General features: G+C 39.6%; 1 protein-coding gene and 2 pseudogenes across 2 annotated transcripts; 2 read left to right on the top strand and 1 right to left on the bottom strand.

The window, feature by feature from the left end:
- The first annotated feature begins 12,740 nt into the window (after positions 1–12,740).
- STAM2 (signal transducing adaptor molecule 2) lies at positions 12,741–68,502 on the top strand. Its single transcript, XM_032286418.1, has 14 exons — positions 12,741–13,123; positions 37,137–37,221; positions 39,044–39,119; positions 39,216–39,314; positions 40,036–40,182; positions 42,697–42,766; positions 43,339–43,525; positions 50,592–50,686; positions 52,879–52,961; positions 53,104–53,191; positions 54,188–54,242; positions 60,931–61,084; positions 63,677–63,846; positions 66,437–68,502. Exons 1-14 carry the CDS (start codon positions 13,084–13,086, stop codon positions 66,663–66,665), a joined length of 1,578 nt encoding a protein of 525 aa, XP_032142309.1. The 5' UTR covers positions 12,741–13,083; the 3' UTR covers positions 66,666–68,502.
- LOC116557132 lies at positions 54,382–54,800 on the bottom strand (annotated as a pseudogene).
- An 894-nt stretch (positions 68,503–69,396) lies between the features above and the next one.
- Positions 69,397–70,741, top strand: LOC116557010 (annotated as a pseudogene). The gene has a single exon (XR_004271317.1). The product of XR_004271317.1 is annotated as a 60S ribosomal protein L27a pseudogene (transcript).
- Positions 70,742–72,089: the final 1,348 nt, after the last annotated feature.

Here is a 72,089-nt window from a genome sequence, read left to right as displayed (position 1 = left end):
AAGTCTCTCCCTCTTTCTCTCTTTTCCTTCAAATCCTTCTCCTTCTATGTAGAGAAAAGGAAACCCCTCTCTCTCTCTCTCTTTCTCTCTCTCTCTCTCTCTAAATCTTTCTCCTTCTAAGTAGAAGACAAAGGAGACACTCTATCCATGTAGAGAGAGAAAGAGGGAGAGACTTCTCTCTTTTCCTTTAGAGAAAAGGAAACAAGTCTCTCCCTCTTTCTCTCTCTTCTCCTTTAAATCTTTCTCCTTCTAGGTAGAGAAAGTAGACAAGTCTTTCCCTCTCTCTCTCTTTTCCTTTAAATCTTTCTCCTTCTAAGTAGAAGACAAAGGAGACATTCTTTATCTGTGTAGAGACAGAGGAGACAGACTCCAATGTTGGTCATGGGCTCGGGAACACAGTCTTCCCTTGGTGTCTGGTCAATCGTGGGGATGCCTGCCTTGATCACTCACCCACGTTACAGCCCAGGACTCAGTCAGGGACGCCTACTCAGAACCCTGGTAGCTGCTTGCTCCTTCTCCTCATCTCCAATCTACTCCTTTCCTTAAACTTATCTCCTTCACTACCGGCAATATTCCGCCCTCTATTCCTCTGTCTTTACCTCCAGCTGCATCCTAAAAAACCTAAAACCTCTTCAACTGTCACCTGATCTGAAACCTAAACATCTCATTTTTTTCTGTAACAGGGCCTGGCCTCAATACAAATTAGACTATGGTTCCAAATGGCCAGAAAACGGCACTTTCAATTTTTCTATTCTGCAAGACATAGACAATTTTTGTCAACAAATGGGCAAATGGTCTGAGGTGCCCGACATCCAAGGATTTTTTTACACTCCAATCCCCCGCCATCCTTGCTCTCAATGCAACCCATCCCAAATTTTCTCTCTTCCTTCTGATTGCCCCACCTGCCTCCACCAATAACTCAGAATCCTCCTTGTCCATCGACACTTCCAATTCCTCCCTGTCTGTCCAAACCAGACCCTAATCCAGACCCTAACCCCCTCCCAGAGCCTCCCTCTTCCTCTGCCCACAACCCACCTCCTTATGCCCCACCTCCCCACCTCACACTCGGGCCAGCTTACAGTTCAGTCCCATGGCTAACTCCTCCACCCCTGCCCCTGCCCAACAATTTCCTCTTTGAGAGGTGGCTGGAGCCAAAGGCATAGTTAGGGTGCATGTTCCTTTCTCTTTACCCAACCTTTCCCAAGTCGGCCAATGGTTAGGTTCCTTCTCATCAGATCCTACTAAGAGGTCCAATACTTAACCCAGTCCTAAAATCTCACCTGGAGTGACTTAAATGTCATCCTTACTTCTACTGTCATCCTGAAGAATGCTTAATATGCATTTTATCACCCAATCAGCCCCTGACATTTAAAAAGCTACAGAAATTAATATCTGTCCCTCCACCCCCACAACAGGAATTAATCAACTTCGCCTTCAAGGTGTTCAATAATAGGGAAGAAGCTGCCCGGCGGCAGTGCATCTCAGAATTACAAATGCTTGTCTCTGCTGTAAGACAAACCCCAGCCACACCACTGGCTCACGAAGACTTCAAAGTGCCCAGGCTGCAGCATCCAGCCACCCTTCCCAGACCTTGCTTTGTCGGAAACCTGGCCACTGGGCCAAGGAATGCCCGAAGCCTGGGATTCCTCCTAAGCCCTGCTCCATCTGTATGGGGCCCCCACTGAAAGTCGGACTGTCTGACTCGTGTTGCTGCAGCTGGGAAGCTAAAGACTGAAGATGCCCGAACACCTCGGAAGTCCCTTGGACCATCACGGATGCCAAGCTTTGAGTAAGTCTTATGTTGCAGGGTAAGTCCATCCCCCTTTTAACCAACATGGGGGCCACCCACTCCACACTGCCTTATTTTCAAGGACCTGTCTCCTTGGCCTCCATAACTGTTGTGGGAACTGACGGCAAGGCCTCCAGGCCTCTCAAAACTCCCCAAGCCTGGTGTCAATTAGACCAGCACTCCTTTCCACATTCTTTCCTAATCATCCCCACTTGTCCAGTTCCCCTTTTAGGCTGAGATAACCTAGCAAAACTGTCTGCCTCCTTAACTATTCCTGGGCTACAGCCACACCTCACTGTTGCCTTCCTCCCTGAACCCATACCTCCCTCAATAGCTCCCCGTATGTCCCCCTACCTTAACCCTAGGGTGTGGGACACCACCTCCCCATCCCTTGCTACAAGTCACTCACCCCTCGTCATCCACTTAAAACCTAACCATCCTTATTCCGCCCAGTGCCAGTACTCCATCCTAGCACAAGCCTTAAAAGCCCAAAGCCTATTATAACTCACTTACTACAACGTGGCCTTTTAGTTCCCACTGTCCTTACAATTCCCCTATACTACCTGTCTAAAAACCAGACAAATTCTGCAGACTAGTCCAAGACCTCCACCTCACCAATCAGATTGCACTTCCCATTCGCCCAGTTGTACCAAACCCCATACCCTTCTATCTTTCATACCCCTTTCCACAACTCACTATTCTGTTCTTGACCTCAAAAACACTTTTTCCTAAAGCCCAAATTTCTTCCCCATCTGTTATAATCCTTTGCCAGCATACATGCACTCTCCCTACCAACTGTATCCAGTTAATTTCCCAAACCCCAGCCCCATCCACTGAACAGCAGCGTCTCTCCTTCTAGGCGTTGTAGAATACTTTCACCTTTAGATACCAGGTTTTGCCCTGCTAACCAAACCAGTTTATAAACTTACAGAAGGAAGCTTAGCTGACCCCATAGACCAAAAATCCTTCCCCGATTCTTCCTTCCATTCTCTAAAAAAAGTCCTTAGGGACTGCTCCTACTTTAGCACTTCCCAACTCTTCTTAACCCTTCTCTCTCTACACAGCAGAAATAAAAGGCTGTGCCATTGGAATTCTTACACAGGAGGCAGCCCCATGACCTGTAACCCTTTTATCCAAAAAACTTAACCTCACAAACCTGGGCTGGCCCTCATGTCTACACATGGCAGCAGCTGCCGCCCTGTTATTCTTAGAATCCCTTAAAATCACAGGCTATGCCCCACTTACCCTCTACAGCTCCCACAACCTCCAAAGTTTAATTTCCTCTTCACACCTTACACACATATTTTCTGCTCCTTACCTCCTCCAACTCTATTCACTATTCATTAAAACCCCCACAGTACCCATTGCTCTCAGTCCTGACTTCAACCCAGCCTTTACTCACTCTTAATCTCGCTCCCTTTCTCTGCTCATACCCAATCTTGTTAATGAAAGTGAGTGGTTACTCATAGAGACCACATGCTTCCTCATACACCATGAAAACAAAAGCTCTCCCTCCACATAGTTACCCTAACAAACCCCACTACAACCTTGCTGGTTCCCTTGGCATTTGGGTACAAAGCCCCAGCCCCCTCAGAGCACTTCCTCATCTTTACACTTCCAGTTCTGCCTAACTGTGGTTCTTTTCCTCTGTGGTTCTTTTTCTTACATCTGCATTCCTAGCAACTGGACAGGCAATTGTACCTTAGTTTTCCTTACTCCCAAAATTCAGTTTGCCAACAGAGACAAAAGCCTCCCTTTTCCCCTTATGGTCCTAACACGACATAAGGGGGTCATTCCATTGATCCCCTTACTTGTAGTGTTAGGAATTACTACTGCACTCAGCATAGGCATAGCAGGTCTTACCACTTCAATTGTCACTTCCATAGCCTCTCTAATGATTTCTCTGCTAGCATTGCAGAAGTAATTTAATCACTATCCCTTCTTCAAACTCAAGTAAATTCCCTAACTGCAGTTGTCCTCCAAAACCACAGAGGTCTTGATTTACTGACTGCTGAAAAAGGAGGTCTTTGCCTATTCCTAAATGAAGAATGTTGTTTTTATGTAAACCAGTCTGGACTCGTATGATGCCATCAATAATTCAGAGCCCAAAAGCTTGCTAATCAGGCAAACGGTTATTCTGGACCTGGCTGGACTGGCTGGACATTCTCTAACTGGGTGTCATGGCTTCTTCCAATCCTTAGTCCTCTGGTAGCTATCTTTCTCCTTCTCTTATTTGGACACTGTGTTTTCCAATTAATCTCTCAATTCCTACAAAATCGTATACAAGCAATAACCAATCAGTCAATATGACAAATTCTCCTTCTAATGACCTCACCATATCACCCCTTGCCCTGAGATCTCCCAGCAGTATAAATTCTTTCCCATTTTTAGGCTTCCATGCCACCCCCAATCCTGCCTGAAGAAGCCCTGAGAAACATCACCCCATTACCTCTCTGTGCCAGCCTTCCTAATATTCCACTGTCCTCCACTCTTCATTTCTTTTTCCTTTTTATTACTAATAAAAACAGACACGAATGTATGGTCTTTTAGGCTGACCGATTGCACCATGGATGGCATGGTAACCTCTGTGACCTGCATGTACACTCCAGATGAGTCTCTGGAACTAGAAAGTCTTAAGTAACTGGAAAACCACAAAAGGAGAAGAAATGATCAACCCCCGTGGCACATAATTAACTTTGAGACATTCCTCTATTGTTCCTTATTCCTGCCTCAACTGATAAGACAATTGGACTTTGTAACCCCCCTTGGTCAACCTCATGACTCCATATCTTACAACTCCCTCCCAGTTTGCAAAAACCACCCTGAACTGTAACTTCAGTAACTTTCCACTGCCTACCCCAAACCTATAAAACCAACTCCTATCCCTCTGCCCTCTGCTGACTCTCTTTTCAGACTCAGCCTGCCCACAGCCAGGTGAATAAATAGCCATGTTGCTCACACAAAGCCTGTTTAGGAGGTCTCTTCATTCAGAGCCCACATTTAACCACGGGAGAAACAGACAGATACAGAGAATCACAACTTATTGGAGGAAACCTACGAGCAGAAACGTCCTTGCGGACCAGGGGCTGGGGTAGGAAAACCTGAACAGCCATTGACAAATTGCTCAGTGTAGACAAGTCTGAGAGTTAAAAACTCCAGGGGGCCTAGTTATTGGAGGTCCCCAAACTTTTGTGAGTTTTACCTCCAGGCGCTCAATCTGGTTCACAGTGAGAGAAATCACCGTGTGTTTCTGGAAGGGGGAGAGGAAAAGGAACTATTTTGAATTATGCCGCAGAATTATGTTCTTGAAGTCCATCCTCAAGAGAAACTATTTGACCCGAGCCTAATCAATTAGGGTTTTACCAGAGCCTTATCTACCTGGTGGAAGGGGAATGCTCAACTCCAGCTTCCCCTAAGCCTTCTTGTCTCACTGAAACTGGGGACTGGGGATAGGGAGGTAGGTACGGGGAGAGGGGCAGAAAGCACTTGTGTTTTTCTTGCTGTGGTGGTTGTTTTATTTTAGATAGCGTCTCACTCTGTCACTCAGGCTGGAGTGTAGGTGGTGTGATCATGGCTTACTGCAGTTCTGATCTCCCTGGCTCAAGCAATCATCACATCTCAGCTTCCCAAGTAGCTAGGACTGCAAGCATGCACATCATACCCAGCATTATTAATATATTTTTTTAATTTCTTATAGAGACAGTGTCTTGCTATGTTACACAGGCTGGTCTTGAACTTGCGAGCTCAAGTGATCCTCCAGCTTCAGCCTCCCAAAGTGCTGGGATTATAGGCATGAGGCACCACACATGGTCAGAAAGTACTTGTGTAGTTCATATCAGAGGCACAGGCTCACTAAAAGATTGAGACCTACTCTCAGACAGTTAAGTCTCAGGAACCCAAAGACAACAGAGGAGACAAAAACAAGGATATCAGCCTTTGACACTTAATGCTACAGCAAGCAGTAAACACAGCCTAACCCCTAGCCAGATACTAGAGGCCTCATACTAGGGGCCTGTTTACTTCAGTTCCTTTTACTCAGTAAATGTTGTCCAGCTTTCACCAAAAAAAATGTCAACACCTACTGAAAGACAAAAAAACACAGTTTGAAGAGACAGAGCAAACATCAGAATCAGAATCAGATATGGCAGGAATGTTATGAGAATATGTATAACAGAATTATCATACCAGGAATTTAAATTAACCATGATTGATATGTTAAGCACTGTAATGGAAAAAGTCAATAGTATGCAAGAACAGATGGGTAGTATAAGTAGAATGACAGAAACTCTAAGAAAGAATCAAAAAGAAATGCTAGAAATAAAAAATACTAATAGAAAGGAAGAATGTCTTTGATGGGCTCCATCAATAACCTTCAGAAACAAAGAATCTAACCTTGAAGAAATACCAATAGAAACTTATAAAACTGGAAAAAAAAGATACTTCTTTTTTTTTTTTTTTTTTTTTTTTTTTTGAGAGGGAGTTTCGCTCTTGTTACCCAGGCTGGAGTGCAATGGCGCGATCTCGGCTCACCGCAACCTCCGCCTCCTGGGTTCAGGCAATTCTCCTGCCTCAGTCTCCTGAGTAGCTGGGATTACAGGCACGCACCACCATGCCCAGCTAATTTTTTTTGTAGTTTTAGTAGAGACGGGGTTTCACCATGTTGACCAGGATGGTCTCGATCTCTTGACCTAGTGATCCACCCGCCTCGGCCTCCCAAAGTGCTGGGATTACAGGCGTGAGCCACCGCGCCCGGCAAAAAAAGAAACTTCTAAAACTGAAATGCAAAGAGAAAAAAAGAACAAGAAGATCAGATATCCAAAAATGGTAGGAGAATTACAAAAGACGTAACATATGCATAACAGAAATACCAGAGGGAGAAGAAAAGAAGAAAATTTGAAGCAATAATGACTGAGAATTCCCCCAAATTAATGCTGGATACAAAACCACAGATCCAGGAAGCTCAGAGTACAGTAAGGAATATAAACACCAAAAAATCTGCACCTAATCATAATCAGGTTCAATCTGTGGAAAAATGAAGACAGAAAATCTTGAAAGAAGCAAAAAGGAGAAAAAAAACTAACACATTTGGCCTACAGAGGGGTAAAGATGAGAATTACATTAGACTTCTCTTCAGAATTGTGCAAGCAAGAGGAAAGAAAACAGAAATATTTAAAGTATTGAAGAAAAAAAAAAACCACTCACCTAGAATTCTGTATCCAATTAAATTATCCTTCAATAGTGGGGGAGAAAAACTTTCCCAGGCAAACAAAATTTGAGGGAATTTGTCACCAGTAGATTTGCCTTGCAAGGAATGTTAAAAGTTCCTAAAAGAGAAAGAAAATGATGCAGGTAAGAAACTTGGATCTACATTTTAAAAATGAAGAGCACTAGAGAAGGAATCAATAAAGGTAAACTGCCTGGGCAACATAGTGGGACCCTGTCTCTGAAAAAAAAAAATGAGTTAGACTCAGTGGTGTATACCTGTAGTCCCAATTACTTTGGAGGCTGAGGCAGGAAGACTGCTTGAGCCCAGGAGTTTGAGGCTGCAGTGAGGTGTAACTGTGCCACTGCACTCCAGCCCAGGTGACAGAGAGAGACCTTGCCTCAAAAAAAAAAAAAAAAAAAAAAAAAGAATGGTAAATACAATATTTTCTTTTTCTACTTTTTTTGTTTGTTTGCTTCTTTTTGAGACAGGGTCTCCCTCTATCATCCAGTCTGGGGTGCAGTGACATGATCACGGCTCATTGAAGCTTTGACCGCCCTAGCTCAGGCAATCCTTCCGCCTCAGCCTCCAAAGTAGTTGGTACTACAGGTGCGTGCCACCAAGCCTCCAGCTGGTTGTTTTTTTTAAAACTGGGTTTCAAATTCTTTGCACACCAGAATTTGTAGGCTGCAATTGGAATATCTTTTAATTGCCCAATTACTTCCTAACATGAAGCAACAATGAACAATCTTTGTATCCTCTTGTTTCTAACACAGGGTCTGGGTCCTGGTGACTATTAAAAGCTTTGTAAATTACAAATGATTAAAAAAAAAAAAAAAAAAAAAAAAAAACTTTGTTAGGCCGGGCGCGGTGGCTCACGCCTGTAATCCCAGCACTTTGGGAGGCTCTGGCGGGTGGATCACGAGGTCAAGAGATCGAGACCATCCTGGTCAACATGGTGAAACCCGTCTCTACTAAAAATACAAAAAACATTAGCTGGGCATGGTGGCGAGTGCCTGTAATCCCAGCTACTCAGGAGGCTGAGGCAGGAGAATTGCCTGAACCCAGGAGGCAGAGGTTGCAGTGAGCCGAGATCGCGCCATTGCACTCCAGCCTGGGTAGCAAGAGTGAAACTCCGTCTCAAAAAAAAAACCAAAAAACAAAAAACACTTTATTAGAGGAGCTCACTGAGGAACTGAGTATATACATAGAAAAAAAATACCTATAGATCCTTGAGTATACCTGCCTTAAAGATGAGGAACCAAAAGAGTCTTTTTAAAACATGAATGTGTCTGGTCATGGTGGCTCACACCTGCAATCCCAGCACTTTGGGAGGCTGAGGTGGGCAGATTACTTTGAGGTCAGGAGTTTGAGACCAGCCTGGCCAACATGGTGAAACCCCATCTCTACTAAAAATACAAAAATTAGCCAGGTGTGGTGTCATGCACCTGTAGTCCCAGATACTTGGGAAGCTAAGGAGGAGAATCGCTTGAACTCGGGAGGCAGATGTTGCAGTGAGCTGAGATGGCACCACTACACTCCAGCCTGGGTGACAGAGCAAGAACTTGTCTCAAATATAAAAATAAAAATAAAAATATACCCTATATGGTCTAAAAAGGGGAGGAACCCTCATTTCCCAGAACTGCTAACCCCTTTCCCAGAAAATTCATGAATAATCTACCCCTGGTTTAGCATATAATTAAGAAATAACCATAAAATAGAAAACCAGAAGCCCTTAGGGCTGCTCCGCCCATGGGGTAGCCATTCTTTTATTCCTTAAATTTCTTAATAAATTGCTCTCACTTAAAAAAATTAAAACAGGCCGGGCGCGGTGGCTCACGCCTGTAATCCCAGCACTTCGGGAGGCTGAGGCAGGTGGATCACGAGGTCAAGAGATCAAGACCATCCTGGTCAACATGGTGAAACCCCGTCTCTACTAAAGCTACAAAAAATTAGCTGGGCATGGTGGCACGTGCCTGTAATCCCAGCTACTCAGGAGGCTGAGGCAGGAGAATTGCCTGAACCCAGGAGGCAGAGGTTGCGGTGAGCCGAGATTGCGCCATTGCACTCCAGCCTGGGTAACAAGAGTGAAACTCCGTCTCAAAAAAAAAAAAAAAAAAAAATTAAAACAAATAAAAATAGACCGGGCGTGGTGGCTCACGTCTGTAATCCTACCACTTTGGGAGGCTGAGGCGGGCGATCACTTGAGGTTGGGAGTTCAAGACCAGCCTGACCAACATGAAGAAACCCCATCTCTACTAAAAATACAAAAATTAGCTGGGCATAGTGGTGCGTGCTTGTAATCCAAGTTACTCAGGAGGCTGAGGCAGGAGAATCGCTTGAACCTAGGAGGTGAAGGCTGCAGTGAGCCAAGATCACACCATCGCACTCCAGCCTGGGCAACAAGAGCAAAACTCCACCTCAAAATAAAAATAATTTTTTTTTTTAATGAATGCTTTCCAAAGCCAAATCCTCAGCTTTCTGCTTTTTAAATACTATTTTGGCGGTGCAAGGTGGCTTACACCTGTAATCCCAACACTTTGGGAGTCCAAGGTGGGCAGATCACAAGGTGAGGAGATTGAGACCATCCTGGCCAACATGGTGGAATCCTGTCTCTACCAAAAAATACAAAAATTAGCTGGGCGCAGTGGCGCATGCATGTAATCCCAGCTACTTGGGAGGCTGATGCAGGAGAATCGCTTGAACCAGGGAGTCGAAGGCTGCAGTGAGCCCAGATCGCCCCACTGCACTCTAGCCTGGCAACAGAGCAAAACTCTGTCTCGAAAAAAAATTATTTTACTTTTTTTTTGTGACAGGGTCTCACTCTTTCACCCAGGCTGGAATGTAGTGGCACAATCATTAGCTCACCGGAACCTTGAAATCCTGGGCTCAGGTGATCTTCTTACCTCAGCCTCCCAAGTAGCTGGGTACATACCACCACGCCTAAGTAATTTTTGTATTTTTTATAGAGATGGGGTTTTGCCATGTTGTGAAGGCTGGTCCCAAACTCCTGGGCTCAAGCAATTCGTCCACCTTAGCCTCCCAAAGCGCTGGGATTACAGGTGTGAGTCACCTGTAATCTCTTTTGCCTGTCCTGCTTTTTTTTTTTTTTTTTTTTTTTTTTTTTTTATTAAATTGTGACTGGGGTCTTGCTGTGTTATCCAGGCTGGTTTCCAACTCCTGGGCTCAAAGTGATTCCCCTGTTTCAGCCTCCCAAGCAGTTGGGATTACAGGCATGTGCCACCACACCTGGCAGTCTCCTGCTGTTAATACAAGCTTCTCCAAAACATTTTCTTTTATGGTTTCAAGTGTTACAATAGCCTCCTAGGCTGGGCACCGTGGCTCATGCCTGTAATCCCAGCACTTTAGGAGGTTGAGGCAGGCGGATCATGAGGTCAAGAGTTAGAGACCAGCCTGGCCAATATGGTAAAACCCCGTATCTACTAAAAATACAAAAAAATTAGCCATGCATGATGGCACCCACCTGTAGTCCCAGCTACTTGGGAGGCTGAGGCAGAAGAATCGCTTGAACCCGGGAGGCAGAGGTTGCAGTTAGCCTAGATCATGCCACTGCACTTCAGCCTGGGTAACAGAGCAAGATTCCATCTCAAAAAGAAACAATAAAAAAAAATAGCCTCCTAAACTGTTCTGACTAGGTTGGCTTGTTTACATGTCATGCACTCTGATTTCAGACTATATTCCAAAAACTCTTTTTAAAATTATACTATTCTGCTGCTCAATATCCTTAAATATTGAGTGCCTTAATCAAAATAAAAATTTCCCATCTTGCCTTTTAAAGTTCTTCTTGGCCCGGCACAGTGGCTCACACCTGTAAGCCCAGCACTTTGGAAGGCAGAGGCAGGCAGATCACAAAGTCAGGAGACCAAGACCATCCTGGCCAACATGGTGAAACTCTATCTTTACTAAAATACTACACATATATATATATAGTATTTTATAGGCTACTATATATATAGTATTTTATAGTATAATATATAGTATTTCATAGTGTATATAAATATATAGTATTTTATAGTATATATATATACACACACATATATATATTAGCCGAGTGTGGTAGTGCTCACCTTAGTCCCAGCTATTCGGGAAGCTGAGGCAGGGAAACTGCTTGAACCCAGGAGGCAGAGGTTGCAGTGAGCTGAGATTGCACCACTGCACTCCAGCCTGGGTGACAGAGTGAGACTCTGCCTCAAACAAAAAAATTCTTCTCAATCTATTTCCTCTTATCCCTAGTTAGCCTTGTTTTCCATTCTAACACTAAGTCTTAACCCTAGACAAAAAGTCTTCATCCATCCAGAAAATCTATTTATTTATTTATTTATTTTTGAGACAGCGTCTTGCTCTGTCGCTCAGGCTGGAGAGCAGTTACCTTATCTTGGCTCACTGCAACCTCTGCCTTCCAAGTTCAAGTGATTCTCATACCTCAGCCTCCCAAGAAGTTGGCATTACAGGCCTGTGCCACCGTGCCCAGCTAATTTTTGTATTTTTAGTAGAGATGGGATTTCACTATGTTAGCCAAGCTGGTCTTGAACTCGTGATCTCAAGCAATATGCCCGCCTTGGCCTCCCAAAGTGCTGGGATTACAGGTGTGAGTCACCATGCCCAGCCTTCCAATTTATCTTGAGTATCCTAGGTTCAACGTTCTATAAAAAACAGCCCCTTCACCTACACGATTCCTTCTCATTTGTGCCCCTAACTTTATAAAATGCAACAATCTTTCTGAATGTCTAAGAGTTCTCTCTTTATAGCATCAGGTCTTTATAGTAGAGATTGTAAAGTGGCTTTGATTAATCCATCATTTAAAATGTTGGAGTAATTCTCAACACTTAAAAATCGTTGAAAAATTGCAGACTCTAGTAGGATCCACATTTCAACTAATGGCTAAAATTTACCAGTAGTTGACACCTTTAGATATGCACTGTTCAGTTAGAAAGTTATGGCTTCATTCTAAAAGTATTGAGCATCTATTACTTGGGACACAGTTTTAGACCCTGGGGATATAGCAGTGACCAAAACTCATTGGGGAGTTTATACTCTAAGGGAAGTATAAACTCCCTTATACTTCCCTTAGAGGGGAGACGGGAAACATAATCATTACTACATGTTTTCTAAGAGGAATAGAAAATATGTGGGTGGGAAGGGTGCTTGTGCTTTTGCATTCAATTAAGCACCTGGCTGGATCCTACGGGAATTTGAGTTTATGACTCTTACTACTAACCGAATCGTCACACACTGCCATGTATGGTATGCACTGTCCCTATAAACTCTGAGCAAGTCGAAGGCAGGGAGTGTGCCTCTTTCGCTTTTGGATTCCCACGGCCCGGAAGTGTTTTTATGGAGGGGACATGATGGAAAGCGAGAAGTTAGGCGTACTTTGACCACGCTGTCCCGGGTGGTTATTCCGACTGGGTTTGGACTGGGCGCCGGGGAGGGTGCAACCCAGTAAGGGTTCAAGAGCAGTCAGGTCTTTCGCAGAATCTCAAAGCCACCTCCGAGCCTGCGGCTCCGTTTCCAGGGAAACAAGACCATAAGGTGAACGCATCGCGGATCCTTGTTGTCTAAACAAGGTTAATTACGAACTAAATTCGTAACAAGAAGGTGGCCTTCAGAGCCCGTCGTCCAACGCGAAAAAGCACGGGTGACCGCGCCCCCTGCCGCGCCGTCCCCGGCACTGCAGCTTCCGGGGTCGTCTAGTTCCAGGCCGGTCTACTTCCGGCTCCTTAGGTTCCCGGCTCCGTGGCCCGCCGGGGTCCTAGCGCTGGAAAGGTGGCCGTAGCGGCCGCCTGACCCCTACAAAAACCTGGGACGGAGACAGCGATAAAGGCGCTGGGAGGACGCCCGTGGTCGGAGGGATCTCGCCCCCGGAGAAGAGTTGGGGCAGGACCGCGGGGTTGAAGGGCAGATTCGGAGCCTGCCTGTCAGGCAGGAGCCGGGCAGGTGCGGTGGCGGAAGTGCGGGGACGGAGGCCGAAGCGGAGTGGTGTAGGAAGCCGCGGCCGTGGGTCACCTAGTGGGGTGCAGTTGCCGACTCAGAGCTGGACAGCAGCAACTAGGGCTCTGGCGCAGGCGAGATGCCTTTGTTCATCGCCAACCCCTTCGAGCAAGACGTGGGTGAGTGCTGTGCCTGGTCCTGGACTGCTGTGTGCCCGGCCCTGGACTGCTGCTGTTAGTCCAGCTAGCAAGTGGGCGGTAGCGACTCCGGGTACTGGGAAGCCAAGCGAAGGGAGAGGAGGGGCGGTGCCGCCCCCTGCTTCGATGTTGGGATTTTTCTAGGGGCAACCTCGGCGTGTCGCTAGCGGTCTGGGACGTGCTTCCTGCCGCCTGAGTTTGGGGTCCCTCAAAGGGCCGTTTTCCTCTCCAAGCGTAGGATTTGGAAAAAGCCTAGGGCTCGCTTCGAGGCAGGATTGGTTAAGTAACTGTGGAGTTGGTGATTGAAAACTTCCTGCTCGCTCTACAGCTGGTTACCTCCCTCTCTGCCCCATCGTGTTTTGAAGATGATGTAGCAGTGGAGACCCTGCTGTGTAGAGCAGCCCAACTAGACACCCCCATTGTATAGGAAGAACTTACTTTCCATTATTTATATTACTCATGCATTCAATCCCTGATAAGGCAGCTTCAAGATTTATTACAATTGTAAAGGTGTTGCTCTTCGTCCCCGGATTGCAGATTGCGGAGGTGCTAGATGTCCTGTTTTAGAGTATGAAAAGGAAATCTCAAGTCTCAAAACACTGCAGAACAAGTATTTTACTTGTTGCAGTCATAAGGCGCTGGTCTCTGACTATAGAATGAGAAAAACATGGATCAGATATACGAACTTATTTTGGAAATTTGAGTAACACTACAGCAAGCTGAGAAATACATATATGTATTGAGAGTCTGAGTCTCACTATGTTGCCCAGGTGGGACTAGAATTCCTCCTGCCTCAGCGTCCACCGCCGTTTCCCGAGTAGCTGGGACTACAGGTTTGTTTTTTCGGTTTTTAGTAGCAGTAAACAGAACCCTAGGTAGATTTTTTAGAACTTGGAATGGGGGGGGAAGGGGCGGGAGGGAAGCATAGCTGAACATTGCTGAAGTCACAAGAATACTGCACATCTTAGCAGTCACTTGTTTCACAGTTAACATTTGGTTATTAGGAGACTCCAGAAAGTGCCCTATTCTGGTATGTTGTATAATCCATAAGTCATTAAAAAAAATGTTTGAGTCAAATAATGTAGGTATGTAAATAGTTCAAATATGTATGTTCCTTATTTCATTCAACTTTTTTCTTGGCAGATGAATAGAGGTGACTGGTATAACTCTGGGAAACTTCACTCTGAGGCTCACTGTTTCCTTTTGAAACACCTCATTGCAGCGTTTTTGTTTGTTTGTTTGAATCATATTACCTTTGTGAGACCTGTACTTTTAAATAATTGCTGTTGTGGACACTTTGATTCTGTTCTAATGAAATAAAACAGAAGGTACAAAATAGAATTATACAAAGGATTTTAGAACTTAAAAACTGTGAACTCTTCTTCAAGGTACATTTTTCTTGGAAGCTGATTGTTTTCTGATAGAAAAGCTCTCTGGTAGAAGTAGGCAGACTTGCTCTGCCTGTTCTGTTCTAAACATTTCCCTGCTGGCTCCTGAGGCCCCAGCTTGGTTTAGTGCATCACAGTTTCGTCCCACCGTTGTAAAGGAGGCACTGCTGTTGAGACAAACAACAAAACAAAAACACTGTGTCTAGATTGTTTTATGGCCAGTGGCATAAGCCAGAGCGTCCAGTAGCTTAAGCATGACTGAATTCAGTACCCAAAAGACAGCTTAAGGGTGAAAGAATGAAATTGAGGCCCTCTTGAAACTTCTAGTCAAGAGAATGGAATTAGAAAACGTAGAATGAAATACTAGGGCTCCAATCGGACTTGCACATAATATCATAGAAGAAAAAATTGGACTTGCACATATATCATAGAAGAAAAAATCAGACTTGCACGTATATCATAGAAGGAAAATTATATATTGTGTTTTTCATGTCGTAAACCTTTTCATTGCAAATTGCTAAGACAAAGCAAGTCATTATTTGGCTTGAGATGTCTACAGGAATGTTACCTTACATTGTCATTGTCTTTTTCACTTGTTCTCCTTGATTCTGTCAGATTTTTATTACTTTTTTTTTTTTTTTTTTGGTCATTCCTTTGTTCGCTCTTCATTCAACAGACATACATTGTATAATTACTGTGTGTCAAGCATTGTGTTAATCTAGGGACACAAAATGAATAAATGGACTGTGAGTTCTGGCCTTCAAGGAAGTCTCAATTTAATAGAGGAAACATACAGACATAAGAATTGTAATATAGTGTGATAAATAGAGTGCTAGGAACATACAAGAAGCTTTACATTCTCTCGTTATTTAAGTCATAGTCCCTGAAGAAAAGACGAGGACCTTCAAATAGGATCTTTCTCTGTAAAGGTGCTAAAACTGTCCTCTCCCTCCCACCTTTTCTTTTTTTTCTTTTCTTATTTATTTATTTATTTATTTTTTGAGACAAATCTGTCTCCCAGGCTGGAGCGCTGTGGTGCGACAGCACACTGCAACACCCGCCTCCCTGGTTCAAGTGATTATCTTGCCTCAGCTTCCTGAGCAACTGGGACTATAGGTGCACACCACCACGCCCAGCTAATTTTTGTATTTTTAATAGAGATGGTGGGGGTTTCACCATGTTGGCCCCAGGCTGGTCTCCCAACTCCTCGCCTCAAGTGATCTGCCCACCTCAGTCTCCTAAAGTGCTGGGATTACTGGCATGAGCCACCACGCCCTGCCACCTTTCCCTCTTCTCTGATAGCACTTCTCCCAGCAGGAAGTAACCACCTCTTGCTAGTGTATGATATGGTCATTTTATGATTAAAGGCCTTTAAAGATTAATCTCTTTGGGTAGGTGAAGAGTGTCACTGGATGATGAGCAGTCTTTCTGACATTCATATGAGGAAGGAATCCTTTTCCCAGTCCCTGAGAAAATCTGCAGTGGGTCAGGGTGTCTTAGGAAGGCACTCATGAGTTGATGATGATATGTGACTTGTCAAATGGAAGCAGGCCAAAGGCTAGGAATTAGGGAACTCAGGCAAATTCCTATCTTTTCTTATAGTTCGAACCTACAATCCCTGAAGGATATGCTAGATTGGGTAGCATTAGAGCTCCGTAAACATATTATTGGAATTCCTCAAATCTAGATTTATTTTTTTGTTTTTTATTTAATAAGATTTCTTTAATGTATTCTGAGGGGAAAAAAGAAAATATCCTTCTATCCCACCTCTTCTCCCCAACTGGCACTCAAGTGTTGGGGGGGGGGTACAGGGATCTTGAGGCGGAGCCTGTTTGGAATATCCATTGTCATAGAATTCCAAGGGGAAAGTGAAACATGGGGGACAGGGCCACAGTGGTTGGTATTAACAGGGAAGATGCCATTTCCTTTTTCACTGGTTTCCAGGTCCTGACTTGTCTGTTCATCTCTGTTCTAAGCCTTAACTCCAGTTCTTGTTTGCACATCTTTTTCCCCTTACTCAAGCCAGGCAATCTTTCTTGCCAATTTTCTGCCTCTGTGCTGTTTACCATTCATTACTAAATGTTTGCTCTTTTCAACCTTGGTATCCACTTCCTTTAAAGATATACTTGTGTCCCACAAAGCTGAGCTCAAATTCTCTCTCTACAAAGCTCTGCTGACACAGCAGTTTGAATTGTGAACTTTTAAGAGGATACATTTCCAAGTGACATTTTAATGTGTGTTTTGCTGTGTTTTTGACTTTTCCTGTGTACCAGGAAGTAGCTTGGGACTTTCTCCAGTGAAATGCAGTCATGCAGTCCTTTTCTGCAGTGAAATTTTATAAGAAATCCCAATATAAAAATAGATACTGATAGCATAAGAATAATGCAAATTCATTTTAGACATTCAAATTTACAACATTTACTTAACTAGGCCTTTGTACAATGGGGTTGTTAGAATCTTTCTAAACAGTAAAACTAAAAAAAAAGTTTTTTGGTTTTGAATAAGAATGGTAGCCTTAACAGCCAATTTTTTTTCTAATATATTTTGTAGTTTTTTTAAACTATGAAATACTTTCAGCATAAAATGCAAAGTATAAACTCCCTTTCCTGCCAGGCAAGTATCTCAAGTGCTAATATTTTGATATACTTGATTCTTTTATTAAGAAAGGAACCTTCAAGATGCAGTTGAAATACTGTAGTACTTTTAGCAGCTACCTGATCCCATTCTTCCTCTGTTCTCGGAGGTAAACACTCTACAAATAGAAATTCTCTTTTATAGTATGTATACTGCGCTTAAAATTATACTACATATTGTTTGCATGTTTTTAAACTTCTTAAGAGTAGTGTCTTTTTGTCATTCCACAACTTTTGCATTTAGTGTTTTTTTTTTTTAAGATGATGTCTTGCTCTGTTACCCAGGCTGGGGTGCAGTGGTGTGATGTCAGCTAACTGCAAACTCCACCTCCCGGGTTCAAGTGATTCTTGTGCCTTACAGGTGCACACCACCAAGCCTGGCTAGTTTTGCTTTTTTTTTTTTTTTTTTTTTGGGTGACGGAGTTTTGCTCTTGTTGCCCAGGCTGGAGTGCAACAGCACGACCTTGGCTCACCACAACCTCTGCCACTTGGGTTCAAGCGTTTCTCCTGCCTCATCCTCCTGAGTAGTGGGATTCCATGCTAATTTTTTTTTTTTTTTTTTTTTTTTAAGACGGAGTTTTGCTCTTGTTGCCCAGGCTGGAGTGCAATGGCGCGATCTCGGCTCACCGCAACCTCCGCCTCCTGGGTTCGGGCAATTCTCCTGCCTCAGCCTCCTGAGGAGCTGGGATTACAGGCACGCGCCACTATGCCCAGCTAATTTTTTGTATTTTTAGTAGAGACGGGGTTTCACCATGTTGACCAGGATGGTCTCGATCTCTTGACCTCGTGATCCACCCGCCTCGGCCTCCCAAAGTGCTGGGATTACAGGCTTGAGCCACCGCGCCTGGCGCTAATTTTTATTTCTAGTAGAGACAGGGTTTCTCCATGCTGGTCAGGCTGGTCTCGAACTCCCACCCTCAGGTGATTCGCCCGCCTCAGCCTCCCGAAGTGCTAGGATTACAGGCGCGAGCCACTGCGCCTGGCCCTAGTTTTGCAGTTTTTAGTAGTGATTTTGGGGTTTTGCCATGTTGGCCAGGCTGACCTCAGGTGATCTGCCTGCCTCGACCTTCCCAAAGTGCTGGGATTACAGGCGTGAGCCACCATATCTGGTCCATTCAGCATTTCTTTGTGAGAGTTATTCATGTTGATGTTGTAGCTCTAAGTCATTAATTTTAATGGCTATGTGATATTCTACTGTATGATTATACATTATCTGTTGTCCTTTTGACGAACATGACTTTGTTTCTATTTTTTTGCACCTACAAACAGCTCCGTATTGAAAGTTTTTATCTATGTTTTCTTGTGTTAATGAATGTAAGGTTCTTTTTCTGTTTTTGTTTTCTGAGATAGAGTCTCATCCTGTCGCCCAGGCTGGAGTGCGATGGTATGATCTCGACTCACTGCACCCTCTGCCTCCCGGGTTCAAATGATTCTCCTGCCTCAGCCTCCTGAGTAACTAGGATTACAGGCACCCACCACCACGCCCAGCTAATTTTTTTTGTGTCTATTTTTAGTGGAGACGAAGTTTTACCATGTTGGTCAGGCTGGTTTCAAACTCCTGACCTCGTGCCTTGGCCTCCCAAAGTTCTGGGATTACAGGCATTAGCCACCATGCCCAGCTGAGTGCAAGATTCTTAAAGGTTGTTGTCTTGAAGGGGAATTCTTTAGTAGAAATGTTAGCTCTTGGCCAGGTGTGGTGGCTCACACCTGTAATCCCAGCACTTTGAGAGGCTGAGGTGGGCAGATTACCTGAGGGCAGGAGTTCTAGACCTGCCTGGCCAATGTGGTAAAACCTGTCTCTACCGAAAATGCAAAAATTAGCTGAGTGTGGTGGTGAACGCCTGTCATCCCAGCTACTTGGAAGGCTGAGGTAGAAGAATCACTTGAACCTGGTAGACAGAGATTGTGCCACTGCACTCTAGCCTGGGCGACAGAGTGAGACTCCATCTCAAAAAAAAAAAAGAAGTTAGCTCTTGCAAAGTTGCCCTTCCAAGTGTCTGTTGATTTCCCTCCTGTCAGCAGTGAAATTCCTGTTGTTCCACATCCTCACTAATGCTGAGCATTGTCAGATTTTCTAATTTTTTATTTTATTTTTTTTTTTTGAGACGGAGTTTCACTCATGTTACCCAGGCTGGAGTGCAATGGCGCGATCTCGGCTCACCGCAACCTCCGCCTCCTGGGTTCAGGCAATTCTCCTGCCTCAGCCTCCTGAGTAGCTGGGATTACAGGCACGCACCACCATGCCCAGCTAATTTTTTGTATTTTTAGTAGAGACGGGGTTTCACCATGTTGACCAGGATGGTCTCGATCTCTTGACCTTGTGATCCACCCGCCTCGGCCTCCCAAAGTGCTGGGATTACAGGCTTAAGCCACCGCGCCCGGCCTCGGATTTTCTAATTTATACCTATTTGATGGGTATGAAGTAAGACATTGTTTTCATTTCATTTTCAATTTCTACTTAATTGTCAGTGAAGATGAGCATCTTTTCTTTTCTTTTTTTTTTTTTTTTTGAGATGGAGTTTCACTCATGTTACCCAGGCTGGAGTGCAATGGCGCGATCTCGGCTCACCGCAACCTCCGCCTCCTGGGTTCAGGCAATTCTCCTGCCTCAGCCTCCTGAGTAGCTGGGATTATAGGCACGCACCACCATGCCCAGCTAATGTTTTGTATTTTTAGTAGAGACGGGCTTTCACCATGTTGACCAGGATGGTCTTGATCTCTTGACCTCGTGATCCACCCGCCTCGGCCTCCCAAAGTGCTGGGATTACAGGCTTGAGCCACCGCGCCCGGCCATGAGCATCTTTTCATATGTTTCTTCATCATTCTATTTTCTTTTTCTATAAATTGGCTGCTCATTACTTTTACTGTTCTGTTGGGTTACTTTTTAAAAATCGATGGCAGGGTGCAGTGGCTCACACCTATACTCCCAGCACTTTGGTGGATTGCGTGATCTCAGGAGTTTGAGATCAGCCTGGGCAACATGACGAAACACTGTCTCTACAAAAAATACAAAAATTAGCTGAGTATGGTGGCGTCCACCTGTAGTCCCAGCTACTTGGGAGATTGAGGTGGGAGGATGGCTTGAGCTGGGGAAGGGGAGGCTATACTGAGCCATGATTGCACCACTGTACTCCAGTGTGGGTGACAGAGCCAGATCCTGTCTCAAAAAAAAAAAAAAGGAAACCAAAAACCAAAACCTAAAAATAAAGTTGATTTTTAGAGTTCCAGATACATTTCCTACTGATCTTTTGTTGGGTATGTGTGTTACAAATCTATATGCTAGTTATTTTTGTTTCTGATGTCTTTTATTGTAAAGAAAATGTAAGTTTTAACTTAGTGATGTTAGTCATTCTCCTTTAATTTTATTTTTGTCTGGTGGCTCACACCTATAATAAAGGGAAGTCTTCTCTACCCTGAAGTTAGATATTTCATATGTTCTTCTGCACATTTTTTTAAAGTTTTGATTTTCACATTTAGGTCTTTAATCCACCAGGAATTAATTTTTGTATAACATCTGTGGAGGAATTTAGTTGGATAATTAGTTGACAATAGACATCACTCAATTGTCTAATTACTGTGGATTGAATTGTCTGTTCTTTTCCCTACTGTTTTCTAACACTTTCTCCATGTGTGTTTCCTTATGTAAGTCCTGGGTCTGTCCTTGCTTTTTTTTTTTTTTTTTTTTTTAAGGCAGAGTCTCACTCTGTTACTCACGCTGGAATGCAGTGGCATGATCTCCACTCACTGGAACCTCTGCCTTCGGGTTCAAGTGATTCTCCTGCCTCAGACTCCCAAGTAGCTGGGATTACAGGTGCACACTACCATGCCCGGCTAATTTTTGTATTTTTAGTAGAGACAGGGTTTCACCATGTTAGCTAGGCTGTTCTTGAACTCCTGACCTCAAGTAATCCACCCGCCTCAGCCTCCCAAAGTGTTGGGATTACAGGTGTGAGCCACTGAGCCTGGCCAGTCTGCCCTTTCTTTTCTCCTGTTCTCTCTATCCCGGCACTGATACCACATTCTAATGTCTGTGGCCTTTGTACATGATAGTGCAAATCCCTTGCCTTGTGTTTCTTTTTTTTTTTTTTTTAATTGTCTTAGTTATTTTGGGCATTTCAAATGGATTTTATGACAGATTGGTTAAAATTATTATACAAGGGAATTTCTTGTAGGTTTTTACAATTTAAGAGAAAAGATAATTTTATTTTTGTTTCACATCAGTTGATGATATTGATAGTTTAAAATATATTTTTATTTCTTAATAATAACATTTTATGATAAGCTTATGTATAATTTGAAAGTAAGTCAAGAAGAGAATGATTTTCTGCCGGTGAATATACAACACAATGTTATAGCAGTATAGTTAGGTGGATGTGTCTCTAGCATGGCTTTCTGTTTAAATAAAGGACCTCCAAGGTGTTGTGTGTTAAGAATAGGCGTTTTGGCCAGGTGCAGTGGCTCACACCTGTAATCCCAGCACTTTGGGAGGCTGAGGTGGGTGGATCACAAGGTCAGGAGTTCGAGACCAGTCTGACCAACATGGTGAAACCCCATCTCAAATAAATACAAAAATTAGCCGAGCGTGGTCACGCGCGCCTATAATCCAGCTACTTAGGAGGCTGAGTCAGGAAAATTGATTGAACCCAGGAGGTGGAGGTAGCAGTGACCAGAAATCACGCCACTGCACTCCAGCCTGGGCAATAGAGCAAGACTCTGTCTCAAAAGAAAAAAAAAACAGGCCTTGTATATAGGTATGTAGGGTAGGGTATCAAACTCTGGTTACTTAACAACTGATAGTTCTAACCATCCATTACCCAGGTATCAAAATGAAACTTGAGGATATATCATTTCTTTATCTCTTATTTTTTTTTTCCTCCTTGGTTGTCTTTTGTCCTTGACTCTGACCACTTTTCTTATCCTCCCCCTTCCTTGATTTTTCATTTTGTCTAAGTTACAAAGTTTTTATTTTACATTTTTTCTTTTTCTTTTTTTTTCTTTTTTTTTTGAGGTGGAGTCTTGCTCTGTCACCAGGCTGGAGTGCAGTGGTGCAATATTGCTCACTGTAGCCTCTGCCTCCCGGATTCAAACAATTCTCCTGCCTCAGCTTCCAGAGTAGCTGGGATTATAGGCGTCCACCACCATGCCTGGCTAATTTTTTTTGTGTATGTTTTTTTCTAGAGATGGGGTTTCACCATGTTGTCCAGGCTGGTCTTTTTTTTTTTTTTTTTTTTTGTGTGTGTGTGTAAAGATGGTTTCACCATGTTGGTCAGGCTAGTCTTGAACTCCCAACCTCAGGTGATCCGCCCTCCAAAGTGCTTGGATTACAGGCGTGACCCACCACGCCCGGCCAGGCTGGTCTTGAACTACTGACCTCAAGTGATTCACCTGCCTCAGCCTCCCCAAGTGCTGGGATTACAGGAGTGAGCCACCATGCCTGGCCTTAGTTACAAAGTTTTAAAAAGTGTTTTTGCTTACAGTCTTTTTCCTGTTATAAAAATATCAGCCAACTGGCAATATTTATCAAACACCATGGGAGAATAATATTTCCTGAGGCATTTTGGTATTGTTGAAACACCCTTTTCCCTCATCCTTTCTTTTTTAGGGTTCAGTTTCTCATTGACTTATTGGCATCTGCTGTCATTTTTGGTGTAATAAGTGTTGCTTCTAGCTTTTAGACTGCCTTTAGCATTATTTTATTAATGGGTTGGTGGCTGCTATGCTTAAAGGACAAGCACCTCTCTGTCCCTGTAGCACCTTGTGGAACGTTTGCAGTTCTTAACCATGAAGACCTGTTATGGCGGCCTCTGTTCCATTCAAGGAGGCCTTTCTTTAGTTCCTCCAGTTAAGGAATGTTGAAAATGAAGTATCTTGTGAAGTAGTTCCTGTTCTTACTGACTTTTAATGCAAGCTCAGAACTGTGTTTAATTTCATATTTTAAAAAAGCACAAAGAGAAGTGATGAAGGATTTAAAAATTTCCCTTAGGTACAGCCTGCCTCATGTTTGGTATAATTTTTCAAGGATAGCATTTGGATGAAAAATTTGTTCTTCAGTGAAATTTTTATTGTATCTAAAAACTCGCAAACTATTTTCTTGGTCAGTAAACATTCCCTTAGTAAGCACGTGCTTATTTTCATTTGCAATATGAGAATTGTAGTGAGTCAGAATTTTACTTCTCATTTGTACTAAAAAGGAGTTTTTTTATTCTTGTCTAGAGCAGCAGCTTTTACTTTCATTTGTCATGAGATGAATTATCTTAACCTTCTCTTCTAAAAAAAGATCTGCTTAAAGAAATCTAGCATGTGCAGTGGTTTTGGTTCATCCACAGTAGTACTAAGTCCTTGAGGTGGAGGGTTGAAGGGGAAGAACTTTTTTTATTTTTAAACATTAATGCCTTATTAGGTTCTGTTAAGTTACCTGATAGTGAATAAATGTTTGTATTTAATGTGGAGATTGAACCTAAGAAGGTCATTTGTGACAGATATCTGACAATGGCCATTGTAGGCTGAAAATTATTGACAATCTGAAGTGGCCATCTGCTTATAGATGTTAAGAATAGGCCTTGTATGTATGTATGTAGGGTGGGATATCAAACACAAATATATTTATACTTGACAACTATTAGTTCTAACCATCTATCACCCAGATATCAAAGTAAAACTTAAGGATAAATCATTTCTTTATCTCTTGTTATTTTTTTCTTCTTGCTTGTCTTCTGTCCCTGAATCTGACCACTTCTCTTCCTCCTCTGTCTTGATTTTTCATTTTGTCATATTATTCCAATTTTATGTCAGAAATTTATCAGTACATGGTAGTGTAGTTTTAAATGTTTTAGACATTTCTAGTGGGTATCTCATTGTGGGGTGTTTTGTTTGTTTGCGTGTTTGAGACAGAGTCTTGCTCGTCGTCCAGGCTGGAATGCAATGGCACAATCTATACTTACTGCAACCTCCACCTCCTGGGTTCAAGTGATTCTCCTGCCTCCCAAGTAGCTGGGAATACAGATATGTACCACCATGCCCGGCTAATTTTTGTATTTTCAGTAGAGACAGGATTTTGCCATTTTGGCCAGGCTGGTCTCCAGCTCCTGGCCTCATGTGATCTACCTGCCTTGGCCCCCAAAGTGCTGTAGTTACAGACATGAACCACCAACTGGCCAGCCCTCATTGTAGTTTTAATATGCATTTACCTGATGACTCTTGATGTTGTGCACCTTTAAATACATTTATTTGCTAAATGAATATTCTCTTTTTCAAAGTACTACTTAAGTATTTTGTCCATCTTTTCACTTAATTTTCACAATGCTTTTTTTAAGCACAGCAGCTATTTTAATCTCCATTTGACAAATGACAACATAGATTCGGGTTTGAGTCAGGGCAGAGGTGAACTACTCCAAAGCTTACAAGCTAGTAAGAAAGCTTCAGAGCTGGATGTAGACAAGGCAGGTCCTCTTAATTTAATTGGTGATGTGTATCCCACCCCTGAAGCCCGACAGTACTTCACAGGTGCATACAGAGTGTGCATAATGGTTTTCTTGGTCTGCAGAGGTAATGTAATCATCTACTTGGCTTACTTGCTTTTGATTCTCCATCTGTAACTTTTTGGCATGTTAGTGGCTACCTTGGAGACTCATTTTTCCTTTATTCCAGCCATCAGAAAATGTCTGGCACATCATGCTTCCTGATAGGCTTATTACAATGGAAATTGTCACATATATGGTTCTGCCCTGTCTCCTGACTAAGGGTGTATGTAAATGAGTGTGCTCATTTTGTGGTGTTGGGGAGGACATCGTTCTCATCTAACAGGATTACAGAGGGTGTTTTGGAAATATCTCCTAAGAAAGTGAACTTGCAGGAAAATAAAGGCTTGCCCCAGGACTGTTGCCTTTTTAATAGATGGTTCAAAATATTAAAATACAGTAAAAGGTACCTTTTATGTGTTTTCCCCCTTCTTTTCCTTCTGTCTCCCCTATGTGCTCAACCCCTTTAACTCCTCCTAGTTCCCCCAAAAATGCTGGTGGTGACATGAGAAATGAATAGAATGGCAATGACTGATCTGTATTCCACCAGAGGAAGCAGCTCTTAAATATATTGTATTATTATATGGTTTAGTAAATGGAGTTAATCATGACAGTCTGCCTGATCCTTTGCTTGTAAACAAGAGTTGAATTTCCATGTTTCCTATTCAGTGTGTTTAAGATATTTATACAGAGGGAAACAGAAAAACTGTTAATTTGGCAATTTTGAACAAAAATTGCACTAAAAGGCAGTTTAATATAGTGGTTTGAACTTGGAGCACACATTCTGAGCCAGAGGGCACAGATTGAAACCTCTATTTTATTGCATACTAGCCGTATAACCTTGTGCTAGTTATTTAATAATTTTCTGGGCTGGGCATGGTGGCTCATGCCTATAGTCCCAGCACTTTGGGAGGCTGAAGTGGGCAGATCACCTGAGATCAGGAGTTTGAGACCAGCCTGACCAACATTTTTAGTAGAAACCTTGTCTCTACTAAAAATACAAAAGTTAGCCGGGCATGGTGGTGTGTGCCTGTAGTCCCAGCTACTCGGGGGGCTGAGGTGGGAGAATCGCTTGAACCTGGGAGGTGGAGGTTGCAGTGAGCCGAGATCACACCACTGTACTCCAACCTGGGTGACAGAGTGAGACTCTGTCTCAAATAATAATAATTTTCTGTATCTCAGTTTCCCCATTTATACATATTTTTATTTATTTATTTTACAGACAAGCTCTCACCCTGTTGCCCAGGCTGGAGTACAGTGGCACAATCATAGCTCACTGTAAACTCAAACTCCTGGGCTCACAGAGTCCTCCTGCCTCAGCCTTCTGAGTAGATGGAACTACAGGTACACATCACTATACCAGATTAATTTTTTATTTTATTTATTTATTTATTTTAGAGATGGGATCTTGCTCTGTTGCCCCAGCTGGTCTTGAACTCCTGGCCTCTCAAGTGATCCTCCTGGCTTGGCCTCCCAAAGTGCTGGGATTACAGGTGTGGGCCACTGGGCCCAGCCCTCACTTATGGGAATCCTTCATTTGCTTGAGGAACAAGGGATTTAGCATATGTAAAATGCTCAGGAGTTATTGCTTAATTCCTATCTTTGTTTTTCATTAAATTGTTATATCTGTCACTCAGTACTCAGAGCTATAAGTAGGTTTTCATTTTAGAAGGTATGCAGATGTATTTTAAAGAAGGATGTATATTGCTGCTTTCCCAGAATAAAGATTTGCATCAATAAATGTTAACCCAAACAGAACGTTAAATGCGGAAGAAAATTAAGTGAGAAAATGTATGTTAAACCCAGGTTTAACTATAGAATGCTAAATAGGGTCAATTGTCATTTAAGGCAGAGAAGGAGAAGAAATATTTAGTCAGGTTGAGGTATTGGGCATTTAAATATTTTAATCTAAATTTTACTACACAAGAATTGCGTAATCTAGAAACCTAACAAGTATATATAATGATTTAATAGTCTAAGTATACACAATTTATTTATAAAATAGAAAAAAATAGCTTTTCTACATTTTTGAATAATTTAGTTTTTTAATGATTAGTCCAAAGAAAGAATGTTTCTGTCTTTAGAAAAGCTATCAATTGGTTTCCTGGAGTGTGTAATTAATTCTATTCGTTTACTTGTTTTTCATTTTCTAGTTTTTTTCTTTTTCTTTTTTTTTTTTAGAAATAAGAGTTTCACCCTGTCACTCAGGGTGTGGGTGGAGTATAATGGCTTGATCATAGCTCACTGCAGCTTTGAACTCCTGGGCACAAGGAATCTTCCCATCCCAACCTCTCGAGTAGCGGGGGCTACAGGTGTGCACCACCATGCCTGATTTGTTTCTGCTTAAAAAAAAATGTGTGTGTCTATATATATATTTATATATAGACACACACACAGATATACACACACACATAAATATACAGACATATATATACACACACATATATAAAATTATTTCTATACCAAGAAAAACTAGCTAAAAATATATATATAAGAAAAGTATATATATGTGTGTATGTATATATAAAAATATATATTTAAAAATATATATATATTTTTTGGCTAGTTTTTCTTGGTTCTTATACTGCAATTTTAAGGTATAGAAATAATTGAGCTTTCTTTCTCCTATTAATAAAAAGCAAATTTTTTTTTCTAAGATTGCTGTGATCAGAATGTGTCCCCCAAAATTGGTGTGTTGGAAACAGTCTCCAGTGCAGCAGTGTTGGGGGATGGAGCCTTTTGGGAAGTGTTTAGGTCATGAGAGTACCCCCTTCATGAATGGATTCATGCTTTCATGCTACTATAAAAAGGCCTTACAAGAGTGATTTCACTCTCCCTTGCCCTTCTACCTTCTGCCATGTAAGAACACAGTAAGAAAGCCCTGAATAAATGCTAGTGCTTTGATCTTGGACTTCCCAGCCTTCAGAACTGTAAGAAATAAATTTCTGTTCTTTATCAACTACCCAGTTTCAGGTATTCTGTTATAGCAGTGTAACACAAAGTTCTAAGAATTGCTTTAGTCATATCCAAAAATATTGATGTGTAGTATCTTAATCATAATACATTTTTATGTTGCCTTCTGTTATACTCTATCCACATTTTTCTGATTGTTAGTTTCCACGTGATTGGGTATTACAAGTTTTTTTTTTTTTTATTGAGACAGAGTATCACTCTGTTGCCCAGGCTGGAGTGCAGTGGTGCTATCTTGCTCACTGCAACCTCCACATCCTGGATTAAAGTGATTCTTCTGCTTCAGCCTCCTAAATAGCTGGGATTACATGCATGCACCACCATGCCCAGCTAATTTTTTGTATTTTTGGTAGAAATGGAGTTTCGTCATGTTGGCCAGGCTGGTCTTGAACTCCTGGCCTCAAGTGATCCACCCTCCTTGGCCTCCGAAACTGCTGGGATTACAGGCGTGAGCCACCTCGCCCAGCCTATTACAGGTGTTTTAATAAAAATCCACTGTATTCAGGGAAAATGCTGTGTATATTGTCCTAGATTCTTTCCAGTTTTTAGTAGTTTCATACACATTTGAAGAAAGATGTAAACTTTGCTTTAATGTACAAATAGTCCTTAGTTCCAATATGTGCGAATTTAATTACTGTGGTCTATTGTTTGATTGATTGATTCATTGATTCATTGATTCATTGATTCATTCACTGAGACAGGGTCTTGCTCTCTTGCCTATGTGGGAGCACAGTGGCATGATCACAGCTCACTGCAACCTCAGTCTCCCGAGCTCAAGCAGTCCTCCCACCTCAGCCTTCTGTGAGTTGCTTGGGCCACGGGCACGTGCCACCATACTTGGCCAATTATTTGATTTTTTTTTGTAGAAATGGGGTCTCACTAGGTTGCCTAAGCTGGTCTCAAACTCCTAGGCTCAAGCACTCTTCCCACCTCAGCATCCCAAAGTGTTGGGATTACAGGTGTGAGCCACCGTGCTTGGCCTAATTACCATGGTTTAGTTCAATAGCACTAATCCCTAACAAGTTATGCAGTACCTTTGGTATAGAACTCAGCTTAACTGGCCTGAATTTTGAACTACAGAACTGTGAGCTAATAATAGGTGGTGGTCTCAATGTTAATTTTGGGGTGATTTGTTACATAGCAAGTTTAAAAAACAAATATAGTGAGACTCTGTTTAGTTATTTTCCAATCATCCTTTCTCTCTATTCAACTTTTATTGACCTGTTTTCATTTTCAGTAACTTTATTTCTACTGTTTTCTATCTGCTTTTACGTTCATTTAATGATTTAATGATTTTTTTTTTTTTTTTTGAGACAGTCTTGCTCTGTCGCCCAGGCTAGAGTGCAGTGACATGATCTCAGCTCACTACAATGTCCACTGCCCTGGGTCAAGCGATTCTCCTGCCTCAGCCTCCCAAGTAGCTGGGATCACAGGCACCTGCCACCTCACCCGGCTAATTTTTTGTATCTTCTATTAGAGATGGGGTTTCACCATCTTGGCCAGGCTAGTCTTGAACTCCTGACCTCATGTTCCACCCGCCTAGGCCTCTCAAAGTGCTGGGATTACAGGCATGAGCCACCTCACCTGGCCCATTTAATTAATTTTTTAGTTAGGATATTGTACTTTTCAGTTCAGACATTCCATTTTTATAGTTTTCATTTCTCTGTTGAGCATTCACCAATCTTTGCATTCTTGAAAATATATATAATAATGGCTCTAAAGTTCTTTTGCTAAATCTAACATTTGTGTTATGCAAACATCTGTTTTTATTGACTTATCTTGATTTTGGGACATTTGTTTGCTTATTTAGTATTTTTTTTTTATAATGATGGACGTTGTGATTATTCTTTGTAGGGAGGCTAGATTACATTGCCTTCCTGTAAATGGTGTTAAGTTTTGTTCTGTCAGGTTGTAATAGTATTGGGGGGATCTTTTCGGTTTTGAGAGGTTTGGTTTTGTCTTTTGTGAGGGAGGCTTATTTTGACTTTGAACTAAATTCTAGAGAGCTTTTCCTCCTGAGGTGTGGCCTTTTCAGGGTTTCAGCTAAATGCGTGAAGTGTTTTATTGCTTTGTTTGGGCAGTGTTAATTAGCCTGCTTGGGCTGCCATAACAAAATACCATAGACTAGGTAGCTTACACAACAGAAATTTATTTTCTCACAGTTCTGGAGCCTGGCAGTCCAAAATCAAAGTGCCAGCAGAGTTGCTCTCTGGTGAGAGCTCGCCTCTTGGGTTATATACAGCCTTCTTCTTGCTGTGTCCTCATAGGGCTTTCCCTTGGTGTGTGTACACAGAGATTGCTAGCTCTCTGGTGTATCTTCTTAAAAGGATGCATGTTCTCACTCATAGGTGGATGTTGAACAGTGAGAACACATGGGCACAGGGAGGGGAGCACTACACACTGGGGTTTGTTGGGGGGAAATAGGGGAAGGACAGCGGAGGATGGGGAGTTGGGGAGAGATAGCATGGGGAGAAATACCAGATATAGGTGAAGGGGAGGAAGGCAGCACATCACACTGTCATGTGTGTACCTATGCAACAATCTTGCATGTTCTTCACATGTACCCCCAAACCTAAAATGCAATTAAAAAAAAAAAAAGGACACTAATTTTATTGGATTAGGGTCCCACCCTTTTGGCTTCATTTAACCATAATTACTTCCTTAGAGGCTTCATCTGCCAGTACAGCCACACTGGGGATTATGGCTTTAACATAAAAACTTTGGGAGAAACACAAACACTCCATGCATAATAGGGGGGATGACTCCCAGTGCTGCTTGACCTTTCAGCCCATAGCAGGTAATCTCTGCTAGATTCTACAGAGACTCCCCTCGAGTGTGTTTGTGTAGCCCAGCCCTTGACCAAGGGCCTCTGGAGGTTAATCACTGTGCTTAAAAGCCTAGTTTCTGTCTCTCAGCTGTTCTGCTTGGGTTAGTCTTCCTTGTGCTGGACAGGAAAGTATTCCAAGGCAGAAAGCTGAGGCCATTGTGAGGCTCACTACATATTTCCTTTCCCTCAGAGATCTGGGACCTGCTCTGCCTGCTATTCATTTCCTGAAAACAGTTGCCTCATCGATTTTGGCCTGTTTTCTAGTTGTTTTTGGTAGGATCACAAGTCTGGTACCAGATATTCTATCATGTTTGGAAGCAGAAGACTAGTCATGAGTTTTTATGTGCAAACATAATAGGAGGAGCTTTAAAGATTTCTTGCAGACATTCTTGTTTTATGTAGTTAATTTTTTTTTTATAACCGATAGAGCCTATTTTATTAAAAGTTTTATGGGTAGAGCTAGATTCTTTTTAAAGCTGTACTTTGAACATAATGACTGTAAGGGGGGAGCCTTTTTGTTCCTTGTAGGTAGGTATTGATGGAATGATTCTTCATCATATTGTTAGAATCTTTCTAAGCTATTTCACTTTGTATTTGAGGCTGTCTATATACAGTAATCAAAGCCTGGTGATGAAATGTTATGACTTACACCCACCAAATGCTGGTGATTTAGCATTTAGGCCCCAGGAGGGCTCTTTTAACTTTCTCCCTCTCTATACATTTGACACAGAATAATGTGATAAAGGGCCCCAACATTGGGCAAAGTGACATGCTATAAAAGAATGGTTTCTTAATTATAATATTTAAAATTTTCCAGGGGTTTAAAATACTCCTAAGTACATAATTTAAATGTTATTTAGTTCACTTGAAAAACGAAGTCCTTTTTGGCAGGCCATTATGAAGTCTTCAGATTTTATGCTTTTTAAAAAGAGTAATTGTGAGTCCTATATTTGTAGAGACTAAACTATGCTTGATAGAGTATTCAAATTAGGAATTTTCCATTTTCTATGGAAATTAAATGAAACAATAGTCTAATTAGATATTTTAGTATATGTGCTGCCGAAGCAAGCACTCTAATTAGATATTTTAAAAATTGTTGGGAGGCTTTTCCAGGCATCAGAAAGGCTCCATATTTAATGTATTACATGACCAGAATTGGGAAAATATCGTGAAAAGTTGAGTTCTAGTTGGACTAGGTAGGTATTACATGGTGTAAAATCAGACTTACCTGATTATGTGTGTGTCTTTTTACTGATACACGTGCATACTCATATAATTTGATAATTGATGACGCTGGCTTCTCAGATCAGTGAGGAAAGGATACATTCTTATGGTGAAACTGACAAAAAATTTGTAAAAATATTTTTCTGTTTCTGCCTCACACCATGTGTGAGGTTCCACATATACTAAATGAAGTTCTAAATACAGTAAAGACTTCTGTGTAAAAGGGGAATAATATGCAGAAGAAAATGTGGGTGAATATTTAATCTTCTGGTAGTTCAAACAGTATGCTAAATAACACTATAAAAAGAAAAATGGGGCCAGGTGCAGTGGCTCATGCTCGTAATCCCGGCACTTTGGAGCCTGAGGTAGGCGGATCACAAGGTCAGGAGATCAAGACCGTCCTGGCCAACCTGGTGAAACCGTGTCTCTACTAAAAATACAAAAATTAGCTGGGCATGCTGGCATACACCTCTAGTCCTAGCTACTCAGGAGGCTGAGGCAGGATAATCGCTTGAACCTGGTAGGTGGAGGCTACAGTGAGCCGAGATCGAGTTACTGTACTGCAGCCTGGTGACAGAGCAAGACTCCATCTCAAAAAAGAAAAAAAGAAAAATGGTAGATTCTTTTATAGCAAAAACTGCATAATAAGCAAATAGGAAAGATCAGCATGAAGCTGTAATATATGTGATTTGCTTTTCAGACTCAGTATATAAAGTTAGTCATCTATCTGTCTAAGAAGCTCTTGAAGCACTGCCTTCCCCACTTACCCTGTCTCCTTGTTGAGACTCCCAAATGTGGAATTACTCCTCTTCAGTAAATAAGAGAACTGGAACTTCATAAGCTCACTAGTGCTGTTACCTTTTGTTGCCATGAGGTGTTGCTATTGAAGTTCGATCCTATGTAGCCCCTTGAATATTTGTCTGCTCAGCAGTGAAGCTTTGGTTGGTCCAGAGCTTTGCTCAGGTTAGCCAAACCACGTCCATAGATGGGCATCAGAGTTAAAGCCCTTTTAACTTTGAGCTTTGTACTCAAAAGCTCTACTGTTATTTCCCACCTTACACATTGTATGTACCAGGCTAATGGGATATGGAAGAGCAACCAGCATCATTCATTCACTTATGAAACAAATATTTATCAAGCACCTACTTTGTGCCCTACGTACTGTTGATGTACTAAAAATAATAATGGTGAACCAAACAAAAATTCATGCCATGATGGTTACATTCATTCTGGGGGTGCGATGTGGTGAAAGGTGCTGGCAAAGACAGATGCTAAACAAAAAATGCTGTGAAATATCTTCAGAAAGTACTATGTACAAAATCCTACCCTCCTACTTATTTTATATTTTTAGTCTTTGTGGGGCACCAATATGAATGATACCAATGAGTGTAACAAAAAAGACAGACTGAGTACTTGATGGATTTACAACAGTTTGCTGTTAACTTCTCTGTAGCTTGTTTTGGGACTTTGTGGCCACTCTGTATATAATGGTACATTATGCAGCTGTTAGAAATACTGGTATAGCTCTATATTTATGAACATGGACAGATGTTTATGAGTAGAAATGCATGTTAAGAAATGATACATTTAGTGTAATCATAATATTAGTGATAAATATTTTTTCTCTACCCCTAAGGTTTCCTTTGTGAGAAGGGAGTTCCATTAGTGTCACCCTGAGCCTGCCGTTTTGTTTTGTTTTGTTTTATAGAGACAGGGAATCACTCTGTCATCTATGCTGGAGTGTAGTGATGTGATCTTGTCTCACTGCAGCCTCCACCTCCTAGACACAAGCCATCCTCCTACCTCAGCTTCCCAAGTAGCTGGGACCACAGGCGTGTACTACCAGGCCCAACTAACTTTTTTGTACTTTTTGTAGAGACAGGGTTTTACCATGTTGCCCAGGCTGGTCTTGAACTCCTGGGCTCAAGTGATCTGCTTGTCTTGGCCTACCAAGTCCTGGGATGTGTATGCCACCACACCTGGCTTGCCTTGGCTTTTTTATTCATGTAATCTCTGGTGTGATGACATCTGATCGGTAAGTTTGAGAGTTACTGGCCTTACTTATGTCATTTCATATAGGACTAGCTAGTCTTTCCACCACACTGAGTGATTTTTCATTTACTTCTCCATGGAATAAGTTATACAGAGGCTTACCCCTACAGGGAGAAGCCTTTCCCTCTCTAGTGCGAAGGCATGCCCACTTCTGGGGTTTACTATTAGCAAGTTCATTTGGCCAGTATACCTAAAGCTTTTTTAAATAACAGAAGTGTTATTTTATTCCCTGTTTTGTTTATCATCTTGTTCATAACTTAGCCAAGGAAGAAGTTTTCTGTTTTTGGGTGCTGCCTTTGTATACCTTATACCATTTTATTTAATTTTGCATTGACTTTCATTATTTTTGCATATATGTGTGTGTATATATTTATGTGTGTGTACATATGTGTGTGTTTATATATAAAGTCTGGAAAGATATGCATCATAATTTTAAAAGGGATTAGAAAAAGGATTGGTAGAATTAGGAGGTTTTTCCTTGTCTGTACTTCTGAATAATGGAATTTATTAGATATTTAATTAAGAAATAGTTAAGCATTTTAAGCCTCTAAAAAATATATAGTCTGCAGTCTTGCTCTGACTTTCCAAAGCAATAGTCTTTTTTGCATGAGGGAAGAAGGTGAAAACCTGAGTATGTTTTACCTGCATAGTTTGGTGCCTGGTTCTAGAACTTCAGTAGGCAAAAATACATTACTCTTCTAAAATCCCTGGTTTGTCATTACATCACATGTCAAAGCAATTGCTTTCCATCCATGAGTATTAGGCAATTTGCCTGGCTTTTTAAAGCGAGTTCTAGCATTCAACTGAGGTTAACTGCATTGGTGTGTTTCACTTTACTCACGAAGTATAGTTGTTTGCTAAGCCTGTTCCATTTTTTTGGCTTCTTTTGATTATTTCTTGCTATTAAAAAAAGAAGAAATTACTCTGGATTCCTACCATTTTTCCTGATTATCAGTGTGATATTACCTGTCATTTACATATATGTGTGTGTATAAATATATATATATATTATATATATGCTTTGCTACATAGGTTATTCTATATTTGAAATTATAGGATATATGTAATAAAAGAGGAAAAGACATAAAATGATACAGTGTTTCTAAAATGGTAATTTTTATATCTCCACCTCTCTATACTAGCAGAAAAAAATTGTATTCCTTGATACTGGAATTTTGTCAAAGTTAATAAAGTAAAAATGCTCCATAACTAAATCATCATATTCCCATCATGGTTTTTAATAGTTCACTTTAATTTTATTTTATTTCTCACAATGCAGGCTAATTACTTGTCAGTTTTTACTTTGAATCATATGTTTTAGACCACAAAAATATAGTGAAAATAAAATATTTTCTGGATACATACTGTACAACTTAATAAACCTTTCTAAATATAATGAAGCTCCTGTACACTCTTTTGAACCCCCCCAGATTTGATGTTTATCATTCTCATACATGTTAATATTTTTACTACCCATATATATATCCCTAAAGAATACAGTGTGTTTTTTGGATATTACAAAACTTCAGGTGAAACATTCACATACTGCCGGTGGGAATGTACCATAGAATAGTTGCTTTGGAAAACTGACCATTCCTAAAAAAAATTAAACATAGAATTACCATATGACACAGCATTTCTACTCCTAGATATATACCAAATAGAAATGAAAACATAATGTCCACACAGAGATTTGTGTGTGAATGTTCATCGCAGCAGTGCATTATTTATATTAGCCAAATAATTTTTTAAAATCCAAATGTTGACTGGGCATTGTGGCTCAAACTTTTAATCTCAGCACTTTGGGATGCCGAGGCAGGTGGGTGTGATGGTGGACACCGGTAGTCCTAGCTACTCGGGAAGCTGAGGTGGGAGATCATGTGAGTCCCAGGAGATGAAGTGTGCAGTGAGTCGCGATCACACCGCTGCATACCAGCCTGGGCAACAGAATGAGACCCTGTCTCAGTAAACCAACCAATCCAGATGTTCATGAACTGGTGAATGGATAAATGTGGTATGTCTATACAATGAAATGTTATTTAGCCATAAGAAGAAATGAAGTACTGGTACATGCCACAACATGGATGACCCTTGCAAACATTATGCCAAACAACAGAAGCCAGTCAGAAAAGGACATTTATTGTATGGTCCTATGTATATGAAGAATCCAGAATAGGTAAATCTTTAGAGACAGAAAGTAGACTAGTGGTTGCCTAGGGCCGGGAATATGTGGGGAGAACCAACAGTGACTGCCAGTAGGTACAGATTTCTTTTGGAAGTGATTAAATGTTCTCAAATTAGATACTGGTGTGTGTTGTACAACTCTATGAATATAGTCAAAACATTGAATTGTACACTTAAATGTGTAAATTGTATTGATACATGAATTATAGCAATAAAGCTCTTTAAAAACTCATGTAAATATTAGAAATTCTGCTGCTGCTAGCTTTTTTGACTCAGCGTTATAAGCACAAGCAAATCATATTTTGAGATTCATACGTTTTTGTTCATGTAATTTTGTATCCCTCATTTCATATTCCATTGTATGAATTTAATATATTAATCAGTTTTCCTTTTTGCTATTAAAAACAATGCTTCAGGCTGGGTGCAGTGGCCTATAATCCCAACATTTGGGAGGCCAAGGAGGAGGATTTCTTGAGCCCAGGAGTTCAAGACCAGCCTGGGCAACATAGCAAGACTCTGTCTCTATTAAAAAAAAAAAAAAATTACAAAACCAATGCTTTATTGGACAGTTTAGTGCATATTTATTTGTATAATATGCTTTCTAATTTTTTTAAGAGCTAGGGGTCTTACTCTGTCACCCAGGCTGGAGTATAGTATCATGGAGGCATGATAATAGCTCACTGCAGCCATGAACTCATGGGCTCAAGCAGTCCTCCCTTTTCAGCTTCCCAAGTAGCTAGGATTACAGGCATTTGCCACCATGCCCGGCTAATTATAAAAAAAAATTTTTTTTTTAATTGCAGAGACAAGGTCTTACTGTGTTGCCCAGGCTGGTCTTGGACTCCTGGCCTTAAATGATACTCCTGGCTTGGCCTCCCATGCCTGGGATTACAGGCATGAGCCACCATACCCGGCCATGATGATACATTTTTAAAGCTTTCTTCCAAATTAGAATTTGATGGGATTATTGATACTTAGTAGTTTGTTTCGGAGGCATTTTGTTGCTTTACCTCAGGATATTTAATTTATTTTACACTATTTAAAATTGAAGTTAGTAGAAGTGCTTTTATCTTCTGAAGGTCATCTGTAGTTTCTTTGACAAGAGAAAAGATAGGACTTCTTAACTGTTGGGCCTTTGCTGGTATTTTAGTGTTATATGAGATGTTTCCTAATTATTGTGTGTGCTAATATATTTTATAGAAAAGGCCACAAATGAGTACAACACTACAGAAGATTGGAGTCTTATTATGGATATATGCGACAAAGTTGGAAGTACACCTAATGGGTAAGCTGTCCAGTCATGCTCAGTGAATGTTTAGGAACTTGATAACCAGTCTCTCTTTTTGTGTTGGAACTTTGAAAGGAAAATAATGAGACTTTACCACAGTTGACCCTTGAACAACACAGATTTAAACTTCAAGAGTCCACTTATACATAGGTTTTCTTTCACCTCTGCCACGCCAAAGACAACAAGACCAACCCCTCTTCAACTCAGTAATTTTCTTAATAACTTTTTTCCTCTAGCTTACCTTATTGTAAGAATACAGTATATATATGCAAAATATATGTCCACCTACTGTTTATGCTATTGGTGAGGCTTCTGGTCAAGAGTAGGCTATTAGTTGGCTGGGCATGGTGGCCCACACCTGTAATCCTAGCATTTTGGGAGGCTGAGGCAAGCAGATCATTTGAGGTCGGGACTTTGAAACCAGCCTGGCCAACATGGCAAAATGCCGTCTCTACTGAAAATATAAAAATTAGCTGGGCCTGGTGGTGGACGCCTATAATTCCAGCTACTCTGGAGGCTGAAACAGGAGAATCATTTGAACCTGGGAGGTGGAGGTTGCAGTGAACCAAGATGGCACCACTGAACTCAGCTTGGGCTGCAGAGTGAGACTCTCAAAAAAACAAAAAAAGACTAGGCTATTAGTAGTTAATGAGTAGTTTTGAGGAATCAAAAGTTTATTTTCAACTGCATGGGGGTTGGTCCCCCTAACCTTCATGTAGTTCAAGGGTCAGTTGTTTTACTTTCGGGACGTAAAAGTTGAAGCCCGAATGCTGGATTTATGGGATTAACTTCATCTGGAAGGAACAAATCGAAAAGAGTTAAAAGCTCCTGTAGTAACACATAATTAAACACTTGACACAGTGGAGAGACGTAACAATGTATAGGTGAGTTATGTAAGGAATTCCTCTGGGACTTAGATATATATGGGAACTTTTAAATAATGAAGTAGATAAATAACACAATAGATAATATAACAAATAAGTCTTCGAATAATATACATATAAATATAATAGGTAGCCTAATGAAAAAAGTGAATATGAAAAAAAGTGCTTTTGGGGAGATGTGGCAATTAGCTGAACTATGTATTAGAAATTTAAGAGTGATGAAAGCATTTGTTTTAACATTAAAGCTTTTCATAGCATATTCACGTGTTTATACTTGAACCTCTGAAAATTACATGTCTTAGATTTTTTCAAGATAAGATTTTGCTGTCTTAAAGCTAAATCTGTCTTGAAGAAGTGGAAAGATCTGGTATATGTCCCTTGTGTTGACGGATCTTTTGTGAAATGATTTGTCTCTTGATTTTGGAATATGCAACATTTGCAACATGCTTTAGTCTATGAACAAAATATTGCATAAAACCATTTTATAGATTTATTCGTTTAACAAGTGAAATTTCAGGGACTTTATTTAATATATTTTTATTTTATACTTACGTTATTTTATTTTGAGACAGAGTCTCACTCTGTCATCCAGGCTGGAGTGCAGTGGCATAATCACGGCTCACTGCAGCCTCAAACTTCTGAGCTCAAGCAATCCTCTTGCCTGAGCCTCCTGAGTAGCTAAGAGTCCAGACACATGCCGCTATGCCCAGCTAATTTTTAAATTTTTTTATAGAGATGAAATCTTACTTTGTTGTGCAGGCTGGTCTCAAATTCCTGGGCTCAAGTGATCCTCCTGCCTTGGCTTTCCAAAGTGTAGAATTACAGGTGTGAGCCATTAAATATAAAGTTATTTGGTAATCGAATACCTTATACTTCTAATGTTTGAATTAAATTTATCAACATTTAACTGTTTTTTTTTTTTTTTTTTTTTTAAGAGCAAAAGATTGCCTAAAAGCCATAATGAAAAGGGTAAATCATAAGGTTCCTCATGTTGCTCTCCAGGCACTAACTGTGAGTAGAAGGCATGTTGTTATTGACCCAAATTTCAAATGTGTTTTTATTATAGTTAATATTTCAACATTTGTATATTAATTTTTATTTTAATAGCTTCTTGGGGCATGTGTGGCAAACTGTGGAAAGATATTTCATTTAGAAGTATGTTCCCGTGATTTTGCGACAGAAGTACGTGCTGTGATTAAAAATAAGGTAAATTTTAAAAAGAGAAGAAATTTAAGTCATTAAAAAATATATAGATTGTGTGTCATTATAACTATATGTGGTATTAATGAAGTAATTATAAGTATTACAAATGAAGTCATTTTTAGATAAATTGAAATGAAATAAACTCCTTTTCTGAAATTTGATTTTTTGATTTGTAGCACCAAAAACTTCTCCCCAAAGTATATATACTGTAGATAATAGCACATCCTTTTTGAGGGCCAGTAAGTAGTCATTGCCTTAAGCATTGTCTTGTTGAATGCTCTTAACTACCCTTGGAGCATTAGATTCTTGGAAGTTAAATTCCCTTATCATTCCTATTTTATAAATGCAAAAACTGAGCCTTAGAGAAAAGTAACTTGTCCAAGGTCACGCAGCTGGTAAGTGAGATAGCCAAGATTTACATCCAGGTTAGTCTATCTCCATTCTCCAAAACATAGAGGAGATAATCCCGGAATATAAAAGATTTGTTGTCATTATAGTAAGACTTAGGAATTGGTGTTAAAAACAATAATTTTGTATGAAACAACTACATCTTAACATGTAAATAGGCATCCTTCAATTACTCAACTAGGCTAGAAATTGCTGGACTTTCGTTGATGTTCATATGATTAAAGAGAATTTTGAGAGTAATTCTCATGGTTAAATAATTTAAGTATGTATTTTAACTATAGATTTTTGTTTCTTTTCCTTTCCTTTTCCTTAAAAGGCACATCCTAAAGTATGTGAAAAACTGAAGTCTTTAATGGTGGAGTGGTCAGAAGAATTTCAGAAGGACCCTCAGTTTAGTCTAATATCTGCAACTATTAAATCTATGAAAGAGGAAGGAATTACTTTTCCTCCAGCAGGTTCTCAGGTGAGAGATTTATTCAGACCCATGGTTGACCCTCTAATATTTTGAAGGTATGTATCTTATGTAAAAACTAGGTAAAGTATGTCTTGATTATCATTTTCCACCTCTACTTCCCAAATGACTCTCTAGCATAGTACCTTAACATTTAATAGACATTCTAATTTTTATGTCTATGTCTTCCACATAACAGAACCTTGAGAAGTTAGTCAGACATAAATAATGTATTTAATGCTCCTCTAAGTCTGGAGTCATGCAAAAGGCATAGGTTTATGAGATGGCCCTTTAATTTTTTTTTTTTTTTTTTTTTTTGAGACGGAGTTTCGCTCTTGTTACCCAGGCTGGAGTGCAATGGCGCGATCTCGGCTCACCACAACCTCCGCCTCCCGGGTTCAGGCAATTCTCCTGCCCCAGCCTCCTGAGTCGCTGGGATTACAGGCACGCGCCACCATGCCCAGCCAATTTTTTGTAGTTTTAGTAGAGACGGGGTTTCACCATGTTGACCAGGATGGTCTCGATCTCTTGACCTCGTGATCCACCCGCCTCGGCCTCCCACAGTGCTGGGATTACAGGCTTGAGCCACCGTGCCCGGCCTGGCCCTTTAATTTTAAAAATGTATAGCAAATTTGAATGGTAGCTTTATACATGTGAAAAATAACTAATTTAGATGTTAAGTGGCAAATACAGGATGAGGGGAATAGACTATATGCTGTCTATCTTAATACCAAAGAGAGAGCAGTAACCACAGGTTGGGATGGTGAAGAAGATGAAGAGGTAGAATTTTGAGACTTGAATGTATTAATATTTTATTAGAGAGAAGTAAAGAAGTTATGTCAGGAGATAAGTGAAATTAACAAACTCATAGAATTGAGAGGCTCCAGACTTGTGTGTTGAAGAGTGACTATGCCTAGAGTGAATGCTTTACATATAAGTTGGATGGAACTGTAAGACTAGAAATGTATTTGCTGGGAGAGGGGATAGCTTTAGTAGAACTGGGATGAAGAGGCAGGGATGTTGACTCATGGAGTGGGCTATCTTTTTATGTCTGTGGGAGAAAAATACTGTCTCCTGGGTTTTACTCTCAGTACTTTATGCCTTCCCATTAATATTAGAATGTGGGCTTAGGAGACTATGGGAAGTACTATATTTTATTTTATTTTAGATCATAGATTAAAGAGAAAAAAGTTTTTTTTTTTTTTTTTTTTTTTTGAGATGGAGCTTCGCTCTTATTGCCCAGGCTGGAGTGCAGTGGTGCAACCTTGGCTCACTGCAACCTCTGTCTCCTAGGTTCAAGCGATTCTCCTGTGTCAGCCTCCGGAGTAGCTAGGATTACAAGTGCCCGTCACCATGCCCAGCTAATTTTTTGTATTTTTAGTAGAGACAGGGTATCACCAGGTTAGCCAGGCTGGTCTCGAACTCCTGACCTCAGGCGATCCACCTGCCTCGGCCTCCCAAAGTGCTGTGATTACAGGAATGAGCCACCACTCCCAGCTGAAAAAAGATTCTTTACAGCTGACCAGATCTAAGGGTACAAGGTAGAGTTTTGAGACAAGAGTCTTAGAAGTAGTAAAAAGGAAACATTTTCCTGTTCTGTCCTTTCTGCATATTTTTGTGAAAAATCTGTGTAAAGAACTGGTTGATGGATCAGAGTCCTGGATACCTGTCTTACATGCCATTTGTTAAATTCAAGCATGACCTTCCTTAATTCACTGCTATGCCTGGCAGACCACTGCCAGCCAGCCACAATAAGTAGTAAAAGGACTTCACACATATTCCTAGAACTCCACCTCTTTTCTCTGTCCCCACTTCTCTCTCTTCAGTAATGATCATGACTTCTTGCTGACACTTCTCATGTAGCTGCACTCCTGTAGCAGTAGAGCTCTTCTCACTAAGAGACCTTGGACAATTGAAATCAGGAATATAATCAGAAAAGAGTCATATTCTTTAATTCTATAAATATTTAAGTACTCTATGCCAAGTTTTGTTAGATTTATGCAAAATCTAAGCCAGTTTGAGCCCTGTGTGAGTTTATAATGTTTTCTTGGAAATTCTGATGTTTTTAGTATTTGAAAACGGTTACTTGAAATTATCATAAAGAACTTCACTTCTAGATCAGTCATGGTGGCTCATGCCTATAATCTTAGCACTTTGGGAGGCTGAGACAGAAGGATCACTTGAGGCTAAGAGTTCCAGATCAGCCTGGGAAACATAGTGAGCCCCTGTCTCTACAAAAAATAAAAATTAGCCAGGTGTGGTGGCATACACCTGTACTTCTGGCTGCTTCAGGAGGCTGAGGTAAGGGGATCACTTGAGCCCAGGAGTTGGAGGTTACAGTGAGCTATGACTGTGCCATGCACCCCAGCCTGGCTGACAGAGTGAGACCTTGTCTCAAAAAAGAACTTCACTTTTAAATGAAACTCAGTTGTATCAGAATTTTTAAAAATTTAGCATGTGCAAGTAATTGTAGAGCTGTATTTTGTTTGAAAAGATAGTTTGTTCATTTTACTCATGCATTTACAGACTGTGTCAGCTTCTGCCAAGAATGGTACGTCATTGAACAAAAACAAAGAGGATGAAGACATAGCTAAAGGTAAATGATCAAGCGCATGTAATTTAGTGTTGCTTAAAATATCTTTGCCAGAACATTGTTTTGAAATAAAAATGGTAATAAAACTGGTATACTTTTATTTTTCCCTCAAATCTGAAAACTAGTAGCGTCCAAAAAGTGAGGAAAACAAATGACAGGCTATCAAATGAATTTAATTCATTATCTTTTTCAATAATATATATTTGATGTGCTGCTACCTTTGGAGAGATTACATTTCACCTTTTCTTTCATGCCAAAGTTATGAGTCAAGCACAGAAATATGTTCATGGTTTATCCTATATGGAAAGCTACCCATATTATAATGTCACAATCTGTTTGCTATAAAAATAATAACTGCTGTATATGACAGACAGTGATAATAAGGAATGAACGAAAACTCTATTTTAAAAATGTCATGGTTCTCTGCCCCGCCCCACCCTCCCAAAAGTTAACTGTGGCACGTAATTAGACAAATAAAATACTTGATGTATTCTTATTAAATTTTACATTGTCATCTAATGTTTATTTTATCAAAATTAATTTTAGTTTCTTTGCATTTTAATTTTTGAAACTAGCTATTGAATTATCACTGCAAGAGCAGAAACAGCAACACACAGAAACAAAATCCTTATATCCATCTGCAGAAATTCAGTTAAATAATAAGGTTGTACGGAAAGTGAGAGCTTTATATGATTTTGAAGCTGTTGAGGACAATGAACTCACCTTTAAACATGGTGAAATAATTATTGTTTTGGATGACAGGTATGTTTTAAATCTTTATGGGAAGTTTTAAAGTATAATATTCTTAATTTAGAATCCAGAGTGTTCAGTTCCTTGACTTATAGTGTATTTAAATCATATTAGAACCTTTTCATACCTTGTTTTTTTTTCTAAAATAAAAGACAAATAATGTGAGCCTCTTATCTTGTTATATTTGATAATTTATGTTTGTTATATTTGATAATTTATGTCTTGAATGAAAGATATGTTAAATAATGTTGATGACCACAATTGGGAAACATGTAAATATTCAGTCACTTGAATAAGTGTACGTTGGCAGTTGTGTGTACCAAAATTACTGGCAGAAAAACTTTAGAAAGAATATAGCTATATACCCTTGATTAAAGCAACCAAAAGCTGTACTTGGCTCCTCCCCAATTCTTAATCTACTACTGTACTGTCTTCACAATTTCTCTACCATTTAAAGCTGTCATAAAAAATAGATCAATCTCTGTGGAGCTTAATACTGTTCTGTACTTTTAAAAGAAAATCATGAAATTTAGCAAGAGTGAGAAGTAAGCTTGGTGCTATGAACATAGATTGCAGATGTATTTGGTATCCATTATAAATAATTTAGTAAGTTATTTATAACACAGTAGTATATTTCTAGTATATTTTTAAATAAAGGGGATAAGTAATGGTTTTACTTTGCTGTGGTAAATATTTAGTGAGAAAATGTTATGTAATCTACTATGTACAATGAATAACAAATGAGGACACCGTTCTGTCTTCATAAAATCTAGAATAAAGAAAGAGAGTTAAAATTACCACATAGAAAATTGTATAGAAGGCAGGATGTGGTGAATGCCATAAAAGAGGTGCTATTGGGGCCCAGATAGCAGATTTACACTTGGTGCAAGCATCTGGCAAAGAAGACTTATCCTGGGGCTCCATTTCAGGTATGTATCTTGATTAGTTTAGATAAGACAAAATTTTGCAAGAAATTGAAGATGGGAAAAGGAATGTCTCTTAGGCAATCAGGATAGTACCATCTTCACTTAAAGAAAATTTTTTAAATAACCATTTGGAGTGGAACACCATGATCCCTGAAGGAGAATAGATAGAAATACAGATGCTTGTCAACTTACATTAGTTTACAGTTGGGAAAAATAATCAAACACGAAACCTATTTTATAATAAAGTATTGAGTATCTCATGTAACATACTGAATGCTGTATTGAAAGTAAAAACCAGAATGGTTTATGTGTACCTGAGTGTGTATCACTTTTGCACCATCGTAAGTCATGCCATCATGAGTTGGAGACTTGTCTGTAAAGGCAGAGAGAGAATGTGAGCTCTGAACACTGACAGTCTGAAGTGTCAGGCTTAGGAGTGTCTTTTAGAGTACTTACAAAAGAACTTAGTTTTACAGTTTTGATACTCTTACACAACTATGAAGTTAAAGATATTTATAAAATAGCCTGGGCACAGTGGCTCATGCCTCTAATTCTAGCACTTTGGGAGGCCGAGGTGGGCGAATCATGAGATCAGTAGTTCAAGGCCAGCCCAGCCAGTATGGTGGAACCCTGTATCTAAAAAAAATATATATATATGAAAATTAGCTGAGTGTGGTGGCATGCACCTGTAGTCCCAGCTGCTCAAGACGCTGAGGCAGAAGCCCTTGAACCTGGGAGGCAGAGGTTGCAGTGACCCAAGATTGTGGCACTGTACTCCAGCCTGGGTGACAGAGTGAGACTCCACCTCAAAAAATAAAAAAATAAAAAAAGGCCGGGCGCGGTGGCTCAAGCCTGTAATCCCAGCACTTTGGGAGGCCGAGGCGGGTGGATCACGAGGTCAAGAGATTGAGACCATCCTGGTCAACAAGGTGAAACCCCGTCTCTACTAAAAATACAAAAAATTAGCTGGGCATGGTGGCGCATGCCTGTAATCCCAGCGACTCAGGAGGATGAGGCAGGAGAATTGCCTGAACCCAGGAGGTGGAGGTTGCGGCGCCATTGCACTCCAGCCTGGGTAACAAGAGCAAAACTCCGTCTCAAAAAAAAAAAAAATAAAATAAAAAAAGATATTTATAAAATATATAGAAATAAAATGAGTAGTTTTGTCTAAGATTCTAATTTAGAGCATTGCTTTTATATAACAAAATTTTCTGAAATCAATTGCTGCTCACAAGACAATTTTTAGTTAAGATTTATTACTGTAAAAAAGAACTTTTTTTATTTGTAATTGCTAAGAGAATTCAACGTGAATATGATGGAATATGTGGTCAGTTGCTGTCATTTTGATGATAGATCACCCCAATCTTACAGTTGCCATAAGCATGCTTATGTATAAAATATTGTCATTCTAGGTGATTGGTAATCACTGGTAGGATTTTAAACACAAATGCAAACTTGTGTGCTAAAGTTAAATGACAGTCTTCCATTAAAAGGAAGTCATCCAGAAAATGACTCTATTCGTTGTTTTTATATTTTTATGGAATTTAAAGCATAAAGTTTTCACATATAGATGTCCCTTGAAAATATATCGTTCTTAGATCTTTTTAAGAGCCATTGAGCTGACAGAAAAGGTGCACATTTCCTATCTTATCTATGTATCTATTTGTTTATTTATTTATTGTAACAGAATTTTGCTCTGTCGCCCAGGCTGGAGTGCACTGGCTCACTGCAACCCCCTCCTCCCAGGTTCAAATGATTCTCCTGCCTCAGCCTCGCCAGTAGCTGGGATTACAGGCATGCGCTTCTGTGTCATTTTTATAGTTTTGGTAGAGACTGGATTTCACCTTGTTGGCCAGGCTGGTCTCAAACTCCTGATACCAGGTGATCCGTCTGCCTCAGCCTCCCAAAGTGCTGGGATTACAGGCATGAGCCTCCATGCCCGGCCCAAAGGTGCACATTTTTCATTAACAGAGTATACCAAGAAAAGCCTTTCTTTTGTTACATTTTTAGGTTTATCTTACCACTCCACGTATGTATGTATGTATGTATGTTTCCTTCCTTCCTTTCCTTTCTTTCCTTCGACAGGGTCTTACTCTGCCGCCCAGGCTGGAGTACAGTGGTGTGATCTCAGCTCACTGTAATCCCTACCTCCCAGATTCAAACGATTCTCCCGCCTCAGCCTCCCAAGTAGCTGGGAATACAGGCGTGTACCACCACATCTGGCTAGTTTTTTGTATTTTTAGTAGAGACAGGGTTTCACTATATTGGCCAGGCTGGTCTCGAACTCCTGGCCTCAAGTGATCCACCCACCTCGACCTACCAAAGTGCTGGGATTACAGGCGTAAGCCGCTGTGCCTGGCCCACTCCATGTTTTCTGTGTACCGTTTCAAATAAGTGGAATTCTTGCAGTTCCAAAAATGCCATTTTCTGCTTAGACCTCCATTGTACCTTTGGTTCTGTCTGCCTGGAAAGCCCTGCTGAAGGAGGTAAAAGCATTTAGAAAAGAAAAAGAACTTTGCTTTTCAAGGACAGTTTGCAAGGGAGTCCAGGCTTTAGAAAAGTTGCCTCCCCATATTCAAAAATAAAACAGTTATTTTAAGGAAAAGACCCCTACAAGATTACCAAGTTTTTCCAGGTTTACAATTTATATTTTCATGGTAGAGATAGCAGTTTTCTTACAAGATTATTATATCCATAAAGGACATCACTACCCCAGCCATTGTCATTGCACAAGTTAGTGAGTACTTTTTGTTAAGAAGTCAGTAGTTAAAAGGAAAGGCTCAAGTTTTCATGTACTTTAAGACCTAAAACTAAATATGTTGATGTTTTTTGTTTTATCTCAGAGTGCAGTTTTTTGTTTCTTTGTGCCTTGTTTTCTTGATTATTGATAATGGCAGGAGGGCAAAATGTCATTTTTATTTCCAAAGCCGTAATTTTCTTTTTTTCCTGGCGAGTGCCTACTTGACCTTCAAAACCTGTGTCAGATTTTATATCCCCTGAGAAGCCTTTAAACGTTTCCCTTCTTTTTAGTTCCCAGTAGAGTTAGCATTTCCCTTCTTTGAGTTATAACTCTCTGAACATATATAACAGCATTTCTCATACTGTATTTTGATATGTAACTCATCTCTTTCTAGTGCTCATAAATGAAATGATGTTTCATAGTCATAGACATTAATTCATTCCTAAGACTCATACTTAAGAATGGCTGCTCGGTAAGTCAGATTTTTGGAAAGGAATCAATAAAAGTACCGTAATTTCCAGATGCTATGATTTTCCGTTTAGAAAGTTCCGGAGTCCAATGGACAAATGATTAAAGGTGGTAGGAGTTCATCAGGGTTGTTAGATACAAGCTTAACATACAAAACTTAGTAGTATGCTTTAATCACAACTGTTTAGAAAATGTAGCAGGAAAGTAAGTCATTCTCAGTAGTAACATAAAGTATATAAGTGATCTAGAAATGAATAAGCCTAACAAAGATATGTAAGGCCTTTATGGATTAAATCATAAAATTATTTGAAAGCCATAAAAGAATATAAATAGGTATTTACATGTTATGTATTTATATAAATGTAAATGGAGAAAGATACCATGTTCATAGGGAAGAAACCTTAATATTATAAAGATTTCCTTTTTCTTACATTATTGCATAATTTCGGTGCATTTCTAGTTCAATTCCCAACAGGACTTTTTCCCCAGAGAACTTAAAAAGTAATTTAATATTAATGTGGAAATTTGAAGTTATGCAATAAATGAGAAAGAGTAACATAGAAAGGGTATTTTCTCTAGCAGGTATTAAGGTACATTAACAAGATGTAGAAAATAGATATTGGATGCTGCAACAGAATGGAATCTAGAAATAGGCTCATGAACAGATTACTGTTTGAAAGGTAGAGTATTATAAATTAGTAGAAAAAATGACGGACTGTTTAATAAATTTTGTTGTGATGAATGGCTCTTTTTATAGTACAGATAAAATTTGATCAGTTTCAGGCTGGGCGCGGTGGCTCAAGCCTGTAATCCCAGCACTTTGGGAGGCCGAGGCGGGTGGATCACGAGGTCGAGAGATCGAGACTATCCTGGTCAACATGGTGAAACCCCGTCTCTACTAAAAATACAAAAAATTAGCTGGGCATGGGGGTGCGTGCCTGTAATCCCAGCTACTCAGGAGACTGAGGCAGGAGAATTGCCTGAACCCAGGAGACGGAGGTTGCGGTGAGCCGAGACCGCGCCATTGCACTCCAGCCTGGGTCACGTGAGTGAAACTCCGTCTCAAAAAAAAAAAAAAAAAAAAAAAATTTGATCAGTTTCACATAGTATGTAAAATTTCATTCCAAATGAATTAAAAATCTAAACATGGGAGAGGGAAAAAAGAAACGCCAAAGCTACAGTTAAGTATATAGGAGGATAGGTGTTAGGAGTTCAGGGGTAGAAAAAGGTAAAAGTGTAAGCCATAAAATATTGCCAAATGTGATTGCATAGGGGGAAAAAAAACCACTGTAGAATTAAACCATAAACATATGCTAAAAGACAGTGACAGTCTAGAAGAAGGTATTTGCATAATTCAGAGAAACAGTTGCTATCCAAAATATATAAAGAACTTATACAGGTCCATGAAAAAAGACAAATGACCCAGTAGAAAAAGAAACATGGGCAAAAAATATGAACAGGCAGTTTACAGAAAAGGCAATCTGAATAGCCAGCAAACACAAGTAGATGCTTGTAAATGCATACAATGAAATATGATTTCTCAGGAGCTGCAGTGGCTCAGGCCAGTTGTCCTGGTGCTTGGGGAGGCGAGCCTACACGTTTGAGGCCAGCCTGGGCAACATAAAAACCTCTCATTCATTAAAAAAAAAAAAGAAAGAAATATGATTTCTCTCCTCTCTATCAACTATTAGTTATGAATAAGCCCAGAGAAATTGTAGCATGTATACCCTCAAGTCTAGGATGATCATTACCGTAGTCTTTATAATGGTGAAAGACTGGAATCAACCTAAATGTCCATCTTTACAGGAATGGATAAATGTGACCTTTTGTATGATGGAATTTTAATTTAAAAGCAATAAGCAAAATCTAAAAGTATTAATATATAAAATTAAAGCAGTCTGTATGAATTAGCATCTATGTCTGCCTGTTTCTATATGGAGTTGGCTATAGATATGTGTAAAAGAACAAAAAACAGACTTAACAGGAAAGCTACTGACTTTATTGTGGTACTGTGGTGAGATGGATGTGGCGTTGGGATTTGGGGTTATTAATAAAGGGCACTTAAGTGTTTTCTGTTTACTTTTTTATTTTTTAATTATTATTTTTTTTTTGAGACAGAGTCTCACTGTCTTCCAGGCTGGAGTGCAGTGGCACGATCTCAGCTTACTGTAACCTCTGCCTCCTGGGTTCAAGCAATTCTCATGCTTCAGCCTCCTGAGTAGCTGAGATTACAGGCTCCTACCACCACATCATGCTGATTTTTATATTTTTAGTAGAGACAGGGTTTTGCCATGTTGGCCAGGCTAGTGTCAAACTCCTGACCTCAGGTGATCCATCCACCTCAGCCTCTCAAAGTGCTGGGATTACCGGCATGAGCCACCAAGCCTGACCTTACTTTCTTAAAGCCCAGAATCAAATATGATGAATTGCTAATTGGTTCTAATATTTTTGTTTTTTGAGACAGAGCCTTGCTGTGTTGCCTAGGCTGGAGTGCAGTAGCAGGATCTCAGCTCACTGTAGTCTCCTCCTCCCGGGTTCAAACAATTCTTCTGCCTTAGTCTCCCAAGAAGCTGGACTACAGCATGTGCCACCACACCTGGCTAATTTTTGTATTCTTAGTAGAGATGAGGTTTCACCATGTTGGCCAGGCTGATCTCAAACTCCTGACCTCAGGTGATCCTCCTACCTTGGCCTCCCAAAGCGCTGGGATTACAGGTGGGAGTCACTGTGCTTGGTGGCTCTAAGTTTAGATACAGGGATGTGGCTATTTGTTTTACTTATACTTTTTAATATCATTTATTAAATTTAAGAAAAATGACTTAATTATATCTACATGTAAACTAATTATTCAAAGGAGGCTAAATTTAATTTTTATTTTAATTCCTCTTTGCTATTTTATGAAAATTTGGAGGAACAAATGATATTTTTTGCACTGTATTTTTAGTGATGCCAATTGGTGGAAAGGAGAAAATCACAGAGGAATAGGACTCTTCCCATCCAATTTTGTAACAACTAATTTAAACATAGAGTCTGAGGCAGGTAAGTTAAATCTTAGAGAAGGTTAGAGCTATTTAAGTTTTTTTCACTTAAATTTTATGATTTAGTTTTGGATGTAAAGTAGATTGGCATTTAACTTTTGTTTTAAATCATTTATTTATAGGCATGACAAGCTAACCTCCTTTTTAACCAAATTAAGGGGTTAATTTAACCCATGTCAATCCCAAGAATTATTTCCTTTTATTTTAAATCCTCTTGAGAGTTCCCATACATAGTTAAATGTCAGGCATAAAATAATATGTGACCATGCAGGTATTTAAATCAACCTCAGCTCTTAACTATTCTGTTCAAAGAGTGTTTTGATTCGTTATTGAACCACAGTGGCAAAGGGGTGTGGTGTGGGGATCTTGTGGTTGGCAAGTGCCGAGTATGATTACAGGGGTTAGGAGTACCCCTAAATTTTAGACCTTTCCTCACCTTGATTTGATCCTAGGGAGCCTGAAACAATAATAAAGTAATGTAATCAAGCCACTAACATTCCTGGTTCAGATCTGCTGAACCTTTAGTCAGTCTGCTCTTTAGCCATTGTCAACTATATTGAGAAAGCATGCCATTTGATATTCAGGTAGGGAGGTGGGGGGATCTGAGTGTAAAGGAACAGCTCATACTAATATTAATGATGATAATCAGAAATAGTTACTGGTTTTTGAGCACTCATTATTTGTCAGGCATTGTGCTAAGTCATTTGTACTATTGCATTTCAATCTCACAGCTGTTTCAATCCTCACTTCTGTTGCCCTGTCTTACAGATAAGGACAATGAGGCTGAGAGGTTGTGTCTCTAGTAAGTGATTGAGGCAGGATTCTAAAGTAGGTCAGTCTGGCCTTACGCTGACTCACTGAAGATTTTATCAGTGCTAATCCTTGGCAGTTCAGGAGAAAGAACTTCAAATGAAAGCATTGTTCATCATGTGTAACATTGTCTTTGTATGTGTAGAGGCATACATTCAGAAAAATGAAGTTGTGAGAGGGCGATACTTACTGATTTGAATGTAGGGTACTTTGCCATTATTTATAGTTTTATTCCTCTTATCTGACTCTCTAGGAATACTGGAGACACCTTCAAAAAAGTTTATAGACCATACTCAGGGGATTCTATGTAGCAATTTCCTTTTGGCATAGGCTGGAGACTATTGAAAGGAAAAAATATTTTGGGTTTTCAATTTATCTCTGTGTTAGGCTGACTTCTGTTTTTTTGAAAGTTAGCTAAATATTTGAAATAAATGGCTAACAGCTGGGATTTAAAGTTGTTGGGCTACGTAGGTTTTTGTTGTAATTTTATTTTTACCAAAATTTACTTTGTTAAAATAGAGTACAAAATTTACTTTGTTAAAATAGAGTTTGTGTATTTGTAAATTTTTTTTCAACCTTCTCTTCTTGAAAAATTTCTTTGTTTAGTGTTGTTTTGACTTTTTATTTTGAGACGGAATCTTACTCTGTCGCCTGGGCTGGAATGCAAGCAATTATTGTGCCTCTGCCTCCCAAGTAGCTGGGACTATAAGCACATGCCGCCACACCCAGCTAATTTTTTGTATTTTAGTAGAGATGGGGTTTCACCTTGTTGCCCAGGCTGGTCTTGAACTCCTGAGCTCAGGCAGTCCACCCTCCTCAGCCTCTCAGAGTGCTAGTATTATGGGCGTGAGCCACTGCGCCTGGCCTTGTTTTAACTGTTATTGAAGTTGGCATAAAGTAAGTTTTATTTTTTGTTCATATAGGAAATATTTTTTTAATAGAAGGGAAGAGTGTAGAAGAAACTCATAGATGTAACTGTGAAAGTAGCTATATAATAATCTGCTCTCATGTATTTATTCACCCCATTGGTAGCACTCAGTTTTCAGGAAAATGCCTAAAATGTCTGCTGCTGTTAATATTGTAGACTTATTCCACTAGAATTTTAAGTTCCATGGGGTTAGGGATTCTTTCTGTTTTATTCACTGGTATGTGTATAAATGCCTAGAACAATGCCTGGCACATAATGAGTACTAAATAAATGTTTGTGAAATAAAGGACCAAATGTATGTAATAACATATTGCTTATAACATGTGGTGAATATATAAAGGGCTTCTGTTTTTTTTTTCTTTTTTCTTGTGGACAATCATAGGCCACTTATAAATTAATGACTAAAATTACTGAAGTAAATACTGGGGAACTTAAAGTTTACTTTGTTTCTATAGCGGCTGTGGACAAATTGAATGTAATTGATGATGATGTGGAGGAAATTAAGAAATCAGAGCCTGAGCCTGTTTATATAGATGAGGTAGAGTCCTTCTTTTGTTTAATAGTTAAACTGTCAAGACAATTTAAATGTACTATCTTTGAGATTGCTTGTAAAGAGTAATTTCATATTCACTGAAGTTAAAACTCCTGAGTTTTTAAAAAATGTCCTGTTACTTTTTCAGGATAAGATGGATAGAGCCCTGCAGGTACTTCAGAGTATAGATCCAACAGATTCAAAACCAGATTCCCAAGACCTTTTGGATTTAGAAGGTACTTAATGAATATTAGATATTATTTTAATATTATGTCATATTTTAGCTATTCATAATGTCGTCAGTTTCTTCTGCCTTGTGTTTACCTTTAGAAGTTAGAAATCTCTGGTGGGTAACAGACTAGTACAGTAAAAAAGTAAAAGTATTACTTGGAAGGTATTGTCATAAACCTGTAAATCCTTTTCATAAAGGAAGTCTTTGTATTTCTTTACCACTAGTAAAATTGGCTGAAGAGTTTTGCAGTCTGAAAAAGGACAGAATTAAAAACAACAGCATATTAAATTGAGTCAAAATGTTTAAAATGTTTGTTCCTGTTTAATTTTCTGGTACTATGAATTTAAAGGACAAAATTATACATGATCATTGTTAACTTCATAACTTAGTCACTTGATGTATGTTATGATTTTTAGTCTCTAAAATATGTGAAAATAATTAAAACATGTTTTTAAAAAAATCCTTTGGCAGAAAAATCTCTGGTAAATGAACAATTATTCTTAAATCTTTTTATAGAAGAAACATCTGGTTATGAATATAGAATACAGTATTGTGCTCTTCATTGTATCAGTGTTCACATTGGGAAATACACAGTATGCTTTATCTTAAATGTCTTAAATGAACAATCTTCATATCTGATGAGCAAATGGTTACATAGTTTATACACTGTGGCTTAAGTTTGTTTTAGTTAACTAACCATAGTTTTCTAGATGTCTTTAAGATTTGGGGATAACGCCAGATTTCACAGTCTGTCAACTTAGGTACTAGTTTCAAGAAAACGTAATATTTTAATATTATTAAATATTGCTTTTGACCTTGCTTTTAGTCACATGATAGTAATATGTAGTAGTAATGCTGAATAGTAGTCTTTCTCTAGCATGAGCTTAATATCTGTGTGTTATGCATAGCATTGTATATTGGTTCTATATTGTTAAAAATTGTTCAAATTGGCTTAAAGTGGATTAAGTTTCTGTATTTGTAAGTATTTTTGTATTTACAGATATCTGCCAGCAGATGGGTCCAATGATAGATGAAAAACTTGAAGAGATTGATAGGTGAGATTTTTTGTGCACGGAATAAAAAGTATAGTTTTGGGGGGTTCACTTGTTTTTTGCAAACAGTAAAGTAGGGAAAGTTTTGTGGAACTGTACAATTCATGGAAATTGTTTTCCAGTTTCCCAAACTCTTACAAACTTATAGCAAGTTGGTGCTTTTTATTTTTTGTTTTTCTAAAAAACAAGCTCTGGTAAGTGTTTTTAAAGACAAATTTTGCATGGCTTCCTTTTCACCAGTCTGTTCCAGCATGCTTCCAGTGATGTTAGAACTGCCTGGATCAGTGATGGCTAGTATGCATACTCTCAGTATTTTCTGCATGCTGTGCCCATCGTTGCCACTGTAGTGATGGACAGCAGTTTTGGCCATCATCGTATAGTACTCTATTTCAGATTTCCTTAAAGCTGGACAGTCTTAGTGAGGATGCCCAATTTTGCTTTGTCTTATCTGATCATCTTCAGAGTGTGCTTTTACCCTAGCACACACTTTCTACTTTTCATAACAAGTTGGAGCCTAGAGTTGATCAGCTCCACTGACTTTTTCATCTTCTTTGCGGCCATTTGCCTTAGGTCCAGGATGACCCCCAACTAAGAGCAGCTGCCAAGATGGCCAGAAGCCTGGTGCTTTTTATTGAGATAACTGTCTTTTTATTTTTTCCTATGGCAAAACAGTATATTTAGAATCATGGACTCTTGCTCTTAATGCGTCAGCCTTTATTTCTAACTTGGGCTGGAATTAAAGGGATAATGGGTAGTAAAGAATAAAATGAATAGATGAGAAAATCAGAACAGGAATCCTAAGCAAGAATTGAATCCTTTTTTTTTTTTGAAACGGAGTAGCCCTCTGTTGCCCAGGCTGGAGTGCAGTGGCGCAATCTTCGTGGCTCACTGCAACCTCCATCTCTCGGGTTCAAGAAATTCTCCTGCCTCAGCCTCTTGAATAGTTAGGATTACAGGGGTGCACCACCATTCCTGGCTAATTTTTGTGTTTTTAGTAGGACAGGGTTTCACTGTGTTGGCCAGGCTGGTCTCGAACTCCTGACCTCATAATCCACCCACCTTGGCCTCCTAAAGTGCTGGGATTACAGGCGTGAACCACTGTGCCTAGCCAAGACTTTTTTTTTTTTTTTTGAGACGGAGTTTCGCTCTTGTTACCCAGGCTGTAGTGCAATGGCGCGATCTCGGCTCTCCGCAACTTCCGCCTCCTGGGTTCAGGCAATTCTTCTGCCTCAGCCTCCTGAGTAGCTGGGATTACAGGCACATGCCACCATGCCCAGCTGAATTTTTGTATTTTTAGTAGAGACGGGGTTTCACCATGCTGACCAGGATGGTCTCGTGATCCACCCGCCTCGGCCTCCCAAAGTGCTGGGATTACAGGCGTGAGCCACCGTGCCCGGCCAAGACTTGAATTCTAATGTGATAAGAAGTGGTACTTATAAAAATTTCAAATGAAAATTCTCTAGTGTTTGTGAAGCTAAATCACACCTTCTGTTCTCATTTCTGATCCTTGTATTTCTTTGTTTCTATTACCCTTTTAATTTTATCTTACATAGTTTTCTTTTTCTTTTTTTTGAGACAGAGTCTCACTCTGTCACCCAGGCTGGAGTGCAGTGGCACGATCTTGGCTCACGGCAGCCTCCACCTCCCAGGTTTAAGCAATTCTCTGCCTCAGCCTCCCAAGTAGCTGGGATTACAGGCACCCGCCACCATGCCTGGCTAATTTTTATATTTTTAGTAGAGACAGGGTTTTCTTGGCCAGGCTGGTCTTGAACTCCTGACCTCATGATCCACCCACCTCAGCCTCCCAAAGTGCTGAGATTACAGATGTGAGCCACTTTGGCCGGCCTATTTTTCTTTTTTTAAAATTATTATTGTTTTTGAAAACAGGTTCTCTGTTGCTCAGGCCCAAGGGATCCTCCTGCCTCAGGCTCCCTAGTAACTACAGGTGTGTGCCACCACACTCAGGTTTTTTTTTAAAGACAGGGTCTTAGTAAGCTGCCCAGGCTGGTCTCAAACTCCTGGCCACAAGTGATCTTCCTGCCTCAGCCTCCCTAAGTGCTGGGATCATAGGCATTAGCCACCTTGTCTGGCCCTTATTTTTCTTTAAAAACAGGAGCAATACTGAAGGATAGACTATCAGGATTTTGAGCTTTTAACTTGGTCTGCTCCCTTATTTCTCACCTCTCTATCTGAAGTCAGAGGGAGAAGCCATAGTGAATGGAAAACAAGGGATAGGGCTTAGTATTCCATCATCATCCCTTTCTAGCCATATTTATTGAATTAATATATAAACAACACAAAAAGAAGGGATTAGATAGGACCAAAATAAGAAGGAGAATAGAAACTACTTCTCTTCTGCCTCTACCAGAGAAGTACAGTAGCAGCAAGACTTTTCCTAGTCACCAAAGATTGTCATCTTTGTTCCAGAGGGCATTTTAAAAATAAATTTATTGTGTTTTCTAAAGAAATGAAAAATCCCTGTGGCAGTTGACAGTTTTGCCATATTTTAGAGAAAGCATTAAGTATCTATTTACACATCTACTTTGTTTCAATGCAGGGATGTTAGTGGTTAATGGATAAACAACTGGAAAAGATTGAAAAATATTATCATAGATGAGGCTAAGAGTACAATTATTAGGAACTTTTCTGGAGCTTAAAAATAGTTCTTTTTCTTTTTGAGATGGAGTCTCACTCTGTTGCCCAGCTGGAGTGCAGTGGCATGATCTCGGCTCACTGCCACCTCCGCCTCCCAGGTTCAAGTGATTCTCCTGCCTCAGCCTCCAGAGTAGCTGGGACTAGAGGCAAGGTACCACCATGCCTGACTAATTTTTGTATTTTTAGTGGAGATGGGGTTTCATCATGCTGTCCAGGCTGGTCTCAAATTCCTGACCCTCATGATACACCTGCCTTGGCCTCCCAAAGTATTAGGATTACAGGAGTGAGCCACCATGCCCGGCCTTTTTTGTTTTTTATAGAGGGAGTCTCACTGTATCGCCCAGGCGAGAGTGCAGTGGCATCATGTTGGCTCACTGAAACCTTGGTCCCTTGCCTCAGCCTCCTGAGTAGCTGGGATTGCAGGTACCCCATCACCGTGCCCAGCTAATTTTTATATTTTTAGTAGAGATGGGGTTTCACCATGTTGGCCAACCTGGTCTCGGACTCCTGACCTCAGGTCATCTGCCTGCCTCGACCTCTCAAAGTGCTGGGATTACAGGCATGAGCCACCACACCTGGCCAATAGTCCATATTCTTTAGCACAGCAGTTTCAAGCCCATACTAAATACATAGGGATAGATGCAAAGATTTAGCTTTTAAGATACTCAGTAACCGTTATTTATGACATCAAAATTGGAAATAACAATAATGTCTTTCATTATGAGATTGGTTTACCAGTCATCCCTTGATGTTCATGGGGGATTGGTTCCAGGACCTCCCAAGGATACCAAAATCCACAGATCCTTGTCTCTGAAATGAAATGGTATAGTATTTGCATATAACATTTGCACATCCTCTTATATACTTTAAATAATCTCTAGGTTACTTATAATACCTAACACATTGTAAAGGCTATATAAATACTTGTTATGCTGTATGGTCTAGATAATAATGACATGTACATGTTTAGTTCAGACATAATTTTTTTTTTTTTTGTATTTTCAATTTGAAGTTGGTTGAGTGCGCTGGTGCAGAACACATGGACATGGAGGGCTGAGTGTATGTCCACACATTCTACAATGAAAATCGTCCTTGATAATTGTCCCTTGATATGAACAGATACCATAATATATAATGAAAAAGTCAGGAGTTGTGACAGTTTAATCTTATTTTTTGTTGGTAAAAAGAATTTTGTTAAAGGAAAAGATCTAGAAGAATTAGAAGTCAGAGTGAGGCTGCCAGTATTGGGGCTCACACCTATAATCCCAGCATTTCAGAAGGCCAAAGTGGGAGGATCATGTGAGCCCAGGAATTTGAGACCAGCTTGGGCAATGTAGTGAGACACTATTTCTACAAAAAGAGTTTTTAAGCAATTAGCCAGGCTTGGTGGTGTGCACCCATAGTCCCAGCTCCTCAGGAGGCTGAGGTGGGAAGAAAGCTTGAGCCTGGGAGGTCAAGGAGGCTTTGGTGAGCCACGGTTGCACCACTGCACTCCAGCCTGGGTGACACAATGAGATCCTGTCCCAAAAGAAAAAAAAAATCAAAGTGACCGTTCTGATATTAATTTTTTGAGTGAGAATTCAACCATTAACCAGTTTTCTTAACCAGTTTCAGTTTTTGAATAGGCCAACTGGCACTTTTTCTTGTTCCATGGCCACAGCTGCAGATGCAGCTTCTCTTCTGGGAAATGTTTCCTGTTCTTCAACAAATTCTTATTGACTATTATTTACCCTTGTGAAGTATTCAGAGATGAATAAAATATTTTTTCTCTTGAATGGATCATCATGTTTATTATTCCTACTAGGAAAAACAACTCTACTGTTATAAAGTTAAATTGTACATTTCATTTCTATCTGTCATTGTACAGAATGAAAATTTTTTAGCATTTTATCACCCTAAGAAATTATATTGAGTAAACATGTAATTAACTCCAAAAAAGTTTAGGTAGATTTGTTGAAGGGAGATTCATAGTCTGACCTTAACTATGCTCCAGACTGTTTTATTTCCTCCTGTCCTCCAAAGATAATTTTCTACCACCCTGATCAAGTTGCTCTTTTGCCCTGTTACTCTGGGATTGTGTCTCAAATCTTTAAGAGAATTTCAAACACAGTGATCATGTCTTGCTACTGCATTTTCCTGGTGTTTCATCAGCTTACTAGGTTTTGTGGATCAGATACCTACAGTTAAATTTTAGTTACACATTTGTTAGCATGGCATTAATTTCTGTAGCTTTCTGGGTGGTTTGTAACTGTTATTTTTGATCATAGAGTTTGACCTGCTTAATGCAGTCATTCCTACCATAGAGGGAACAAACTTTTTGTTCTTGTTGTTCAGACATAACAGATTATAATAGAAGAAAGGTGACAAGTCTTGATAGTACTCAGTCCAGGCCATTTACCTGGTAGTCCTCTGTCTGTTTGTGTGCCTCTGCTTGTTGCCTGTGTTTCTATAGAAAAAACCACATTCAATAAAAAGGCTTGTGTTTCAGGCCAGATAAAAGTGGTTGCTTAACTTTTATAAATTTCTCAGTTGCAAAGAGAGTTCTTTATTACTCCCAGGGGAACAGACAAAATTGTGTCAAGTAGGAAGAGTTTGCTCTGAAGTTTCTTGGCCAGATTTGAAGATGCTTTATTTGGATTTGTGGTTATTACACAATAAAGTATTGGGTTTTACTTTCTCAAAATAAAACATCCAACAAATGAGCATTAGACACTAGTCTTACACATTGTTTTTACTTGGATTTTCAAGGATAATTATTTAAGTAGGTTTTTTTCAGTTGATTCTTTCATGGATGTAAACAAATGAAAATGTGTGTGTGTGTTTTTTTTTTTTTTAAACAAGCGTTTTAAAATTTCTATCATATTATACTTCATAGAGGTTCTGGACCTTGCCTGGGTACTTTCTTTTATTGAGATTTGTAATTGAGGCCGAGATTCTTACATAATTTGAGAATTTTATTTTTAATAGTTGAATTCTCAACAAAAGGCTGGAATGTGTGAAAGTAAATTCTTTCAGCACCAAAATTATGAATTGATTGCATTTTATGAGGCATGGAAAGTACTTTTCCCTAATACTATAAAGTCATATTGTCACTGGGAGAGGGGTATGACTGCGAGTTGTCTAGGTTCTTGGCATTTTGGACAAATAATTGAACAAAATGCCCAGCAAACCAGAGGAGGAATGAAGCAAAAAAAGAATGAAAGCAGGGATTTATTGAAAATGAAAGTATACTTCACAGCGTGGGAGCGGGCCTTAGCAGTGGCTCAAGGGCCTGGATACAGAACCTTGTTGGGTCCAAGTACCCTCTAGAAGTTTACCCTTGACCACTTCAAACTCACCTCATGTAAATGAAGGGGTAGCTCACAATCAGTCAGATAGGTTGCAGAAAGTAGCCAACCAGAGGCTGAAATGAATTTACAAAGGTCACACTGCTTTACAGACATCTGATTGGTTGCAAAAAACTTTTTGCAACCAATCAGAGGCTAGGATGAAGTTACAAAGTTATAATTCTATGCAAATGAAGACTCCACCCACAGTCGATCTGATTGGTTATAGATAGCAATCATTCAGAGGCTGGAGCAGCCATTCAGTGACTTGTTTGTGGACAGCCCCATTCAGAGGCTGAAGTTACAAAGTTGCAAATGAGGACTGGACCTGCTATCAGTCTGATTTTTTTTCTGACAGCCAGTTTCCCATTGTGGGGCAGGGGTTTGCAAAGGGAATATCTTGTTTCTTTTCTTACTTAGGTGTGGAAAGTTTGGGTTGGTTTTCCTAATTTAGTTATAGGAAGTCAGCATGAAACAGCCTTAGGTTTCCTGCCTCTAGACCCTATTCTCCTGCCTCAGTATCAGCCTAGCTATTATAAGGATTAAGCAGTTCTTCCTCTCAGTTTCCCTTTGTGAATATGCTTTCGTTAAATATTAAGAGAGCCTTTTAATATATGAATAGAAATTGTACTAAATTAAAAAACAAATTTGTGTTACTAAATACATCCTAAAAACTAGAAGAATATTATAATAACTTTCTCCTACATCAGGAAGCATTCAGAATTGTCTGAATTGAATGTAAAAGTCTTGGAAGCTCTGGAACTATATAACAAATTGGTGAATGAAGCACCAGTATACTCAGTCTATTCAAAGCTCCACCCTCCAGCACATTACCCACCTGCATCATCTGTGGTTCCAATGCAGGTGAGCATGTTTTTCGAGAACATTTTCTAAATTATAAACAAGTTTTAAAGTAAAAGAAAATGTTTTACAGCATAGTATTAAGATTTCTATTGTCTGTGAATAGAATTATAAAACTTATCTTTGTTTTAGTAAATTTTGGTTAAACAATTAACATTCACCAAAACAAGTTAGGCAGATACTCATATTTCACATTTTAGTTCAATTTTAACATAGATGAAAAGACCATTCAATATGTGAGGGTAGTTCCGGTTCTTCATATGGTTTTGTAATTATAAAACATAAATCTTTTATGTAAGTATAAATCCTTTTTGTAAATGTGGAATACATATATCTTTTTTTTGAGACGGAGTCTCTGTCACCCAGGCTGGAGTGCAGTGGTGTGATCTCGGCTCACTACAACCTCTGCCTCCTGGGATCAAGTGATTCTCCTGCCTCAGCCTCCTGAGTAGCTGGCTCCACAGGCGCATGCCACCACACCCGGCTAATTTTTTATTTTTAGTAGAGACAGAGTTTGACCATAATTCCTGACCTCAGGTGATCCACCTGCCTTGGCCTCCCAAAGTGCTGGGTTTACAGTCATGAGCCACCATGCCTGGGGAGTATAAATCTTTTGATTTGGGACAGTACCTGACATATCAGAATTCCCCCAGGTGAGGTACTAATGCTGTTCCTAATGTTTGACAAGATTTAACATTTCATGTAAAATGTCCATAAAGATTTGACTTACATGATTATTAACAGGCACAATGAACTTCTTGATGAGTATGCTTTATACTTCCTTTTCTTAGCTGCATGACTTAAATGGTTAAAAATTTATGCATAGCAAAGGTATACAGATCTAGGAGGTACAGACTCCATAAGCCAGCCATGAACAGCATCTTTTTCCAGTACTTATCACGTTTTTTGTGTGCTTGACATATGAAGTGAATACTTACATTTGTCAGTATCCCCATTCAGAAGTGTTTTTGAAATTTCAGCCAATTAGCCAATTGAATTCAGAATGAGCTTAGATGAGCAAAATTCATGTTAATTTATGAAAACTGGTATATAAAGGTGCATGTGAAGGAGACACCCAAGGAGAAAGGGTAGAAGGTGGGTGCATAATTTAGATGACTTGACACAACATAATTGTTAAGTAAAAAAAGAATAGTCACCATGGTAACTGTCACATCAGACAAGATACATTTATCAAATATGCCATGCCTTGATCTTTTTGAAAATTAGGAGGGTAGGAAAGATTTCTGGCGCAAAAGACATTTGGGGTTTATTCAGTATTGCTTCTATTTTCAGAGTTGTTTGCTGCTGCTGTGAAAGTGGAACAAAACAGCAATGTCTGCACCATTGTATGATAAAACTATGTTTGCTTTTTTGTGTGTTTGTAAAGGGTTATTTGCCATTATGTGTCAGGTTTTGGTGTTTAGTCACATTCTATTTACAGACTGCGTTTTGCCAAGCACAACTCATTTCTCTAAAAAGTTAACTTTATTTCTGTTTGACTCCTCACATAACCTGTATCTAAACTGTTCACTTATAGGAGCATTTGAAATATTCAAAAGTTTTTCTTCTAATTTGACAAAAATATATCTCTACTAGAAGCAGTTGGGATAACACATTAGTTATATCTGTGTAGGCTACTCAGGAAACCTAAACTGCAGAAGTTCATTTTCACAGTCCTAGCCTATTGTCAGTAGATCGTTAAATGTCTGCTAAGGAGGTAATGTGATTGTACTTAATATAGTTTATTTGGCATTTCTAGCATCCTAAATTTTCATATGAATGGTCTTTGCTTTAAAAATAGCTTAATTTAAAACTGGATTGATGATCATTGTGATATGATATGATATTAAATGGATGCATTGTTTTGAGGCTATATATGGTAGACAGGTGGTGGACCCTGTCCTTAAGGAGCTGTTGTCCTGAAAATAACTAGGGCACATAAAAATGTCCAAAGAGACCTAGACCATTTTTGCTATTTCCTGAAGATACATGTCTTTTACCCACAACTCTTCTTTTCTTTTGTCCTGTTTGTCTTAAAGGCAGGAAATAAACATTGCCTCGGAAGGCCTGGCGCCCTTATACCATTTCCTTTTCAGCTTTTTCTCTTAAGTTTTATTCTTAGGAAGGAATTGGATGAGTCACCCTGAGATGAGGATAAAGAAAGTTATCATTCTCATAGTGACTTGAAGTAATGGTGGGCTTCCCTTCAAGGGAGTGTGTAGTTTTCTGTGGCTCTACAGCAAGACATGTTTACTGAGTAATAGGCAACCTGGATAGATTGTAATCCACTACTTAAAAGTACACCACCTGTCTTTCATCCAGCTTGCTGTAAAAATAAAAGAACAGTCAAACAAATCAAATTTCCATAGATTTGGCACTGTGATTTGACAGCTCTCCACTTTTAGTTCTAAGATGGATAGATTGGTAGAATCAGATTGCTTCTCAAAGAACTATATTTTCTTTCCTATAAGTCTTTTAACACTTTATTTATTTATTTATTTTTATGTATTATTATTATTATTATTTTTTAACATTTTAAATATTAGGCACATGTTTGGGAGATCAGTGAATCAACTTTTTCTTTTTGATTACTAGACATATCCAGTTCAATCACATGGTGGGAACTATATGGGTCAGAGCGTTCACCAAGTAACGGTTGCCCAAAGCTATAGCCTAGGACCAGATCAAATTGGTCCACTGAGATCTCTGCCTCCAAATGTGAATTCCTCAGTGACAACACATTCTGCTCAAACTTCCTATTTAAGGTAAGTTTTGGGAACTGTGTTACTTTTGTAATTTTATGTGTTAATTTTCCTAGATTTTCAGAATGAGAATATATAGACCCTTATTAAGATGAAGTTACAGAACTGTTTATTCATAATCTTGTGAAGTGGAATGGTGGGACCTTAGCTTTGCTACCCATACTGAGATGGTCGCCCTTACTTAAGCTTGTAGTCTGCATCCCTGGGACAAAATAAAGCTAATTGTTCTTTATGAGACTAAGCCCATGATGTGCTTAGCACTGTGGTATAATCAGCCTGTAAAGTAGTCCCAGACTTAATTATCTGCATGCACTCCTAAAAATTAGAAAACTTGTTACTTTGACCCTTAAAAAGAAGGGTGTTTGAACTATAAAATTTGTAGTTAAGTTTTTTTTTTTTTTTCCAAGACAGAGTCTTGGCCGGGCACGGTGACTCACACCTGTAATCCCACCAGCACTTTGGGAGACCAAGGCAGGCAGATCACAAGGTCAGGAGTTCCAGACCAGCCTGACCAACATGGTGAAAACCCATCTCTACTAAAAATACAAAAGTTAGTTGGGCGTGGTGGCTTGTGCCTGTAATCCCAGCTACTCGGGAGGCTGAAGCAGGAGAATCGCTTGAACCCAGGAAACAGAGGTTGCAGTGAGCTCAGATCGTTCCATTGCACTCCAGCCTGGTGACAGAGCAATTCCGTCTCAAAGAAAAAAAGATGGATCTGACTTGGTCACCCAGGCTGGAGTGCAGTGGCGTGATCTCAGCTCACTACAGCCTTGACCTCCAGGTCTCAAGTGATTCACCCACCTCAGCCTCTCGAGTAGCAGGGACTACAGGTGAGTACCAGCATGCTTGGCTAATTTTTGTATATATATATTTTTTTTTGTCAAGATGGGGTTTCACCATGTTGCCCAGGCTGGTCTCAAACTCCTCAGCCCAAGGGATCTGCCTGCTGTGGCCTCCCAAAGTGATAGGATTGCAGACGTGCACCAGTGCACCCAGTCCTGTAGTTCTGTTTTTTAATAAAAACACTTCTACTCTGAAAGTTATATTTAAAGCTTCCTTTCTATTCACTTTGTTTAACCATACAAAATGTTCATTCAATATAATAATATGTAGATGATCTCTAAGGTCTCTTCCCACCCTCAAATTCCATGAGTATGAATTTTAAATAGTATATGAAAATTAAATAAATCTCATATTAGTGTTCAGTTAGAATAAAATACAAAATTTTGCCATCCTTGGTGACACTAGTAATTATGGAGAAAAAACTGGTGTAGTGTTGAAACTAATTCTCTTTTATTGTAAGCGGTGTATTTGGTGGAATTTAAAATTACATAATTTTAATTAAAACTGTTTTTAAATAGATGGGGTTTTATCACCCAGGCTGGAGTATGTGGTGTGATCATAGCTCACTGCAGCCTCCAACTCCCAGGCTTAAGGGATCTTCTAAAACCTCTGCCTCCTGAGGAGCTGAGACCACAGGTGCATACTATGCCCAGCTAAAGTTTTTAATTTTTTGTAGAGATGAGTATTGCTATGTTGCCCGGGCTGGTCTCAAACCAGCCTGGCTTTAAGCAGACCTCTTATGTTGGCCGCCCAAAATGCTGAGATTAGAGGCGTGAGCCTCCAAGCTCAGCCCTAAAATTACATGTATTTCAAGAGAAATGTATGCCATAATAGTTATAGGAACAGACAGAAGTCCTGCAATTTGGTGAGATTTTTCAGCATAGTTTGTGAAGTGTCAGTAGATAAACTATAGTTTTGGACTATCCTGAGGGTAGATTTTGGGTCCTATACAGACTGTACTGTTTTTCCTTTGAAAGTAAAAAGTGATTACTGAAGGAAAGCTTGAAGGATATTTGCAGAGAAGAGGTGGACTTCTTTGCGCTTGATTTGGAGATGGGGAAAGGAGAATGTAGGCTGAAGGTGGCATCTTGAGCCAGGGCTTCATTCTCATTGCAACCGGCCGAGGGTACTTCCATCAGAAACAGTTTGCATCGCCTCAGATGGTTTCTAAATGTTTTTAGTTAGAGATTCTGGAGAAGGCAAGTTAAATCGGCCTTAGAATCTTACATGTTATTTCTTTTCAAGTAACCTGTCTCTTCTTACCAAATATAAAACTACATTAACAAGCCCAGCGTGGTGGCTCACACCTGTAATTTCAACACTTTGGAAGGCCAAGGCCAGAGGATCACTTGAGCCCAGGTGTTTGAGACCATCCTGGGCAACATAGCAAGACCCAGTCTCTACAAAAAAGAAATTTTTTTTAATTAGTCAGGAGTGGTGGTACACCTCTAGTCGCGGCTACTGAGGAGACTGAGGCAGGAGGACTGTTTAAGCCTAGGAGTTTGAGAATGCAGTGAGCTATGATCTGCACCCCAGCCTGGGCAACAGAGCAGGATCCCATCTCAAAAAAAAAGAAAATTTGATTAACAGTATTCAGTGGCTGGAGTGATTAAATTGTAATCAGAACAGCAGAGCTACATAAACTTAAAAAGAAGATGGAAAAGGCATTTTTGTCATGATGGTTGATCTCTAACTGTAACCTAGATATTGCAAAGTAAATATGGTTTTCTTTATAAAATTTTGTTTGTAGCACTGGACAAGACACTGTTTCCAATCCTACTTATATGAACCAGAAATCTAACCTACGATCAGCTACTGGTACAACTGCTTACACACAGCAAATGGGGATGTCTGTGGATATGCCATCTTATCAGAACACTGCTTCCAATTTGCCTCAACTGGCAGGCTTTCCGGTGACAGTTCCAGCTCATCCAGTTGCACAGCAGCACACAAATTACCATCAGCAGCCTCTCCTTTAGAAACAAAGCAGCCATTTTCTTGAAAGCCTTCATAGGTGTATTATTCAATCCTTGTGATTCCAACCTGAAAACATTGAAACTTTTTTCCTCTCAATTCAAAAGGACTATGAATGAATAAAGCACAAAAACCTCTCATACTCTATAAGGCCATAAAACGTCTTTTTTTTTTTCAGTCCAGTTTGTTTGAAGTCAATCTTTTGATTAGAGACAGCTTAAAGATGCTTTCAGTTAGTTTTGTCTTACTTTCCGATTTATCTACATAAATCTAGATACCCGTTAGGTAGCCTTATGACACTAAACAGTATGAAGTAGGAGTGTTAAAATATTATTTTAAAGAAACCACTGTTTTCCCCTAAAATGTCATAAGAGCACTGAAGAACTTGAAATATTTTTTTCAGAGTGTCTCACTAACTTTTTTGTTTGTAAGCATTTAGCTTGCCAGCATATTTCCTTTTGGCTCCTTAAATTGCAGTTGTGTTTGCAGTATTGTCGCTTTTGCTCTCACTGATACGTTGAGTAGTAATTAGCATATAAGCAAGAGCAATTTGGAAGGAACAAAAATGTTTTCTGTGATTAACAGTGAAGACCTTATAAATGCAGATGTGTGATAAAGCATCTAGTCAGTTCCCCCAGCCAGTCAGGCCAACTGTGCAGGAATTTGTCCCACAAAACATTTCCATTCCCTAAGGAAAAACATTTCCTTTTCTCCATGTATCTCTGGTATTTAGAATTGCCACTAGTAACCTTTTCAAGTGACTTTGGCTATTCTCTAATGAAGATAGGTCCATTTGTTTTTCTCCCTGCAATATGGTATGCAGAGATGCTGCATATCCTTTTTATGGGATCATGTGAGTTTGAGCCATGAGACATTCCTAATAATTTGTTGTGAGATATACCAAGCATGGATGATAAGTGTGTTTTTAGTGATGTGTTTTTTTTTTTTTTTTTTTTTTTAAGTAATTCAAGTACTGTTGCTAAGCTGTCAGCATACCAAGCTGTTGAAAAAATCGACCATTTCTTTGTGAAGTAATTCTGCGCCTGGGGAATAATAGCAGGTGATGACTTCATAGAAGATGACAGGTTGATAGGGAGGCTATTGAAGCAGTTTTTCTGAAGCCCGTATTTTGAGTTAGTTTATAGTGCTAATAGGTTCTATGTAACTGTGGGAGTTTGGTAGTAAGCCAGTAGGGATTATTTTCTCTCCTAAAAATTTGCACACTACTTCATCGTCTACCAATTTTTTACATAATGCAAAATAGAAATTGCAAATACATATGCATATGGAAACATATTTAGACTGGGAAAAACAATGGACATTAGTTTTTAAAAAGTTACTTGCATAGAAGCAAGATTTCTGTATTTGTTTTTTTAAAGCAGTCAGTCTTACTACTAAATCCATTTCAAGATAGTTCTCTGAGAATTTTGTTATTTATCTACAGAGATTTGATTATAAATATGTTCCTTTTTCAAAGAAACTTTGTCCTAGAACAGAGTAGTCTATATGGGACTGGATCTACATTTAAATGGAAAAATTAGCAGTATTTGAAAGCTCAGTTTATGTCTTACTTCAGATACAAAAAACTGAACAGAAAGTTTTAACCTTTAATAGCTCCTGTCCTGTTTTTCATTCAGTATTTTCCTATATGTTAATTCAGTTATAAACTTCTGAATGGCACCTTTTTGGAAACAAATTTGTTCTTTACAAAATAATAATTTTTAAAAACCATTAAAAAATCCAGAGCTGCTCTTGGTAATAGTCAACATTTGCATATATATGGAATTTCTTACATTTTTTCTCCCAAACTGTATTTAATAAACTTATTTTAATGTTTGTGTATTTCATGTATAATTGTGATCTCAGATATAAAAGCTTAATTCAGCATGTCTTTGAGCCAGTATAAATACTGCACAGCCACTAAATTGGGATCAGCCATTATAAATAATATAGTTTTAGAATAATAAAACATCACACACACACACACACACACACACACACACACATATATAGTGTATATTGACACATTGATAAAAGTTTATACATGAAGTTTTTTTTCTCTTAAACTAATAATTTTTTTCCATATCTAATAAATTTTGTGTTGCAGGCTGTTGAAAGATAAAAATGATTTTAAATCTGTGTACTGATGATTCTTTCGGTGTTAAGAAACACAAGGTTGTTTTCTTTCCTTTTTATGGGCTTACCGGTTCTATTTATATTAAGACCTGTTTATAATTGTTTTCTGCCAAAGGAATTGTCTACCGTCAGATTTCTACATTGGGTTCATACTTACTGTTTTATATTAGAAGTAAAAAATAGCACCTGCTTTTTCATATGAAATCTTGGTATATCATAAAGAATTCCTGAACATTTATAATAGAATAAATTTTATTAATGTAGAAAATATCTCAGAGTGTTAAAATATATGAAGTGTGGGATATATTCTTACAGTTTGTAAAATGTACAGTCAACCAATATTGTCTTCTAATTTGGTAATTTATAAAATTACTTAAACAGGTAATTATTAGGATTTGAAATTATTTGTAGATAAATTGTCATGCTATTTCGAATAATTGACACTTTGACTACATAATACATTTTACTGTATGATTTGAAGGTGGTTATAGTTTCATTTTTCAAAATTTAGAAAGTTGATTTTAAATGTTTTAGGTATATATAGCTTAGGGATTTTTTTAAAAAAAGGCTTTCTTAGTAAAAACCATAAATTTAAAAGCTATTTAAACCATAATTCAGCCAGTAAATTAAAGGGGAAGACTCAGTTTTAGGGATTAGATTTTTTTTTTTGTTTGGTTTAGCTTTCTTTCAAAACTTAAAGGTTTATTTCTAAAAGTTTTCCCCAGAGTCCAGGTACAGTGGCTCATGCCTGTAATCCCAGCACTTTGGGAGGCTGAGGTGGGAGGATTGCTTGAGGCTAGGAGTTTGAGACCAGCCTGGCAACATGGCAAGACCCCATGTCTACAAAAATTTTAAAACTTAGCCAGGCATGGTCGTGCACCTGTAGTCCCAGCTACTCAGTAGGCTGAGATGAGAGTGTTGCCTGAGGCTGCAGTGAGGCCTGATCATGCTACTGCACTCAAGCCTGGGTGACAAGAGTAAGATCCTGTCTCAAAAAGAAACTTCTGGGTAGTTCACGAGACTTGCCGAAGGCTTCCTCTTTCATCTGGGCCACCAACATGCCATCCAGAATGAGGAAGACCCAGAAACTTCGGGGCCACGTGAGCCACGGCTACGGCCCCATTGACAAGCACCGGAAGCACCCCAGAGGCCGAGGTAATGCTAGTGGTATGCATCACCACAGGATCAACTTTGACAAATACCACCCAGGTTACTTTAGGAAAGTTGGCATGAGGTACCACTTAAAGAGGAACCAGAGCTTCTGCCCACCTGTCATCCGTGACAGATTGTGGACCTTGATTAGTGAATGCTGCTAAAAACAAGACTGGGGCTGCTCCCATAACTGATGTGGTGTGATTGGGCTACTACAAAGTTCTGGGCAAGGGAAAGCTCCCAAAGTAACCTGTCATCGTGAAGGCCAAATTCTTCAGCCGAAGAGCTGAGGAGATTAAGGGTGTCGGGGGGAGCTGTGTCCTGGTGGTTTGAAACCACATAGAGGGAGGTTCATTAAATGTTAACTACTTCAAAACAAAACAAAAAACAAAACAAAACAAAAAACCTCCCCCAGGAGAAGAATTCTAATTTTATCAAGCTGAATTAAAATTTGTCTTTTTTTTAAAAACTTACTGTGTCAAAAGAGGCATTATGTTGCTTGTGTGATAGTAAATAGTGTCCCTACAAATTTAATGTACCTGAAATGTCACAATGTGACCTTACAGTAGCCATCCCAACCCCCACCCTTATCTGTGGTGGATACATTTGCAAGATCCCCAGTGGATGCCTGAAACAGCGGATAGTACTGAACCTTATATCTATATACTGTTTGTTTTCCTATGCATACATACCCCTATGATAAAGTTTATGAATTTGGCACTTAAAAATTAACAGCAGAACTAATAAGATGGAAGAGCTGTAACAATATACTCTAATAAAATAATTTAAAACAAGAATTGTTTATAATTTTTCATTTAATATTTTTGGACTGTGGTTTAAATCTGGGTAACTGAAATAACAGAAAGTGAAATTGTGGGCCGGGCATGGTGGCTCACGCCTGTAATCCCAGCACTTTGGGAGGCCAGGGCGGGTGGATCACCTGAGCTTAGGAGTGCAAGACCAGCCTGGCCAACATGGCGAAACCCCGTCTCTACTAAAAATACAAAATTAGCTGGGTGTGGTTGCACATACCTGTGATCCCAACTACTTGGGAAGGTGAGGCGGGAGAATCGCTTGAACCTGGGAGGCGGAGGTTGTAGTGAGCCGAGATAGTACAATTGCACTTCAGTCTGGGCAACAAGAGCAAAACTCCATCTCAGAGGGGAAAAAAGTGAAATCATGGGAAAGGATAGACTACTGTATTTGGAAACAGGGTCTTTGCAGATGTCATTAGTTACAGATCTTGAGGTGAATTCATCCTGTATTTAGGGTGGGCTCTAAATCCAATGCCTAGCGTCCTCATAAGAAGAGGAGAAGACACACAAATGAAAAGAGGCCATGGCAGTGAAAGTTGAATTATGCTGCCAGAGGGAAAGGACTACTTGGGACCACCACAAGTTGGAAGAGGCAAAGGATTCCTCCCTGGAGCCTTCAGAGGGAGCATGACCCTGCGAACACTTTGATTTCAGACTCGAGAAACGTGAGAGAACAAATTTCTGTTGTTTAATTATTACAGCAGTCCTGGGGAACTCATAGATATGGGTAAAAGTATACAGTGAAATCTGAGTACTAAGCACTCGAGACTTTTATAAGGTTGCTTAAAATTGACGCAGGAATTCTGAGGAAAATGTCTAGTTTTGTGGCAGTCTTTTTATCTTTGCTAAACTATAATGACACTGTGTGGATAGATGAAACTAAGACCTGTTAATTCCATAATCCTATTTATTTTTAAATACCGCATCTACATTTCAATAATGGATTTCATTATGCCAAAGGTGTTTATAGTTAGCAAGATTATAACTGATTTGCATTTTTATCTACTATTCTGGTCATCTTGAGCAGTGGTTATTGAATGACAGGAGAAACGTTCAAAGGCAAACAAATAGAGGTGAAGAAAAACAAAAAAACTGGATGGATATTCAACATCAAAAGCTATTCAGGAATGGAGATTTGGTTTTGTTCTTAAGCTTATACCATTTTATATCCTAATAGAGGCTTTCCAGTTGACTGGGCATGGTGGCTCAAAGCTGTAATCCCAGCACTTTGGGTGGCCGAGATGGGAGCATTGCTTGAGGCCAGGAGTTCGAGGCCAGCCCGCTCAACATAGCGAGACTCCATCTCTTTAAAAAAAATAATAAATA

Source organism: Sapajus apella, unplaced genomic scaffold (assembly GCF_009761245.1).
Source record: "Sapajus apella isolate SASKATOON/1434 unplaced genomic scaffold, GSC_monkey_1.0 scaffold18, whole genome shotgun sequence".
Lineage (NCBI taxonomy): Eukaryota > Metazoa > Chordata > Mammalia > Primates > Cebidae > Sapajus > Sapajus apella.
The sequence above is the reverse complement of the archived record's forward strand: the minus strand, read 5'-3'. Positions and strand labels throughout refer to the sequence as shown.

What these genes read in the sequence shown, in the direction of transcription:
- STAM2 (XM_032286418.1), top strand. Translation starts at nt 13,084, where the DNA reads ATGCCTTTGTTCATCGCCAACCCCTTCGAGCAAGACGTGG. An exon ending in TTCCTCCAGCAGGTTCTCAG is followed by an intron (nt 40,183 to 42,696) that starts GTGAGAGATTTA and finishes ATGCATTTACAG; the next exon opens with ACTGTGTCAGCTTCTGCCAA. An exon ending in CATCTGTGGTTCCAATGCAG is followed by an intron (nt 61,085 to 63,676) that starts GTGAGCATGTTT and finishes TTTGATTACTAG; the next exon opens with ACATATCCAGTTCAATCACA.